Source organism: Narcine bancroftii, unplaced genomic scaffold (assembly GCF_036971445.1).
Source record: "Narcine bancroftii isolate sNarBan1 unplaced genomic scaffold, sNarBan1.hap1 Scaffold_154, whole genome shotgun sequence".
NCBI lineage: Eukaryota > Metazoa > Chordata > Chondrichthyes > Torpediniformes > Narcinidae > Narcine > Narcine bancroftii.
Genome location: NW_027211889.1, coordinates 399,803 through 471,891, shown reverse-complemented (window position 1 = coordinate 471,891; position 72,089 = coordinate 399,803). Strand labels below are relative to the sequence as shown.

At 42.3% G+C, this 72,089-nt stretch overlaps 1 protein-coding gene across 2 annotated transcripts; it reads right to left on the bottom strand.

The window, feature by feature from the left end:
* Window positions 1-24,892: 24,892 nt before the first annotated feature.
* Window positions 24,893-55,749, bottom strand: LOC138750493 (microtubule-actin cross-linking factor 1-like). 2 transcript variants are annotated; one of them, XM_069912564.1, is made up of 8 exons: window positions 55,513-55,749; window positions 45,954-46,163; window positions 41,545-41,773; window positions 40,996-41,312; window positions 39,966-40,133; window positions 37,173-37,296; window positions 35,551-35,646; window positions 24,893-30,108 (listed from the first exon to the last, which is right to left on the bottom strand). In XM_069912564.1, exons 1-8 carry the CDS (start codon window positions 55,708-55,710, stop codon window positions 30,101-30,103), a joined length of 1,350 nt encoding a protein of 449 aa, XP_069768665.1. In that variant the 5' UTR covers window positions 55,711-55,749; the 3' UTR covers window positions 24,893-30,100. The 2 variants fall into 2 exon arrangements, with proteins under 2 accessions (XP_069768665.1, XP_069768666.1); XM_069912565.1 differs by lacking the exon at window positions 55,513-55,749 and adding an exon at window positions 53,045-53,184.
* Between the last annotated feature and the right edge of the window lie 16,340 nt (window positions 55,750-72,089).

The window sequence follows — 72,089 nt, the reverse complement described above, 5'->3', positions numbered from 1 at the left end:
ATGCATCATGGTCATTTTCAAAAAACTGAGATTGAAAATTCCCATAAAAAGCTTTCAATACTGCCGAGTAATGAAAAGCAAATTTATATCCCTTTCTCCACAATACTTTTTAAGCCGAATTAAATTCTCAGCATCTTCTGATAATTTCTTGACTCAGATCTGCATTAAAAAAAAACCCTATTATTTTGAACCATCGTTGGAGCCTGATTTTGCCGTGCTTTCTGCACCGCCAATCGAAATATCATCTTCCTGTCTTGATATTTAAAACAGCAAATAAAAACTGCTGGTGGTAATTGGCCTGGAAATGGTTTCTTCCTTAACACTCTATTTGCTCGATCTAATTCCAGTCCATCCGGAAAGAATTCCCAGCCCAACACTTCCGGGATCCATTTCTTAAAAAACTTCACCGGATCCGAACCTTCCATATCTTCCAGAAGACCAACTATCTTAACATTATTTATTCGACTTTGGTTTTCCAATGAGTCAAATTTCTTCAATAATTCCTTCTTCTGAATCCCCCAATCTACAAAAGGATCTTCCACTTTTTCCATTTTTTATCTATGACGCTCCACTTGACTCTTGCATTCAAGAAACCCTCCTCAATCTTTTTAAAATGATCTTGCACAGTATCCACTGATCGTGTCCATCTCGTAACATCACTCTTAACTGCATTAATATCTTCCAGAAGAGTTACTTCTTCACAAACAGAGTTCATTTTAGTTTTCATTTCCGAAAATCCTTGAGTCATCTGATGAGACATCTGCATTGACATATTTGACATATCGTCCATGAGCTGAGCAATCCCTTCCAGAATTGGAAACACAGAATCCAGTCCAGGATCGATCACCTCCCTTGAGGCCGACCTTCTTTTCCCTCAGTCCTGAGTTCTTCAAACTCTAATGAAGTTGAGCTTTCTTCTTCCTCCAAAGCAGTAGGTCCTCTTCCAGTGCGGCTGCAGGTCTGGACACCCAACGACAGTGTGCCAACCTCATCAGCTCACCGTTGCTTGGGCTCCCCCACAGGCCACACCTTCTCCAAAGGTCCGTGGACCCTTGACGCATTGCGCTTGCCCGGTAGGTCTACCCATACGCAGGTGCGTCATCCCCGGACCACCAGGCAATGCTGTGGGCTCGCGGGCCTGTCATGCGCCCGGGTTCACGAATACACGATTCGAAATTGGGCAAACTCAATGCTAAACTGGCATAATACTTAGCTGGGCAGGAGTTCTCTGAGGCTTGGAGACTCCAGTCGGCAATTCTGTTGCTTCAACTTGATAGGTAGGCCTCAATTCTTTAACACTTTTGTAAGGTAATTTCTTCTGTAACTGAGTTTTCGATTTTTTTCACATTTGCAGCCGTTTTGATAGTTCACTATTCCAACGTCTATGAACAGTATTTTAATCACTTTTACAACTTCAAAAATTGACCATTTTATAGTCTAACTGGGGAAGGTGGCTTTTTGTCACAGTAGCTGACACAGTTTGGAGTAAATCACTGTTAAAGCTTCACATTACTCTGAATGCTGTCTCACAGTTTCTGCCTCAGTCTACCGTTCATCAACGTTAAACCTTCTCCCCCTGTTAACTTGGTGTGAAAGTTACTATTTTAAGTTTACCACACATCACCATTAAACCTTCTACCCACTGTGAACCTGGTGTCACAGTATCTGACATCACTGTTAAACCTTCTCACCACTGTGAAAACTTTCTCACAGTTTCTACCTCAGTTTAATGTACATCTACTTTAAACCTTCTCCCCCTGTGAAGCTGGTGTTACAGTATCTGCCTCAGTTTCCCGTAGATTACCAGTAAATCTTCTCCCCATTGTGAGACCAGTTTTACTGTATCTGCCACAGTTTATCGTACATCACTATTATACCTTCTCATTACTGTGAAATCGGTGTTACAGTGTCTGCCAAAGTCTACCGTACATCACCAGTAAACCTTCTCCCCAATGTGAGCTTGGTGTTACTGTATCTACCACAATTTCTTGTAAATCACCATTAAACATTCTCCCTTTTGTGAACCTGGTGTCACTATATTCGCCAAAGGTTATCGTACAGCTCTGTTAAACATATTCCCCACTATTAACCCGGTGTCACAGTAACTGCCTCAGTTACCCATACATCACCAATAAACCTTCTTCCCAGTCTGAGCCCAGTATCAACGTATCTACGTAGTCTCCCTTACATCACCATTAACCTCTTCCCCATTGTCAACCAGGTTTCACAGTATCTGCCACAGTTTATTGTAGATCATTTTTAAACCTTCTCACTACTGTAAACCCGGAGTCACCTTATTCTACTGTACATCTCTGTTAAACCTTCTCAGTACTGTAAACACGGTGTCACACTATCTACCAAAGTCTACGGTATATCACCGTTAAATATTCTCCCCATTGTGAACCTGGTGTCACAGAATCTGATACAGTTTATTGAACATTACTGTTAAACCCGCCGGATAAGTTCCAGATAGCAAAAGAGTAGTTCTCGCATCTGCAGGAACTGGGGATCATTCGACGCTCCGACAGTCCTTGGGCTTCACTGCTCCACCTGGTCACGAAAGCCTCCTGTGGCTGGCATCTCTGCAGAGATTATCGATGGCTTAATGACATGACAATACCTGACCGTTACCCCATCCCTCACATTCAGGACTTTACAGCCAATCTGCATGGCGCGAGGGTATTCACCAAGGTCGACCTGGTGTGCGTGCATCATCAAATCCCATTGCACCCGAGGACATCCCCAAAATGACCATCATCACCCCCTTCGGCTTGTTCAAATTTCTACGCATGCCTTTTGGGCTCAAGAAAACCGCCCAGAGCTTCCAGCACCTCATGGATAAGGTGCACAGGGATTTTAATTTTGTGTTCATTTATCTGGATGACATTCTTGTCGCCAGCAGAGACTGGGCACAACACAAGTCTCACCTGCACACCCTCTTCTCCCGACTGCCCAAATTCGGCCTAATGATCAACCCAGCCAAATGCCAGTTTGGAAAAGAGTCCATGCAGTTCCCGGGCCATCACGACCGAAGGAGCTACACCAGCTGCTATGAAGGTCACTGTAATCAGAGAGTTTCCACGCCCAGACAACCTCAAGGAGCTACAAGAGTTTGCAGGTATGGTCAACTTCTATAACAGATTCATTCCAGCCGTTGCACACATCATGCAGCCACTCTTCGCCCTTATCGCGGCCAAGAACAAGATACGCCTGGACTCCAGAGGCGACGAAAGTTGCCCTCGTGAAGACTACCCTACTCGTCCCCCCACACACCGACCTTCCTATGTTGCTCTCCGTCGATGCCTCTGCCACATCCGTTGGTGCCATCCTGCAGCAGCAGGTTAATGGACAGTGAAAACCACTGGAATTCTTTAGCCAACTTCATCGTCCGCCAGAACACGTATAGTGCTTTCAACCATGAGTTGCTGGGCATGTACCTTGCTGTGCCTCATTTTCACTATTTCTTGGAGAGGAGGCCTTTCACCATTTATACCCACCCCAAACCCCTCACTCATGCTCTCGCTATGGCTAGAGATCCCTGGTCGGCCTGCCAACAGCGTCACCTGTCCTTTGTGTTGGAGTTCACCGTCAACATTTGGCACAAGGCGGGGAAAGACAATGTGGTCGCTGACACGCTGCCTAGGCTATGACCAGCTTGCCCTGGATCAGAAGTCCGATGATGAGATGCAAGCCTTCAGGACGGCCATCACGGGCCAGCAGTTCCAGGTCCTCCCGATTCTTCTCGGTGATTATACCATCCTGTGCGATGTCTTCATGAGCACCCCATGACCAGTTGTTCCCCAGCAGTGGTGCAGGCATGTCTTCCACCATATCCACGACCTTTCCCACCGTTCCATCAGGTCCAAGGTTCATATGGTGGCAGAATGCTTCATTTGGCACGGGCTTCGAAAGCAGATTGCAGACTGGGCCAGAACCTGCACCCATTGCCAGCTTTCCAAGGTACACAGGAACACCAGAGTGCCTGTGCAGGATTTTGAACACGTCCGAGAATGGTTCAGCCACATACATGTGGACATTGTCAGCCCTTTACCCGTTTCCCGAAGTAACCGTTAACTTTTCACGGTGGTAGACTGCACCACTCATTGGCCTGAGGTTATCCAGAAGCCTCCACAGACTCCTGCTCCCGAGCACTTTTGACCGGTTGTATTGCCTGGTTCGGCATGCTGACCCACCTCACCAGCAAACGTGGCACGCAGTTCACCTCTGCACTCTGGGCACAGCTCACCAACAGACTGGGACTGGTCGAACGATTGCATTGCCACCTGAATTCGGCACTTATGGCCCGCCTCACCGGCCCCAACTGGGTGGATGACCTGCCTTGGGCATCGACTTGACACCCAAAAAGGTCTGCAGGCGTTATCGGCTGAGCTGGTCTATGGTGCACCACTAGCCCTGCCTGGTGAGTTTATCAATGCACCTCACAACTTGCAACAGGCACCGCATGGTTTACTTACCATCTCCGGGCCCAGTTGGAGTCCTTCACACCCCCACCACCGCCCAGACATGGCACACGCGCCTCTTACCAGCCCAGTGAGCTGTATTCCTCAGAGTATGTTTTTATCAGATGAGACCCTTCACAGCACCCCTTCAAAGACTGTATGAAGGGCTGTACAGAGTCATCCAGCATTCAGGATCCACCTTCACACCAGACATTAATGTAAGAGGGAACTGTTTACTGTGGACAGATTAAAGCCAGCACACCTCAACCCCAATGAGCCAGTGGTCGCGGCTCAACCCAAGAAGCGAGGCTGCCCGACAAAAAAGGCCATTGGCACCAGTTCTGGGGGGGCTGTGTGGCGGCATGCCATTAGGCATGTGATCCAGCCCCTCATGTCATGCATGCGGTGGGGCAGCCGTCCAAAATGGCACCGTCGCGGGTTTCTCCCCTACCTCGGCACCAGGCTCAGAAGCCCGTGAACTGCGGCCCACGTGACCCCCCGGTACGCTTCTCAGTCAAGTCTGGGCTGGGAGCATAAGACCAGCCATGCAAACCTGAATAAAGGAATTTTTGCTCACTGAACTCAACCTGTCTGGTTGTAGCTGCCGCTACAGTAGTATCTTAGTTTCTTTTCCTTTCTTTTCTTTTTTATATATTATCAACATATATTTGTAAGCTCTGTAACATTGTGATTTGATTTTAATTGTTATAACTTTCATATATATGTTGATTTAAATAAAATATTCAATGAAAGAAAATTCTTCAAGAATTGTGCAGAAGAAAATTTGGATGGGATGAAACTATCCCAGAATCCATCGCACAAGATTGGAGAAATTGGATTGAGTGTCTTCAAATACTTGGACGTTTGAAGTCAACAGACTTTGGATTGGCCACGTTTGCTGTTACACCATTTTGCTGATGTAGTGAAGGTGATTTTGATCCTGTCAGTTACTGAGTCCTGTGAAAACCAAGTGTGAGTACATGGTGGATTTGTAATGGGAAAAGCCAGAGTGGCTCCATTAAAGTCAGTCACCAGACCTTGAATGGAATTGACTGCTGCTACTATGGTGAGCAAAATGGACACTATGTTAAGCAGAGAATTACAGATGGAGTTAGCAGATTCTGAGTTTTGGCCTGATAGTACATCAGTGCTTAAATATATTAATAATGAAATCATGAGGTTTCATATCTTTGTGACTTACAGAGAGAATGAAAACCTGGACAACAACAAATGTCAGATTTACCACAGGCCAGAGTTTCACCTGATGAATTCCCTTTTACATACGTGGAAGTTGATTATTTTGGTCCTTTTATATCCCAAGATCTTCCCATGATCTTCCAGTTTAGAGTGTAGTGTTACCAATGAAATTGCTGGGTCTGTCAAACATATCAGGACATCATCTGCAAATAGATTAATCTCATCTTCTTCCTGGTTTATTTACCCACGATCCTTTAATGTCTGAATCTCAGTGAATATCTTCCACCAACGGTTCTCGAATCAAAATGAAGAGAGCTGGAGATAATGGGCATCCCTGCCCACTAGACCTGGTTAATGGGAATGCTGAGGACATTTGTCCATTAGGTACAACCCTAACTTTGGGCTTATAATATAATACCCTGATCTAATTTATAAAATTGGACTATTGTCTGATTATTTTGAACCCTTTTCTGTTTATTTAATAAATACATAAAAGCCCTTCAGGTCTGTAATATTTCAATATTATCTATCTATTATAAAAGCCTTCTCTGCTCAGCAAGTTTCTGCCATTAAATACTGGGCCAAAATAACAAATTAAATCTTGCTTTGGATCCTGTTTTTATCGGTTCATTTGATCCAAGATAGACCTTTGCTCCAACTATGAACTTTACGGCCTGTGTGAAGAGGGGATAACAGAGCCAGTTCCTTGTTACTAGTTGTAATTCCCCAACTTCTGCTGGGAATGTAATAAATGGAAAGAGTATAGCATTTGGATCAGGCTTGCTTTAGATAATTTTGGAAAAATCAGTGAATCGCCCTTCATGGGCCATGACAGAATTACAGTTTTCCAAAAAAGTTCTACGATATTACCATTTTCCAAATTTGACACATAATCCATGATTGAAAAACTGATTGAGAATTTTGGCCAATTTAGGAACTGTTTTGGGCTAAATGGTTTTTCATTGGGCAACCCTATGATAGATAACCATCTTTTTCCACCATCCTTGTTGGATGTAGATTTCAAGGATGGTATAGAATAGGTATTCAAAGTTTCAATGACCCCTTTATTTCAGTTAATTTTGCCACGTTCAAACAATTATCAACTAAATTTTGAACTTAGTTATCACTCTTTTTTGACATTGAAAAATTAGACATTTTCTTCAATCTAAGATTTTGGATTTTCCGTGAATTTCTAAGACTAATATTCTTCATCTATTTTTTTAAATTTACGGCTTTATGTTCATGGTGGATTAATAGCATGAATTTATAATAATGTATTGGTTTTAAAATCCAAGATTAAGAGCAGTTGTGAATGAGATTTAAATATAAAATTTCCAGAAGTAGCTTGGTATTCTATTCTCAATTGTATTAATGACTCTTCACTTTATGCTAGGCATTGATTTTTACAATTTAAGGTGGTACAGGAATACATATGTCCAAACTGAAACTATCTCGCTTGTATGCAGATGTTGATTCACTATGTGAGAAATTTAAAATTTTCCAAGTCTCTTTAATTCCTCTGTTTTGGGAATGCCCAAACTTAGAGAAATTCAGGAAAGGCATTTTTCAAATTTTATCAATGGTTCTTAAGATCAATTTTGAACTTGTCCGTTAAATTGCTCTGTTTGGTTTTTCTCATGATCCAGATAAACCATCGTCGGCAGCTCAGAAAAAATTTTGAGCTTTTGCTACGTTAATAGCCAGATGAGCAATGTTATTGAAATGGAAAGATGATTCTTCCCCGACTCATACACAGTGATTACATGATGTAATGTCCTTTTAAGTTTAGAGAAAATCATATCTTATATTAAAGATAGAAAGTTCCAATTGATGAAATAATGGGGCACATTCCTAGAATTTTTCTACAATTGGAGGAACTAAATGTGTGGTTTGGCCATTCATCGCCTGTTCTCTGGGGGCTACCAGTGGTTCTACACTATTCTTCTTTTCTTCATTACATAAGATAACTTTGATTAGAGGGAGAGGTTGGATTAGACCTAATTTTTAGGTTTTTTTCGTTTTAGCAGTTAATTTTTTTTCTTTTTTCCTTCTATTTAATTTATTTCAGTTAATGGGTTTGACGGTGTTCTATAGATTATTTCTGATCAATTGTTTTTGAGGTTAATGAAACAGTTTGCCATTGTGTTCAAGATGGTTAAAGGAGAGAAAGAGTAAACACTCTTTATTCTGAATAAGATGGCATCTAAAGGATGACATGGTTGGTGTGGAAATTAGCACAACACCTTTACAGCACCAATGGTTGGGACCGGACCTGGGTTCGGGTCCTGCACTGTCTATAAAGAGTTTGAAAGTCTTCCCTGTATCTGCGTGGGTTTTCCTCAGGGGCTCTGGTTTCCTCCATCCATTCAAAATGTGCAGGGGGTGTAGGTCAATGGGGTGTAAATTGGGCAGCATGGCTTCAGGGCATGAGATGTTCTGCTACCGTGCTGTATGTCTAAGTTAAAAATTAACCGAATATGCAATATAAACGTAACTCATTTTATGGCATCACACGCTCATGTGCCTTCTCATAACATTTACTGGGTGATCTCTAAAATTTCTTGATTGATCAAGAACAGTCTCTACTCCTTTCTGAAACCTCTCATGCCTGGGTTCATCCCGATATCCATGTGTGTGTCCTCTCACCAAATTGTTTAAGAATCAGTGACCATAACTAAATCTTTCAGGTTCACATCCTTCCTCCCAGTTTTGTAGTGGAGTCTAATTCTTTGAATTATATTGCCATTACATGTACAATATAGATGTTGTATTTAAAATATAAAACAATCCACATCAATCATCAAGCTGCCATTTACACCTACCTGAAGGATGTGAGAGGACGTCAGTACCCAGAGGAAACCCATGGAGTCAAAATTGTAAGGTTTGGAGTAGAGTGGATGAAAAACCAGAAGGCAATTGATGTGTTATGTTGTCTTCTGTTCAATGGATGAGCCTGGCTCGACATTTATCTCGATGCAGTTTTTTTGGAAGTTTATTGAAGAATTTTACAGAACCAAGAAAAAATACAAAGTTTAATCTAAAACTACCCTCTGCTACCTCCCTCCTCCCCCTTCTAATCTATCCCAGCCCCTATAACCCTCACCCCTACGAAGCTTATATTAAAAAACTCAATAGCATCGTATCATAACAGACTGTTACGGTGTGACATCCATTTACATCTTGCAACATGTATAAGGCTTTTACTTAACATCTCAACCCATACATTCCAAATACCAACTTCACATCTTTATAAAAAAAGAATAATTATTTTGCAAATTATACGTTATTTTCTCTAAGTAAATACATGATTGAATTTCATTGTGTCATCTATAAATACTCAATTCGACATCATTTTTCCAAGTTGCAGCTATACATTTTCTAGCCACTGCTAATTCTAAACGAATATATGCAATTTGAGGTTTCTCCAAGCGTAAATTTGCCATAATTGTATTCATGTATCCCAGTAATCATACCCATGGATCCACATATAAATCTATTTGAAAAGAACTCGCAAAAATTTAATCACTTTTTACCAAAAGGGCTTCAACTTTAAACATTCCCACGCTGAGTATAAAAAAAAGTACCTGTCTGATCACCACATCAAAAACACAAATCTGACCCACTAAATCCATATTTTGTCAGTTTTTCAGGAGTTCAATATAACTGATGCAGAAAGTTATAATTAACTAAACTATATTGTACATTAATTAATTTCATAACACTAACCAAACACATGTAAGACCACTCATCCACAGAAATAGGAACACATAAATCCTTCTCCCATTTATCCTTTATTTTAAGTATATCTACCTTTTTCATCTTTTCTTGTAATAACACATCATTTCGGAAAAAAATCCCTTTTTTCCCCTTATAAACAATTAATCTCTCAAATTTCATTTGACCAGGTTATATTAAAATTTCTACCAAAGCATTCTAATAATAAATCTTGTACTTGATAGTAAGCAAATAAAGTATTTTGTGATATTCCAAATTTCTCTCTGTCTATTAAACCAAGGAAGTGAATCTACTTCAAAACAGTCCTCCAATAATATCACTTCTTTTGATTCCCAATCTTTCAAATAAGAATTATTCATAGAAAATGAAATTGTCTGATTCTGATATAATGGTGTCTTAGCTGAAATCTTACCTTTCGATCCTATAAACTGATTCCATTTATACCATACTCCTATCAAATGTTTCAATACTCTCAGTTGATACTACTGCAAAAGCAGAGGATTCCATTTATATATAAAATAATGTATTGTTCTTTCTTGTATTTGATCCATCTCCACATTCACCCACATCGGAGGTTGGTCAATATCAAACAGTCTATTCATAAACTTTAATTGTGCTATTTGATAATAATTTTGAAAATGTGGAATTGATGACCTCCCAATACATACCTCCATGTCAACTTTTGCATAGAGACTCTAGACAACTTACCTTTTCATAGAAAGAAACAATCTGATTAATTCCTGAAATTAATTCCTGAAAGAACTTTCCCGGTATAACACTCAGAATAGATTGAAACAAATACTGAATGCGTGGATATATACTCATTTTAATACAATTTAACCGTGTTAACAGTGACTCCTTCCATCTATTTAAATCAAACTTAATCTTATTTAATAATGGTACATAATTTAAGCTGTATAAATTTTGATACTCTTTATCCATTATTATGCCCAAATAATTTTATTTGACCATTTAAACTTCATAAGTTGTTTACAATCTGAATAATCTCCATCTGATATTAGTAATATCTCACTTTACTTTATAGCCTGACATTACCCCATATCTTTTCAACAAATTTTGTAATGGTTCGAAAGAATTCTTAGGTTGAGACAAATATATCAACACATCATCTGCAAACAGATTAATTTTATACTCTTGCCCACCAATTGTAATTCCCTTAATATTCATTTCTTGCCTAATTGCTTGGTTCTATAACTAATGCAAATAAGGCTAGTGACAGCGGACGACCCTGTCTAGTGGATCTAAACAAATTGAATGCCTGCAAAATCTGTCCATTTGTCACCACCCGAGCAGGAGTATTAGTATATAATGCCTTAACCCAACTGGTAAAGAGTCGTCCAAATTTATATTTTTCTAACACCTTAAATAAAAATTCCACTCCACACTGTGGAAAGCCGTTTCCACGTCTAGCGCTAATATCATTGTCTGGTTGAGTTGTCTTGAAGCATTAATTATTGTAATTAATTTAGTAATATTATCAGCTGAATACCTGTCCTTGATAAATCCTGCTTGATTCACATGTACTAATTGCGGTAAAAGGTTAGCCAATCTGTTTGCTAAAACCTCTGCTACAATTTTGTAATCTACATTCAATATTATTATTTATTAATATTAGTCTGTATGACACAACTTTTAATGGATCTCTGTATTTCTTTGGGATGAGTGTTATTAATGCCCTTGAAAACGATTCTGGAAATAAACCTGTATCAGTGGCAAGCTTCAGTACATCAGAATATTCCGGAAATAACAAATCATAAAAATTTTTCTAAAATTCCAATGTAAATCCATCTTCTCCAGGTGATTTTCCACTTGGCATAGATTGTAACGCCTCCTTAAGTTCCAAATCAGTAAATGAACCATCCAAAGTCTTAATATCCTCTTCCTCTAATAAAGGTAAATTTAAATTCGACAAAAAACAATCAATCTGCTCCATATCCGAATTCCCTTCAGATAAAGTCCCGATAAAATGTACAAAATTCATCATTAATATCCTGTGGTTTATGTTATCTCTGAATTTCTCCTAACTGCATTCTAGACACTTGTTCAGTTTCCAATTGCTAAGTTAAAACCGTATGTGCTCTCTCCCTCAACTCATAGTAGAGCTGTTTCCATCATTGAATTATTTTTTCACAATTGTATTATAACAAAGCTTCAATTTGGACATCTGTATTTTATTATCCTCAGTTGAATTTTTCTGAAATGTCTTCTCTAATGTTGCAATTTCTTTCTCTAAGTCCTGAATTTCTGCTATATATTGTTTCTTCACTTTTGCTGTGTAAGTAATAGTTTGACCTCGTAAATATCTTTTTTAAAGTATCTCATAACATAAACTTACTTTGAACTGATCCCTTATTCGTTTCTAAAAAAACCTAATCTGATCTCTTACAAGCGTAATAATTTCAGGTTTTTTTTTAACAACATTTCATTAAATCACCAACAATAACAAGTTTCCACCATCTCAGCGATACTACGTGAAATTAACAATAATGAGTGATCTGACAGAATCCTACTCTTATACTCAGCCTGTCTGATTCGACCCTGCAAATGGGCTGATACCAAAAAAAAACTATTCTTGAAACCGAATCATGACGTGCAGAATAAAAGGAAAAATCCTTTTCGGTTGGATTCCTCCGTTCCCATATTTCCACTAAATTTAAATCCCCCATCAACTCAGTTATTCTTTTCGCCATTTTGTTTTTTTTTCACAATTTTTTCGAGATTTAATCAACAATGGATCCAAACAACAATTAAAATCTTCTCCAACCATAATATTCTCATTGATTGATTCAAATATAAAAATGCATCAGGAACAAAGTGAACATCATCTTCATTCAGTCCGTAAGAATTCATCCATGTCCAAGCCTCTGAAAATAGTTTCCAATTAACCTTCAAAACCCTCTCTACATGAGCAGAAAAAGATTCTAAAAAGGCACCTTTTTATGTATCTCCCGATAGTTTTTACCTGGCCCACCAGGAGTCACTGTTTTCACTTTTGTACATGGTTTTTCATTGTTTGAGAAGATTTTATAATTTGCAATGTTTTCCTGGGAATTTTAACAGCTCTTGGCTAATATTGTGAACTCCGAGTTGCGCACATATTGAAATATGAAAATAAAGTATCTATTTTGAGGAACAGAAGGAAAGGACACTGCTGGTGACACATCTCGGAGAGCAAAGGTGCAGGAAGGGGGAACATTGCAGAGTGCGTCGAAAGAACCAAACACTTGTTGATCCAAACCAAGACTTTTATTAACTAAAAGACTGGAGCATATCATAAGTGGGTCGACCAGTCCAGAATGACCTGGTCTGGCTAGGAGAAATCCTTTAAGACCTGCCAGTAGGTGTGGCTACACTCTCAGCCAATCACAGTCATCCTACACTACACTCTGGACAGATACACATTGGTGTTAGAATCTGTACTATCAGGGGGAACGACCAGAAGGCAATTGCTGTGTTATGTGGCTTTCTGCAGGTGTGCAGAAATGCTGGGAAACAATTCTGGGGGCCATCTCTTTTTCTTCACCCGTTACAGAGCAGCAGGTAGCTGGGAGAAAACAGCAAGGCTGCAGAGAGACAGATACATTAGGAGAATGGAAAAAGAAGCGGCCAATGAATTACAAAGTAGGAAAATGTCTGGTCATGAACTTTGGGAGAAGGAATAAAAGGGCAGATTATTATTGGATAGGGTGAACATTCAAAATTCTGGGGGAGATGGACCTTGGCATCGCCGTGCAGGATGCCCCATAGGTTAACTTCCATGTTGGTGGTCAATCAGCTGATTGGAATGTTGGTATTCATATCGCAAATAATAGGATATAAGAGCAGGGATGTGATGTTGAGGCTTAAGAAGGCACTGGCGAGGCAGCACCTGCAGTAGCGGAGAGAGTTTGGGGCTCCTTATTGAAGAAAGGATGTGCTGGCATTGCAGAAGATTCACAAGAATGATTCCTGGAATGAAGGGATTAATATATGAGGAAGGTTTGATAGATCTTGGACTATACTCCTTGGTGTTCAGAAGAATGATGAGTGGTAGGGGTCCTAAGAAGCACTTCGAATGTTGAGAAGCCTGGATACAGTAGATGTGGTAAAATTATCTCCCATGTTGGAGGAGTCAAGGACGAGAGAGCACAACTTCAGGGTTGAAGGATTCCCACTAAAAACAGAGGTGCAGAGGGATTTCTTGACACACAGACTGCAGAACCTCTTGAATTTTTTAACTGGTGGCTGCAGTGATCAAATCATTGGGTGCATTTAATGCACTTCAACTCTGTCTGCTGCAAGAGGGTGGATCTCCCAGTGGCCACCCATTTCAATGCCCTATCCCATTCCCTTGCTTACATGGCTGTCCGTGGACTCAAGCACATTTAGATTCTGATGAAAACAATTCATTAAATCAGTAAAAGTTCAACCACAGCAACTGCTGGAATATAAGTTATACAAAACTGCTGGAATATAAGTTATACAAAACTGCTGGAAAAAGCAGGTCAGGAAGCAGAGCCCGGATTTTCAGTGTCCATAGGAGATCAAGATATATTCCCAACATTTCAGTCCTGAGCCCTTCTTCAAGGAATGAGCCAGATACAGGAACTCTTAGAAAAGGCACTTTCAGGTGGCCAAATGCCCCACTTGTAAAGCCGCATATAATGGCAATATGGGCTGCCGGAAGGCCACCTGAATGCGCAGGATGCGCCTGCCAAATGAACTTGGTAACCCTCCTCCGAGAGGTATAATCGGCACAACACAGAAATGCTGTGGTGCCGGGTGGAGGTGTTTGTTGTGTTTACCATTTTTGTTTTTGTTCTGCGGTGTTCAAGTGTGGAGTGTATTTGCAATGTGATTTGTCCGTTCCATGGTTTACATCTAGTTTAAACATAATGTGAAATGTTTACATTGCTATATCGAACTCAGATATTTATGAAGCAATAAGATTTCTCAAAAAATGTTTTTTATTACATTTTTGACAAGCACACAAGTCTCATTTATATGCAACCATTACTTCACGAGAACACATAACATGCCAGGCAGTAGGCTCATGTTGTCGCATTGGGTGGGGAGGGTGGAGGGGGGAACAAGTTGTGGAGATTAGGAGGTAGGTGGCAGGGTCATACCCTTACAGGATGGACAAAATGGCAGAATGGATGGCCTGGTGCCCATGGGCTTGCTGATTGCGACAATCTGTGCTAATGGGTGCAGGACCATCTGCTTCAACCAACGTCCACTCTGACAGAAAGGCTTCCTTGTTAATCTCACATATATTGTGCAGGACACAGCGAGCAAACACAACACCTGGGACTAAGGTGGTAGAGATATCCAGACGGTTGGACAGGCACCACTGGCAGCCATTTAGACGGCAATATGCATGTTCCACCACTATCCTTGCAGAATTAAGGGCCTTGTTAAATCTTTGCTGATCCAGATCCAGTCCTTGGTGCTGTGTGAACCCCTTCATCAGCCAATTTCGTAGTGGATATGCCAGATGACCCACAAGATGCGCTGGAACCTCCACTCCATTAACATCCTTGGACACCTGCAGGCACAACAATGGAGAATGTTGTTAATTCATACACATGACCGTTGACACAATAAGCATACATAAGATTGACACATGGAGCTTTGTAGGGTGAACACTCACGTCAGGTGGGAAGTGGTATCCGCCCTGGTCCACTTCCTTTCTTTTCAGAGGAGAGTTGGCAAGCACTCAGGCATCATGGGTACTGCCCGGCCAACAAACACATCTGAGAAGCTGTAACGTGAATGGAAAGCACAGTGAAGTTATAGACATTGAGATGTGATGTGATAAAGACCAATAAAAGCTTAGCTCACCAGAATCTGTTGTCGACCACCGCTTGCAGAACCATTGAATGCCAGCCTTTGCGATTGTAGTAGGCTGCAGCATGCAAGCTGGGGGCAATAATGGGAATATGTGATCCATCAATGGCACCGGCACACATTGGGTATCCCCTTTGCACCAAGCTGTCATTGGTCTCCTGGAGACGTGTTCCAATGGGCAGGGGCATGAGACGTTTACCGAGGAACTTCGTCAAGGCGGCCGTCACCTCCTGCACCACCATGCACACGGTGCTGATGCCTATTCCAAAGATGGGACTGATGGATCGATACTCACAAGGGGTGGCATACCAGCGCAGAGCCACAGCTAATCGAAATTCCGGCTCCCTGGTTGCTGCGCCTGGTCTATGCGGCTTCAGGTGAGGTTCTTAGAGTTCCAGCATGAAGTGAAAGGTGCCATGCGACATACGAAAGTGTTTCCTCCATTCAGCAACATCAAATTTGGTGTGGTCATTTCTCCAGAACTCAGCGCTCTGGGATCAGTTCAACCTCCAGAGAGACCCGTGTGTCACTGACAAGCAGCATTCACCTTCGTCTGTGAACAATGGTGGGCGAAACCTCTGGGCAGAAACAATTTCAAGCTGGCACTGGAAGGTGTTGTTAAGGTTACTGAACGCTTACTGTAGCTTTTGACAATTCACATCTGATAGGTAATAGACTCAATCAGCTGTGTTTGGGCGGGAAACCAAATATGAATGGGCTGCCTTTTGGCAGCGCATTGACTCGATCGGTAGTCAGTTAGCGCTATTGTGTTAAAAATATTAAGGAAGACATCACAGATTTTGGAGGTTGGGACCCTGTTGGGAAGAATTGATCATTGATCCCTGTCTGGAAGATTTGCTGGCCTAAAGACTTGTATTTTCATCGGAATTTATAGCTATCCTATAAACACAAACTTCTCCATGTCCGCCACAAGAGTGGGGATCTCCCAGTGGCCACCTGCTTCAATTCCCCATCCCATTCTCTTGCTGACAGCCTGTTCATGGTCTTGTCGTGGCTGAAAAAGGTGGTGCTACTGAAATGAAGCACCTCCACACAGCATGAAGTGAACCAATAACTGCCTTTATATGAACCTCTCGTGCTGCTTTTAGGGGACGACCTCATTCCTCTCTGGGGTGCGCTGGTCTAGGGGAGTGATGTCAGTGCGTTGCGGAGTTGCTGCAACCAGGATGTGGCGACATCTCCCAGGCAACATGTGTCACCAAACGCATGCTTCTCGTGAGAAGGGAAGGGGGGCCTATGCCATCTTGTACCAACTGACTGGGATAGCGATTCGGCCCGCCTGACCACATGGTCGCTCGGCCTGCTATGAAAAACCTCATCCCTATCACATCCAATTAACACCTTTTGATGGGCTGGATTTGTCCCCTAACCAGAATTCTGAGCCTTTCTGAGATTTCCTGCTGCTGGGTTATTCTGTTTATTCCTTGAAGAAGGGCTCAGGCCTGAATGCTGGAAAGAATAGCTGAGTTCCTTCAGCATGTCGGTGTGTTTGTAACTATAATCACAGCGTCTGCAGACTTCTGTGTTTCACTCATCTTTATTTGTAATACAAAGAACTGATGTTGGCAGTGGTGGTGGGGAGAGAGTGGGGGGTGGGGAACCATCTGATGGCATCCTCATTAGTACCTGGACCTACCACTTTGTGTCAGCCTATCCCAACAACTGGGAGCTACAACCCTGCGACAGTTCCCATAGAATTAGAGGACTAACAGTAGATCTGTGTGGAAAGAACAACCTTAGCTGCTTCTTGCCCTTTCGTGTAAGACTTTATTCGTAATAAATGATCGACCACAAAAAACCCTGTTCCAAGTCTCTTTCAGCCCTTAGTATCATGTCCATACATTCCCATCATTGAACATTTTACATGCGCTCTCTGTTTGCACTCGGATGGTGAGTGGGAGCAGTTCCTTTGGTGCTTCAACCTTCTCCCGACCCCTGCACAGAAGCTGTTCTTCATCCTGCTGATGCTGGTTCTGATCCTCCTTTCTCTTCCTTGATGGGAGCAGCTGAGAGATGCTGTGGGCAGGGTCAAAGGGCTTCTCCAGGATTTGGCATGGCCTCTTCAGACAAGGATCCTGCTAGATCACACTGATGGGGAAGAGGGAGACTCCAGTGATCCTCTCTGTTGCTCTGAAGGTCCTGTGGATTGACTCCAATCCATTTCTCTGCAAGGACCCTCTCATCCAGTTTAGTTTGTACTTGTGTGGTGTTTCAAGGTCCCTCGGCCTGACGGAGATTGCCGATTCTATCGCATCTGCTGATTCCAAACGACCTTAGTTCCTCCGTCCTGTCGGGTCAGTCCGATTTAATGTTTCTCATCTTTTGTTTGATTTTTTAAGATTGTGTAGTGGATGTGTGTGGGGTATAAGTGCATGGGTGCTTGTGGGTGGGTATATGTGTGAGCGTGTGTAAGAAGGGGTGTGAGGGACAGTGTGTGTGTGTGTGTGTGTGTGTGTGTGTGTGTGTGTGTGTGTGTGTGTGTGTGTGTGAGGGAGTGGGAGTGTCTGTTGGCATTTGGATGTGTGTGGTAGTGTGTGTGTGCGTGCATGTATGTGGGGGTTTTATTTACAGTGAAAAAGTATATACAGAATATTTACAATATATACAGAATATATACAGAAGAGTGAACAAATATATACAAATATATCAACGATCAAATATATACAGAACATATGTACAAAGCACAACATCGACGTCAAATGAAAAGAACTCGACAAAATTATCTCACTTATCGAACACGTCCCTGATATAAAAGCACATCTACCAATTTGCCCCGAAATAGTTGGGGTTGTGTGTGGGATTTGGGATGTGTGTGTGGAGTTGTGTGGAATTGGGTGTGTGTTTGTGGACTGCATGTTCGGGTATTGGGGTGTTGGATGGAACGTGTGAGTGGATGTGTGTGGTGTGTGTGGGTGAGATTGTGCGGTGGATGTGTGTGGGTTATATGTGCATGGTTGCTTGTGGGTGGGAATGTGTGTGGGTGTGTGTAAGAAGGGGTGTGGGGGAGGGTGTGTGTGTGAGGGTGTGTGTGCAGATATGTGGGGCTTTTGTTTACAGTGAAAAAGTATATACAGAATATATACAATATATACAGAATATATACAGAACAGTGAACAAATATATACAAATATATCAACGATCAAATATATACAGAACATTTGCACAAAGCACAACATCGACGTCAAATGGAAGGAACTCGACAAAATTAACTCACTTATGGAACACGTCCCTGATAGAAAAGCACATCTTCCAATTTGCCCCAAAATCATTGGGATGTGTGTCTGGAGTTTTGTGGGATTGGGGTGTGTGTTTGGGGTCTGCATGTGGGGTTATGGAGGGAATGGGTGAGGGGTTGTGTGTGGGGTGTGTGGGTAGGATGTGTGGTGGATATGTGTGGAGTGTATGTGCTTGGGTCCTTTTGGGTAGGTATGTGTGTGGGCGTGTGTAAGAAGGGGTGTGAGGGAGGTTGTGTGTATGTATGTGTGCGTGTGGGAGGGTGTGGGAGTGGGTATGTGTGCGTGTGTGCATTTCCTTCTTTCCATTTTCCATAAGTGAACAAATATATACAGAACATTTGCACAAAGCACAACATCGACGTCAAATGGAAGGAACTCGACAAAATTAACTCACTTATGGAACACGTCCCTGATAGAAAAGCACATCTTCCAATTTGCCCCAAAATCATTGGGATGTGTGTCTGGAGTTTTGTGGGATTGGGGTGTGTGTTTGGGGTCTGCATGTGGGGTTATGGAGGGAATGGGTGAGGGGTTGTGTGTGGGGTGTGTGGGTAGGATTGTGTGGTGGATATGTGTGGAGTGTATGTGCTTGGGTCCTTTTGGGTTGGTATGTGTGTGGGCGTGTGTAAGAAGGGGTGTGAGGGAGGTTGTGTGTATGTATGTGTGCGTGTGGGAGGGTGTGGGAGTGGGTATGTGTGCGTTTGTGCATTTCCTTCTTTCCATTTTCCATAAGTGAACAAATATATGCAGACATTTGTACAAAGCACAACATCGACGTCAAATGGAAGGAACTCGACAAAATTATCTCACTGAAAGAACATGTCGCTGATATAAAAGAACATCTTCCAATTTGCCCCGAAATAATTGGGGGGACCTATCCTGAACGATTTTCAGAACCTTTCATTCTAAAACCTGACTTCCAGACCCATATTATATTCGTCTAGGAACAAAGTCTACTTTTAATACAAGAATCTGGTTCGGAGACGGGATTAAGGGGAGAGGGAGAAAAGAGATTCTATTGGAGTGTGGATGTGTGTGTGTGGGGTCACTGTGGGAGTTGTCTGAGTGTGTGGATTGAGTGTGTGGGAAGTGGATGTGAGAGGTTTGTGTGGGGTGAGTGTTTGGTAAGTGTGGGGATGTGGGGTGTGTGTGTAAGTGGGAGTGTGCGTGGGAAGTGTGTGTAAGTATGTGGGTGTGTGGGGTGTGTGTGGGAATTGTGTGTGGTCTGTGTGTTGTGTGGAGTCAGTGTGGAAGGTGTCTGAGTGTGTGGGAAATGTGTTTGTGGGTGTGTGTGAGAGGTGAGTGTGGGGTGTGTGTAAGTGGGAGTGTGTGGGTTGTATGTGACGATGAGTGTAGGGGGCTGTGTGGGGGTGTCTGAGTCTGTGGATGGGGGGTGAGAGTGTGTGGGATGGGTGGATGGGGGTGTGGAGGGGTGTGTGTTGTGGGGTATGTGTGTGGGAGTGTGTATGAGGGGTATGTGTGTGGGTTATGTGTGGTGTGTGTTTGTGAGGGATGTGTGGTTGTGGGGGGTGGGTGTGTGTATAGTGTGTTAATGTGGTGTGTGTGTGTGTGAGGGATGGGTGGGGGAGGGGTGTGTCAGAAGTGTGTGTAGATGTGTGTTTGTGAGAATATGTGTAGGGGGCAGTGTGGGGGTGTCTGAGTGTGTGGATGTGTGGGTGGGGGGGTGAGAGTGTGTGGGATGGGTGGAGAGATGGTGTGGAGGGGTGTGTGTTGTGGGGCATGTGTGAGGGTGTGTGTATGAGGGGTGTGGGTGTGGGTTATGTGTGGTGTGTGTGAGGGGTGTGTGTGTGGTTGTGAGGGGTGTGAGTTGGTGGGGGATGGGTGTATGGGGAGTGTGTGAGGGGTGTGTGTGTGGTTGTGAGGGGTGTGAGTTTGTGGGGGATGGGTGTATGGGGAGTGTGTGAGGGGTGTGGGTTTGGGGTGTGTGTGGGGTTGTGTATGTGTGAGTGGGTGTGTGTGGCAGGCTGAGTGTGTGTGTCAGTGTCTGTGTGGGGCACCAACGTATATAGGACATGGCAAGCATTGCATGCGCCCCCACCCCGCTTGTCAGCGCTGCTTCCATCCCCATACTTGTCAATGACGACGTCATCTTGCACCCCTTGACACATCAGTGATGGCACCAACCTCCCTCCCTCCATCAGCGATAGCACCAACCTCCCTCCCTCCATCAGCGATGGCACCACCCCCCTCCTTCCATCAGCGATGGCACCAACCTCCCTCCCTCCATCAGCGATGGCACCAACCTCCCTCCCTCCATCAGCGATGGCACCAACCTCCCTCCCTCCATCAGCGATGGCACCACCCCCCCTCCCTCCATCAGCGATGGCACCAACCTCCCTCCCTCCATCAGCGATGGCACCACCCCCTCCCTCCATCAGCGATGGCACCAATCCCCCTCCCTCCATCAGCGACGGCACCAACCCCCCTCCCTCCATCAGCGAAGGCACCACCCCCCCTCCCTCCATCAGCGACGGCACCAACCCCCCTCCCTCCATCAGCGACGGCACCACCCCCCTCCTTCCATCAACGATGGCACCAATGCCCTCACCCACACCTCCCCATGGGTCAGCGACGGCACCAATGCCCTCACTTCCACCATGGGCGCTATTTTGGGGTTTGTGTGTGTGGGGAATTTGGGTAAGTCTCTGATGTTTGGGGATGTGAGTATGGTGTGTATGTGTGGTGGGTTAGTGTGTGTGGTGGGTTTGTGTGTGGGGTGGATTTGAGTGTGGGGGTTGTTTGTGTTTGTGTGGTGTTTTTGTGTGTGAGTTTGTGTGTGTTAGGGGTTTTGTGCTTGTGTGGTGTTTATGAGTGGGGTTTGTGTGTGTGTGGGATTTGAATATAGAAGGTGTGTGTGTGGGTATGGGAAGTGTGGCTTGTGTGGGGTTTGCATATGGAGGGTTGGTGTGTGTGTGTGTGTGTGTGTGTGTGTGTGTGATATATACGTGGAGGGAATGTGTGTGTGTGAGCGCATGAGTGTGGGGGAAATATGTGTGGGGTGGTGTGGGTGGGTGGATTTGCGGGTTTGTGTATGTGTGAGAGTTGTATGAGGGAGTGTGTGTGTGGGTGTATTTATGGGGTGTGTGTGTGTGTGTAGGGGTATGTGGTTCGGGATGTGTGTGTAGGGCCATGTGAGTGGGAGTGCATGTGTGAGGGACTTGTGTGGGAAGGTGTTTGTGCAGGGTCGCATTAGCGCGTGTGCATGGTGGGATTTGTCTGGCAATGTTTGTGTCAAGGGTGTGAAGGGTGTGTGTGCGGAGAAATAAGTGTGGCAGTGCATGCGAGAGAGGGAGTGTGTAGGGGGCATGATTGGGAATGGGTTTGTGTGTGGGTTGTGTGTGCAGGGGTGTGAGTGTAGGGGTTGCAAGTGTGGAGGGTGCGAGTGTGTGGATGTGAGTGCAGGGGTGTGAATGCGGTGGTGAATATGGAGGGGCGTCCATGTGCTGGGTGTGTATGTGGGGTATGTGTTTGGGGGATGGGTGGAGGTCTATGAATGGGTGTGTGTGTGATTTGTGTTGGGTGTGTGTGGGACGGGTATGTTATTGTATTTGTGGGGAAGTCTGTAGGGTTATGATTGTGTGGGGTGTGTATGTGGGGAGTGAGTGGGGGATGTCCATTGGGGCCATATTTTTTGGGGCAGATGTGTGGGGTTGTGTGCATGCGGGATGTGTGTGTGGTAAGTATTTTGGAGTGGCTGTGTGTGCATGTATTTGTGGGAGTGTATGAATGTTAAGGTATGTTCTAAGGTATGTGTGGTGGTGCATATTTGGGGATGGGAAGTATGTATGTGGATATGGGGTGTGGGTGGGTGTGTGTGTGGGGTGACTGTGTGTGTGAGGATGTGTGTAGGGGTATGTGTGTGGGAGGTTTATCTGTGTAGGGGTTGTATTGTGTGAGTGTGTGTGTATGTGTGTGTGTAGCTGGGTGTTGATTTTGTGTTGGTTGTGTGTGGGAGGTGGTCAAGTGTGAAGGTGTGTGTGTGTTTGGGGGTGTATGTGAGAGGTAAATGGGGTGTGTTTGGGTGTGTGTGTGAGAGGTATATGGGGTGTGGGTGGGTGTGTGTGTGGGGGGGACTCTGTGTGTGAGAGGATGTGTGTACGGGTATGTGTGTGGGAGGTTTATCTGTGTAGGGGTTGTATTGTGTGAGTGTGCGTGTATGTGTGTGTGTAGCTGGGTGTTGATTTTGTGTTGGTTGTGTGTGGGAGGTGGTCAAGTGTGAAGGTGTGTGTGTGTTTGGGGGTGTGTGTGAGAGGTATATGGGGTGTGGGTGGGTGTGTGTGGGGGGGACTGAGTGTGAGAGGATGTGTGTACGGGTATGTGTGTGGGAGGTTTATCTGTCTAGGGGTTGTATCGGGTGAGTGTGAGTGTGCGTTTATGTGTGGGATGTGTGGCTGGGAGTTGATTTTGTGAGTTGTGTGTGGGAGGTGGCCATGTGTGAAGGTGTGTGTGAGGGGTGTATGTGGGCGGTGTTTCTGGGTTGTGCGTCGGGGTATATGTGTAGGTGTGGTGTGTGGGAAGGGGACTGTGGGTGCATTGGGTGTTTGTGGAGTGAGGGTGTGGAAGGTGTGTATGAATGTCGGAGGGTGTTTGTGTATATCTGTCAGAGGTTGTGTGTGGGGGAGTATGTGTATGGGGGATATGTGTGTGTGTGTGCGCAGAGTGTATGTGTGGGAGTTTGTGAGCGTGAGGGTGTGTTCCTGGGATGTGTATGTGTGTGTGGGGTGTGCATGTGGGAGGTGTGTGATTGTGGGGGGTGTGAGTCGGGCCTTGTATGTGTGGAGTGTGTGTCTGGAGCGTGTGTGTTGGGGGTTGTGTGTAGGGTGTGTGTGTGGGAGGTGTGTGATTGTTGGGGTATGTGTCTGGGGTATGTGTCTCGAGTGTGTTGCAGTTTTTTCGGGGGGGGGGGTTTAAGTGTTTTTTGTTGTTGTTTGAGGATTTTTGTTTAAGTTAATTGTGAAAGATTGGGTGCCATTGTGTAAGTTGTAATAAGTAATTTAAGTTTTACAATTGTTAATGTTAAGGGTTTAAATCACCCAATAAAAAGGCAATGTGTGATAGATTATCTTTGGCTTGGCTTCGCGGACGAAGATTTATGGAGGGGGTAAAAAAGTCCACGTCAGCTGCAGGCTCGTTTGTGGCTGACCAGTCCGATGCGGGACAGGCAGACACGATTGCAGCGGTTGCAAGGGAAAATTGGTTGGTTGGGGTTGGGTGTTGGGTTTTTCCTCCTTTGCCTTTTGTCAGTGAGGTGGGCTCTGCGGTCTTCTTCAAAGGAGGCTGCTGCCCGCCAAACTGTGAGGCGCCAAGATGCACGGTTTGAGGCGTTATCAGCCCACTGGCGGTGGTCAATGTTAAGAAGCTAAAAGTAGGGATCGTGGCAAGATAGCGTAGAGTCTAGACATGTAATCTCGACCTCTCTGGCCAGATTTTTAAATACCTGTTTTTTAACCCTTTGTTTTCAAGTTTAAACTTTTTAAATTTTAGTTTAAAGTATCAAGGAATTATTTTGGCCACTAATGGTAAAAAGATTAAACCTCAAGTTCATAAGAATATACATTTTCAAAGTGCTGAGGATCTGGGGCCTAGACGACCTGAAACAGCCCTTGGCTCAATTTCTTCATTGCCTAGACCCCAAAGATTTCCTGTGGGGGGTGAAAAAAAATCTATTGCTACCAAATGAAGGATGGCACTGGAATTACCCATTCCCCGGAAGAAGGTGCGTGTTCCCAAGAAGTAGAAAGCCTTTTGATTTCAATGGAGGGAGCACACAGGAAAATGTCTCCATTGTTGGAAATGCATCAGGTCGACGTCGATTCAATCCAGTTAAAGAAGTTTTATGGCATAAAGGTTATAAGTCTACTTTTCGTTACCCTGCAGTGTTGAAGGTGTTTTACGGAGTCTATCAATTTTGGTTTTTTGAAACTGATTGTGAAGCAATGATTTTTGCTGACTCATGGCCAGATATAAGAGGACAAAGACATAGTCCAGCATTATCTCCTAAAGAAAATTTTGGTAGCTCTGGAAAAGGAAGAAATGGCAAAAATGGGAAAAAAACAGGAATGGAAAGAGTCTAACTTCTGAAATGGGATTTTCAAGATTGGAGTCTTTTGGGTTAAAAGAATTTTCTTATTCTATTTTTTCTTTTGTTCTTATAATATTTTGATGTTACTGACTGTTTGGCTGGGCAAGGAGAGATTTGGACTTCCTTTACTAGTCATCAGCCACTGGTGGGTGACCCACACCCAATTTTTGTTTAGGGGATTACTACCTTCTGGTAGTTTTTTTGGGGGGGGGATTTTCTTTTTTTTTCCTTTTTCTTTATTTTTTAATTTTTTTTATTTTTAATTTTTTTTTAGTTTTTAATTTGTGATTTTTTTTATTGGAGGGCCTATATACATTAATTTGAGTTTTTATATAAAGATATTATTGGTATTTAGTAATAATAGTAGATATGTCAAAGTTGAGGTTTGCTACTTTTAATGTTCGAGGATTAAATAGTTAGATGAAACGTAAGAGGGTCTTGGCGTATATTAAGAAAATGAAAATTGATATTGCTTTTTTACAAGAAACACATTTGAATGTGAAGGAAAGCGTGAAATTAAAAAGGGACAGGGTTGGGCATGTATATTCTTCTTCATTTAATTCTAAGGCTAAAGATGTAGCTATTTTGATACGTAAAAATGTATCTTTTGAATTATAATCAATGGAGAAAAAGGCAGAAAAAATAAAAATTTAAAGAAGCTAAAAGTAGATATTGTATTTTTGCAAAGGACTCATTTGACAGAAAAAGAACATTTGAAGTTGAAGAGAGATTGGTCAGGACATGTCATTTTGTCTTCATTAAACTCTAAAACTAGAGGCGTGGTGATATTAGTTAATAAAAAAAAACTTTTTGCTGTGGATTTTTTTTTGCTAATGTTGGAAGAGTACTGATTGTTAACTGGAAGATTTTTTTCTGAAAGTTGGACTTTAATGTATGTTTATGCACCAAATGAAGATGATCAGACATTTATTTCAGGGACATTTTTAAATACGAATCAGGCATATGGGAATGTTTTAGTCGGAGTAGATTTTAAATGTTGTTTGGATCCCTTGTTGGACAAATCTCCAAAAATTGTTGAAAAAACTAAAATGGCAAAAAGACTGTTTAAGATGATGGAGGATTTAAATTTAGTGGAAATTTGGAGGAAATTAAATCCAACTGAGAAAGATTATTCACTTTATTCAGCTCGGCATAATTCTTTCTCTAGAATAAATGTATTTTTGATTTCTGTGCATTTACAAGGTAGATTTAATTTTGCAGAATATAAAAGTAGGTTATTCTCATATCCTTCATTAAATGTTTAGGGACTGAATTAACTGAGACAGCTTATCGATGGAGGTTTAATGAAAAGTTATTGAGTAGATGAGAGATCAAATTATTTTTTATTTACAAATGAAAGAAAATTCAGTTCAAAGTAAATTTATTTTGTGGGATGCTTTAAAAGCATATTTGAGGGGACAAATTATTAGCTATACAACTAAGAGAGAAAAAAACTATTTATTCGTAAGTTTAAATTTGGAAAAGGAAATCGAAGGCTTGGAGAAAAAAATTTAAAAAAATTATACAGAGGATGAAAGGATAAATTTATCTAAAGTGAAATTACGTTATAATTTACAAATGTATAAATATGAGAAAATGATTTTGCAGTCTAAACAATGTTATTATCAATTGGGAGAAAGAGTGCATATGGTTTGGCATGGCAATGTAAAACTGAGCAAGTATCAAGGACAATTAATGCTATTAGGAAGAATGGAGAAATTACATAAATGAATACTGATGAATTTTTAAAATTTAATTAAAATTTATATATGTCAGAGGGTTATCAAAAAATGGATCAAATTGATTTATTTTTATCTAGTTTAAATTTGCCAGTGTTGAATGAATTTGAGGTAAAGAATTTAGATATTTTATTTACTGAATTAGAATTGAGAGAAGCTTTGCAATCGATGCCTGATGGGAAATCTCCTGGAGAGGATGGATTTAAGGTGGTGTTTTATAAAAAATTTAATGATTTATTATTTCCATTATATAAAAATGTTTTGAAACAAGCAACTAAAATGGATGTATTTCCAGAATCTTTCTCAAAAGCATTGATTACAGTTATACCTAAAAAAAGAAAGGAACTCTTTAAAAGTGTCACCTTACAGACCGATATCATTATTAAATGTTGATTATAGATTGGTGTCAAAAGTTTCAGATAATAGGTTAGTGAATTATTTGCCAAATTTTTTTACGTAACAATCAGGTAGGGTTTGTCAAAGACAATATAGTTAAATTGTCATCAGATAATATAGTTAAATTGATTTCATTAATTAATGCTAAAAACAACAAGATAATCAACCAACGGATATATCTTTGGATGCTGAGAAGGCATTTGATCGAGTTGAGTGGAAGTTTTTGTTTAAAGTATTGGAAAAATTTAATTTTGTTCCATTTTTTAGGGGTTGGGTTAGGGCTTTATATGCAGAACTTACGACAAGGGTAATAACGAATGGTGAGATTTCAAAATCTTTTAATTTATCTTGTTCTACAAGACAGGGTTTTCCTCTTTCACCTGCTTTACTTGCTTTGGTGACAGAACCTTTAGCTCAGGCTGTTTGACATGATTTTGGTGTTAGAGGACTTAAAGTGAGAGAAAATGAAAATAAAATTAGCTTATTTACACATGATGTTTTTGTATATTTAACTAATCCAAAAACTTCACTAAAATTATCACAGGACTTGTTGAATAAGTATGGTAAATTATCGGGATATGAGATTAATTGGGAAAAGAGTGAGGTTTTACCAATAGCAGAAGAAGATTTTATGGATTGTAGACAAATTATTAAATTTAGATGGTCAAATAAAATTAAATATTTAGGAGTAGTTGTAAATAAAAATGATCATGAATTATTTATTTTGCATTATGTACCTTTATTAAATAAGGTTAAAATTGATTTAGATAAGTGGAAAGATTTACCACTGACCTTAATAGGAAGAGTGAATTGCATAAAGATGAACATTTATGCTCGAGTACAATACTTTTTTCAATCTATTCCTTGCATAGTTGGGTTATTCTTATGGAAAGGTAAATTATCGAGGGTTTCTTACCAAAAATGGACTTGGCATTATAAATTGGGTGGTTTGCAATTACATTGTTTTTATAATTATTATGAGGTGGCACCGATGAAGTTTATTAATTGGTTATTTGATAATGAACAATCTTCTAGGTGGGCAAAGATAAAGATGGCTCAGATTTTGGAAAATAATATTAATCATTTTATTTATAAATGGAATCCTTTATTGTTATAAGAATTTAAATTATCCGTTTTTCGACATACAATGAATATTTGGTAAAATCGCAATTTAATTCTTGATTCTATCGGAATAGTTTCGAAAAGATCACCATTATATCAGAATAAATTAATTCCCTTTTCATGATAGAATCCTTACTTAAAAGATTGGGAAATTAAAGGATTAGTGAATGTAATAGATTGTTTTGAAGCAGGGAGGTTTTGTTCATTTAAAAGGTTGGAGGAAAGATATGGTATTGCATCAAATTCTTTGTTTATTACCAACTTTGAGATTACTTAAAGAAGAATTATGGGAAGGAAATAAATTTACCAGGTCAAAAGAAATTTGAATTATTAATTGCAGATAAAGGTGAAAAAGGCTTTATTTCTGATATGTATAGGTTGTTGCAGGAGAAAATGGAAAAAGACAAATGGGAAAGAATTAAATATTATTTTGACATGGGAGGAATGGTCAAAACTGTGTGTTGACGGTGTTACCAAGTTAATTAATGTGAGGTATACTATGGTCAATTAGAATTTTTTGCATCATTTATATTCAACCCCTGAGAAATTGAAGAGATATGGATTCAGTTTAACAGATTTCTGTTTTAGATGTAGAGAGCAGAAAGTTACTTTTGTACATTCAGTTTGGTCGTGAAAGAAAATTAAGCATTTTTGGGAGGAAATTATAAAATTTTTGAGGGATTTGTTTCAAAGGGATATTTAATGGATCCAAAAATATGTTTGTTGGGTTATGTTAATGTTCCATTTGTTGATTCAAAATGCCTAAACCATATTTGGCTTTGTTAAGATTTGGGTTAGCAGTAGCGAGAAAATGTATAGCTGTCACATGGAAGAATATAAACTTGCAAAGATGGCATAACGGATTGCAGTCTTGTCTATATTTAGAAAAATTAACATATAATGTAAGTAATTACTCTTTTTTATTTATATGTGTTGTTTATATTTGAAACACATGGCTATAGAAATTAAATCAATGTTGTAATGTTGGCAGACCAATCAGGGAATATTTGATACATTTCTCTAAGGTTTTGGGGGAGGAGAGGTTGTTTTTTTTTTCTTTATTTTGGTTATTTTTTTCTTTTTTTGGTTTTTATTGTATTAGTAAGGGGGAGTGGATGTAGTTTACAGTTATTTTATGTGTATTTGATTTTCTTTATGTAATTTGAGAATATTAAATAAAATCTTTCAAAGAATCGAGTGTGTATGTGTGTGTGTGGGGGTGTGGTAGGAACTGCCGCTGATCCCCGAGTCCTCCCCACTGCCGCCGCTGATCCCCGACCCCTCCCCACTGCTGCCTGACACATCGATTCCTCCAGACGCTCGAGATTCCAGCCGGCTTCTCTGAGCCGACAGGGTGTCACGGTTGATGTAGTGGTTAGGGCAATGGCTTTACATGGCCAGTGGTCAGGACTGGACCTCAGTTTGAATACTGCGCTGTCTGTCAGAAAGTTCTCCTCCTCGTTGCTATCAAGTGGCTTCTGTGTTCAATCTTGCCTTTGAAAGTTCTTCTGCATTCAGGACAGGTTGTTCCAGATGGCAGATCAGGCTTGGGTTGGTACGGCCTCTCCTCTCATCTTCTTCTATTTCTGCACATCTGCTGGCTTCAAAGGTTGCTGTTCCCTCTCAGATGATGGTTTGCCAGACCTTTCTGTCCATGGTTCATCCACCCTTTGACAGGTCTTGTTTTTCATCCTGCAGGGTGTCTAGCCACCCTCCTCACCAGGCAAGCCTGGTGGGGGAGCCGGTTTAGTCGCCGACCACTCGACCATGCGACAGGTAGTACTGGGTTACATGGTACCAGTAGCACTCAGGCAAGTGACCTGACACGGATCCTTGTTTACTCTTCACTTCATGCAAAAAGGCTCCCAAGTACTCATGTTGACCATGACTGTGGCCAATATGCCTTTGTTGAAGAGCCTCAGGATCCGTACTTCCATTTCAGTTCATCTAATACTAGAAGGGGTGTCCTATAGTTGTTTCCTTGATGCAGAGTTAAAGGCTTTGGTGTGGGTGATGAATGACGTGTACAAAGGTTGGATCTGTTCACTACATTTTTTTTGGAGTTATCGAATTTTTAGGTGTTGGCAGAAATCTTGCTTGAACTTTGTTGAGATCCTCCAGGACTGGATGTAGAAATACCTGAACATGTTGATTGTGTTTCCAAGTGTGGCTGCCTTATTGACTGTTGGTCCTGCTACCAGCTCGACTTCCACCACAAGTTGTTGTCCTCCCTTCTGCGCTTCACGAATCTACAAGCAACGGAAACAAAAGTCATTCAAGGGAAGAGATGAACAGAGTTGAGGAAGATCACGCGAAGATGACCAATGGTCTTCAGCTCAAAATCATCTTCACTTTTTCGTAAAGATTCAGAGACAATAGAAACCCTTTAATCCCCTATCCCTCTATCCCTCCCCATTCGTCGACAACTCTTCCTCCCTCTCACTCCCTCTCCTTCCCCTCTACCTCTCACTCTCTACGAATATCCCTCCCCATCCTCAAAAACTCTCCTTTCCACTCCCTCTCCTCCTCTTCCCCTCACCCTCTCCCAAAATCCCTATCCCTTCCGCAACAACTCTCCCTCCCTCTCCCTTTCCCCCTCCTTCCCCTCCCTCTCCTTCCCCTCTCCCTCTCCTTCTCTGCCTCACCCTCACCCTATTATTCCCCCTTCCTCGAAAACTCTCCCTCACTCTCCTTTCCTCTCCCTCTCCTTTCCTTCTCCTCCTCTTCCCCTCACCCTCAGCCTATATCGCTCCCCCTTCCTCACCAACTCTCCCTCTCTTCTTTCCTCTCCCTCTCCATCTCTTATCGCTCTCCTTCTCCTCTTACCCTCACACTCTTCCCTATATCCTTCCCCATTCCTCGACAAGTCTCCCTCCCTCTCCATCTCCTTCCTCTCTCCCTCTCTTTGTTCTCACCCTCCCACTATCCCTCCCCTTCCTCGACAACTCTCCCTCCCTCTCCCATTCCTTCCACTCTCCATCTTCTTCTCCTCCCCCACTCTCTCCCTATATCCCTCCCCCTTCCGCGATAACTCTCCCTCCCTCCCTCTCCTTCCCTTCCCCTCACAATCTCCCTATAACCCTCTGCCTTCCTTGACAACTATCCCTCATCCTCTTTCCCTTCTCCTTCTCCTTCTCCTCCTCCTCACCCTCTCCCTATATTCCTTACCCTTCCTCGACAACTCTCCCTCCCTCTCCTTTCCTCTCCCTCTCCTCCTCTTCCCCTCACCCTCTCCCTAAATCCTTATCCCTTCCTCAACAACTCTCCCTCCCTCTCCCTTTCCCCCTCCTTTCCCTCCCTCTCCTTCCCCTCTCCCTCTCCTTCTCCACCTCACCCTCACCCCATTACTCCCCCTTCCTCGAAAACTCTCCCTCACTCTCCTTTCCTCTCCCTCTCCTTTCCCTCTCCTCCTCTTCCCCTCACCCTCAGCCTATATCGCTCCCCCTTCCTCACCAACTCTCCCTCTCTCCTTTCCTCTCCCTCTCCATCTCTTATCGCTCTCCTTCTCCTCTTACCCTCACACTCTTCCCTATATCCTTCCCCATTCCTCGACAAGTCTCCCTCCCTCTCCATCTCCTTCCTCTCTCCCTCTCTTTCTTCTCACCCTCCCACTATCCCTCCCCTTCCTTGACAACTCTCCCTCCCTCTCCCATTCCTTCCACTCTCCATCTTCTTCTCCTCCCCCACTCTCTCCCTATATCCCTCCCCCTTCCTCGATAACTCTCCCTCCCTCCCTCTCCTTCCCTTCCCCTCACAATCTCCCTATAACCCTCTGCCTTCCTTGACAACTATCCCTCATCCTCTTTCCCTTCTCCTTCTCCTTCTCCTCACCCTCTCCCTATATTCCTTACCCTTCCTCGACAACTCTCCTTCCCTCTCCTTTCCTCTCCCTCTCCTCCTCTTCCCCTCACCCTCTCCCAAAATCCTTATCCCTTCCTCGACAACTCTCCCTCCCTCTTCTTTCCTCTTCCTCTCCTTCCCCTATCCATCTACTTCTCCTCTTCCCCACACCCACTCCCCCAATCCCTTCCCTTCTTTGACAACTCTCCCTGCCTCTCCCTCTCCTCTTCCCCTCTAACCCACCCCCTTCTTCGACAACTCTACCTCCCACTCCGTTCTTCTCTCTCTCCTTCCCCTCTCTTATGCCCCTCACCCTCTCCCTATATTCCTCCCCCTTCCTTTACAACTCTCCCTCCCTATCCTTTTCTCTCCCTCTCCTTCTTCACTTCCTCTCCTTCTCCTCAAACTCTCCCTGTATCCTTCCCCCCTTCCTCGACATTTCTTCCTCTCTCTCCTTCCCCTTTCCCTCTCCTCCTCTTCCACTCACCCTCTCTCCCTCTATCCCACCACCTTCCTTGACAACTCTCCCTCCCTCTCCTTCCCCACTCTCTCTCTTTTTCCTCTTCCCTTCACCCTCTCACTATATCCCTCCCCCTTCCTCGACAACACTCCCTCCCTCTCTTTTCCTCTCCATCTCCTTCCCCTCTCCCTGCTCTTCCCCTCTCCCTCCCCTGAGTGAGGTGCTGGATTTGGGAGGGGTGAGGTCAAATGCAAGGGAAAGTCTACAATATATCCTTTCTAGCATTGATGGAGAGAAGGATTTTGAGCTGAACGCTCTCTGCTCCCTGAAAGAGACAACATGGTGGAGAGGATGGTAAAGAAACATCCAGCCTGCTGGATTTCATGATTTGGGGCACTGAGTTTAAAAGTTGGTGAGTCAAGTTACAGCTGTATAAAATTTTGGTTCGCCGCATTTGGAATATTACGTAGTGTTCTGGTCCCTGAATTCACGGAAGGATGTCGAAGATCTTGTAGACCTCTATCACGTCTCCTCTAATGCTTCTACACTCCAGCTCTGCAAACCTTGCCTCATGAGAATTGTTTCCCAATCCAGGCAGCATCCTGGTAAATCTCCTCTGTCCCCTCTCCTTCCTATAATGAGGTGACCAGAACTGAACATAATATTCTAAGTGAGTCATACCAAAGATTTATAGATTTGTAACATGACCACTCTACTCCTGAATTCAAACCCCCTATGAAGGAATCTCAGCACACCATAATCCTTGTTCACTCTCCTATCAAACTGTGCGGCAACCTTGAGAAATGTGTAGATTTGCAACCCAAGGTTCCTCTGTTCATCCACACTCTTAAGTAACCGACCATTAACTCTGGACTCAGCCTTCTGGTTTGTCCTTCCAAAATGCATCAACTCTCACTTATCTGGATTGAAATCCATCTACCACTTTTCTGCCTAACTCTGCATCCCACCTTCATCATTTTGTAACCTTTAACAGCCTTCATCTCCATCCACAACTCCTCCAAACCAACCTCCGTGACATCCGCAAACTTACTGACCTATCCATTCGCCTCTTCATCCAGGTGACATGAAAATCACAAAGAGCAGGGTTCGCAGAACAGATCCCTGCGGCACCAACCTCCAGGCAGAATACTTTCTTTCCACTACGACTCTCTGCTTTCTTCCGACATGACAGCTTTTATTTCATGCAGGTAATTTTTCGCTCATCCCATGACTCAGGACTTTCTGAAGGAGTCTCCTGTGACTGACCTTGTCAGATGCCTTGCTAAAATCCTCGTAGACCACATCTATCACCCTACCCTCATTAATTTCTTTTGTAACCTCCTCCAAAGACTGAGTTAGATTTGTGAGGCCAAAGCTTGCCTTCACAAAGACATGCTGACTATCCTTGAGTAGAGTGTATTTCTCCAGATCTTCATAGATCCCATCCTTAAGAATCCCTTCCATTAGTTTACTCACCAATAATGTAAGACTAACCCTAATTCCCAAGATTCTCCCTATTACCTTTTTTAAACAAGGGGACTCCATTTACCATTCTCCAATCCACCCGAGTCAAACTGCCGTCTATCACTCTCCTTTCCCACGTGAGTGGTGCTGCTGTCTCACCCCCCCCCCCACACATCTGGGTCACGCTGCTGCCTCTCCAACCCACCCCCCCACCCCTTCACCAAGGGTCGATATCGAACACTTTGGAGACCCCTAATATGTAATTTAAAGTAACTTAATGTCACTTTATTTGATTCAGCAGAGAGTGGGGCAGGGAGGCAAGGTTAGGGGGGCTTTACTAAAGCTCAGCCTGGAGTGGTAGTTAATCCGCCACAGTTGACATGGTGTTGCAGTCGTGCTCCAATCTTCAAATATGCCTGGATGTAGCAGGCATGGATAATTGCCGTTGATTTGCAACAACCCATTTTTTATACACTTGTGGATGCATGAAACTATGCACCAGCTTTGATCTTTTTCAAACTTCGAACATGCGAGGCAGGAGCTTCAATTGTAAGAACCCATTTACTTGTTTCAGATGGTGAAGAGAAGCAACATCCACGTCATTCTGTGCATTTCTAAATGGCACATTGGGGAAGTAGTGAAATCAAATTGCATGAGTGGATGCAATTGGTTTGGATGAGACCTTAAACCACATCCTATATGGTTTTTAAAGAACATACAAGATTCTATCGTACAATAAATTCTGTTCTTTACCCGGCCTCGGGCCTAGTCGGTTCGAGCAGCGAGTCGGAGGAGACGGAGACCAGAGTTTGGGCAGTGTTCGGAGGAGGAGCGAGTTGAGAGTGACAGGTTTAATTGGTCAAGGCCAATAAAAGGAGGAAAAGGCAAAGGAGAAGCCAGAGAGGAGTGGCCCAATGAGAGAGTGGCCTGGTGAAAGAGTGGGGTTTCGAGGCTTTGGCTCGAGAGGCTTCACCGTATAGGGGCTGAGGTCGAGTATCTAGATTAAGGTAAGACTATATTTTTTTGTTATTTTCTCTTTCTAAGGTGAGGGGGAGAGAGAAGGGTTGAGTGTGAGAGCAGTTTGCTCTTTTCAGTGTCAGATGTGAAAGGTCCTGGAGTCTTCGACCTCCTGGACATCCACGATTGCACTAGGTGTACTGAGCTGCAGTGTCTCAGGGACCGTGTTAGGGAATTGGAGCTGCAGCTCAATGACCTCGACCTGGTCATTGAGAGTGAGGCCGTCATAGATAGGAGCTATAGCCAGGTGGTCTCAACAGGGCCACAGGAGGAGGATCAGTGGATTACATTTAGGAGAGGGAAAAGGGAAGAGACAGATACAGGAGGGGGCCCCTGTGACTGAAGCACTCAACAAATTGTACTCCTCCTTGAGGAGCATTCAGGCTGGGGAAGGAATCAATGGCTGTATCTCTGGCATAAGGTCGGCCCCTGTTGCCCAAAAGGGTAGGGAAAGGAAGAGGAGGGTAATAGTTATAGGGGATTCGATGGTCAGGAGGACAAATTGGGGATTCTGTGGATACGAATAAGGAAACAGATTGGTAGTTTGTCTCCCTGGTGCCAGGGTCTGGGATGTAACTTCTTGTGTCATTTCAGAACAAGTTGGATAGCTGCATGGATGTGAGGGGATTGGAGGGATACGGACAGGGAGCGGGTAAGTGGGGCTAGAGGAGCTCACTTAAATCGGTGTGGACTCGAGGGGCCGAGAAGTCCTGTATCCGGACTGTAATTGTCCCAGCCAAGATTTATCTTGCAATCAACATCATTAGGTCATTCCTGCATTGCTATTAGGGACCAGTTATGTGTGCAAAATAGCAATGTTTCTCAACTAGGTCAACGACCCTGCTTCATCAATCCAGAAATAAAACATTTCCAAAATCGCAGTGGTGAGAAGTGCCAGGTAAAAGTAAACCTTCGAGATCTTCCACTTGGACATTTGTCCGTTCCAACGTCCTCTTCTGCTCTGATGTTTCCTCACGCAAACGCTGGAATCTCTGTTCGATGGTAGCTAAAATGAACACAAGGTTCTGTTACACATACATTTAAAAGTTTCTTCAAAGGTTTACCACAAGGTTCCGGTGTTTTCATCCCAACAAACACATTTTTTGTTTTCGAGAAAGGAGAACTGTGGGTTTAGTAATATTTAAAGCAATGCAGAACAGAAGATGACGAGCAAAAAGTAGGGGCAAAAATGTGAGCAAGGAATCAAAAAAGTTTGGAGGGAATCAGCGTGAAATAGCAGACGAGTGAAATGAGGAACAGTGAAAAGGAAGGGACATTTGCAAAAGGAAATGGAGAGAGAAAGAGAGGGACAGTTGTGCAACTCTTTGTTGAAAACATGTTGAATTCAAGGCCTTTTACTCATCGAGAGGAGCAGGTGAAGTGGGGGGGAGCTGGGGCCAGGGAGGAGCAGGAACAACAATCAAAGCTGAATAGAGAAGACTCTGAGAGCAGCTGCAACCGTTCTCACCAGAACTGTATCCCGCCCTTCGGGTGCTCAGATGCATGGATCTTCAGTGCCCTCCCAGCACAGCACGAGAAATCCCCTCTCATTGGGGGTCTTTGAGCCATCACAGCCCTAAACACTTCCTTGGCTGCATGTTTGCCAGATGTTCCTACTTGGTAAATGGCCGCTGCTTAACCTTCTACCATTTCTACATACCCTCTATTTCTATTAATAACTGATCAACAAGACAAACACACTCTTCAGAAAATATAGAATTTCTGAGATTTAGGAAAGAAAACAAAAATGTATAAAAATAAATGAGCTGATAGAGCATCTGGAAAAAAGAAAAGCAACATTAACATTTCGATGGAGCTCGTGACTTCACTGCCTTGCTGGCATATTTTAACATTTGTTTCCTATTTCCAGTCTTGTTTCTATGATTGGAAGTTGTCTGGTTTCCAATCATTCAATCTCCTCTTCAATTGATGAGCCACGGACAAGTATGCATGACTGGAGCCTGGCTGCTTTATTAAATAATCGCAGAGCATCACTTTCAACGAATTCACTGCAAGAATTCCCATTTGCCGCCATTTTCATTACCAATGCTCCAAGTATGGTTCTTAATTCAGTACCTTCAATGCAACAATTTTATAAGACCCAACACTTCTAAGATGCACCACTCGAGCAGAAATTTCATTCAATAAACACACATTTTGCAATACTATTGTGATTCTGGCCTACGAGTCTGAATCACTGACCACAATTCACTGGAGAAAGTTCTATTGAACTTTCTTAAATACTGCATTTTATTCAAACATTTATTGAAGTGTGCACAGTTCTTTAGTTAATGGTCATTTTCAGAGCTGTTTATGAAATGATAGCCTATTTATGACGTGCTAGGTAAAGATGATTCAACATTTGAAATCCAATCAATTGCAAGAAATATTTTAGAATAGTTCAAAGAGGTTGGTGGGTCCCCACTGGTAATTTGCACATTTTGAAAATGTCTAATTTTCCAGCTGGAAGCATCACTTGTATTTGTTTAGAGAACCATTTTTTGATCTAAGGAGCAAATGTTGAAATGGTACCTGTGGTCTTTCGAAGCTGGAGTACATTTGGAACAACGTCAATGCTCAAGGACAGCAGGCACTTTGCTGCCTCCTGTAACTTTTCGACACCATCTTCATGTTCAGAAATTTCTCCCTGAAGGACCTGTGATTTCAAAATGACACAATGACTCATTCACAATAAAATTAATATTTCTTTCTGTATATCTTAGATTTGCCGATACTTTGGTTAATTTCGATATTGTCTTTGGGTCAAGGAGATAAACAGCCTGTGAAGACGATTCTATAAATTATCATAAATACCAACAACTCTCTGGCCTGCTTTGGGGTGAGGAGGCAAACATTTTCAAGGACCCAATAACCACAGGATATTGGAATTTTCTCAAACAACCAGATCAAACTTTCTATTGATCATTACTCATTACTCATTAATACTTCGAGGTATTTAATACGCCTGATGTTTGAGCATTTTCTGATGCTGTTGAGCTCATCATCTTTATCTTGTCTACATCTCTTGACCGGCCCTGAAGTCCCCTTGCAAACCATCAAGGTCACAAGAAAATATTTAAAAATGTTCTGATGCTTAGATTTACATCAGCATTGATAAAATAATGCTGAAGAACTCATTTGGCTTTTCACCACTAATGGACATAGATTTGGCTGCAGAGGGTTATTCTGCATTATCGTTTTTCGGCCCGTCCGTCTACTTTTACTCCGGATGACCCCTCTCCTCAATCCATCATCCTTCAAAAGTAAATATGTGTTCTCCCTCAGCAATCTGACCCGTTTACAACTGCTATTCCCACGAGCACTTAATGGACCACAGCTTTTCTCCATGACCATCAATCCCAGGCCATTTACTGCAATAAATGGTCCGACTTTTCTCTGACTGCATGAGCAGAAAAGCCCTCCACTTCAGAAAAGCAAAACTGGAACTAGTGATTTGTCTTTCTGATTCAAATTCCAATTCCTCAAACATCAACTCCAGTCAACATGATGCCATTAGTTTAGTTAATGATGGAGAAGGATAGGTCTGGGACTCGGGTTGAGGTTCTAAATTGCAGAAAGGCCAATTTTGAGGAAATGAGAAAGGATTGAGAAGGTGTTGACCTGGAAATGTATGTGCGGGGTCAGTGGAAGACCTACAAAGGTGAAATTTGGAAAGTACAGACTTTGCATGTTCCTGTCAAGATTAACAGGCTTAGGAATCATTTGGAAGTAGAGAGGTGTGCAGCAGGTATAGACATCACAGAGCAAATGAGGTGCTTGAAGAGTATAGAAAATGCAAGAAAAAACCTCAGTGAAGTTATCCTCAATGAAGATAGCAAGGCTATCTGGTTGATAATGCGGTAAATTGGATCAGCAAGTTTGCAGGTGACACTAGGATAGGAGGTGTTGTGGACAGCAAAGAAGATTTTCAAAGCTTGCAGAGGGATCTGGACCTGTTGGAAACATGGGCTGAAAAATGGAAGATAGAATTTAATGCAGATGAGTGTGAGGTGTTGCATTTTGAAGGACAAGCCAAGAAAGGGCACTGTCCAGTAGGGCAGTGAGGAGTACGATAGAACAGAGGGATCTGGGAATACAGATACCTCATTCTCTGAAAATGGTGTCACATGTGGATAGGGTTGAAAAGAGAACTTTTTGCACATTGACCTTGATAAATCAAAGTATAAAGTATAATTGACATTGGTGAGACCCAATTTGGATTATTGTGTGCAGTTTTGATCACCTAACTGCAGGAAGGATGGCAATTGTGCAGAGATTGACTTGGATGTAGCCTGGACTTCAGGAGTAGAGTTGTAGGAAAAGGTTAAACAGGTTATGATTTTATTCCCTGGAGTGTAGAATGAGGGAAGATTTGAGAGAGATATTTAAAACGATATGGAGGACAGAGTAAATATAGGTAGGCTTGTTCCACTGAGAGCAGGTGAAATACAAACCAGAGGACATAGGATAAGGGTGAAGGGGATAAATGTAGGGGGAAGGTGAGGGAGAACGTCTTCACACAGTGAAGAGGTGGGAGAGTGGAACAAGATGTCCGTTGAAGTGGTAACTGTGGGCTCAATTTTTAATTTGAAAAGAATTTGGACTGGTACATGGATGGGAGAGGTATGGAGGGCTATGGACTGGGTGTGTCAGAGGGCCTCGGCAGAAAAAGGGTTCGGAACAGACAAGAAGGGCCAAAGGGGCCTGTTTCTGTTCTGTAATATTGTAAGGTTCTATGGTTCGAATACTTCTTTGAAATAAATCAATCTCTGCCACTTTGCAAACAAATCTTACCTCCAAATGTGCTCCAAGTCACCACTTGCCTCCCACCTCCCTTCACCTGTTCCTGAAACCCCCATCTATGGAGTTATCGTCTCTGCACCTGATGATTCCATTAATGATTTGCTGAGATTTTTTGCTCTGCTGTTATAATCTTGGAGGTCGTCCAAAATTCTGCCACCATTCCCTTAGTCACCAGGCCCCCATTAAACATGGATAAGGTCTGAGGAAACCCATACTGAAAATAGACACACAATGAGAGCAGAACTGTTTGGCTTCTTTGTTACAGTTTCCAATCTTGCCCCCACCATCTGGAAGCAAATTGGCTGTTGGATCTTCATCAGGCTCCCATTAAAACCTGATCAAGGTGGAATGAATGGAGCTCAACTTCCTATTTCAGGTGCCAAACTTACAACCTCCCATGTGGCCTTCACCACTGTTATTGGATGTGCACATTAACATTATTTCAAAGCATTCATTATTCTACTCGTAAATTAGAATAAGCAACATTACACAGTGATTTATGAAATAACAACTTTAATTTACCATGATATTTTCAAGTTCTTGCTGCAAGATTTCTGGATTAGAGATGGCCTCCAGCTGAACCATTCGTCTTTCTGTTTCAATTCTCTCTAGCCACAAACGCAGCTCATCTGCCTTCTCTTGCCATTGTTCAAACAACTTTTTGCCAAGACGGGATCCAAGTCCAATGCACTATAGAGTGAAAGAAATGAATGAGTATGTGGATTTTTAAAATGTACGATTTTGTGATGCTATCAAATATCGAGTGTCCAATCGATCCAAAATGGGTCAAGCGATACATTACTGGTCCATTACTTATGCCAACTATCATTTTTTTGTTCCCTGCATCAAGTTTTTTGAGGGTCACAGACAAAAAGGCAATGTTCACTTCTCACCAAAGGTGAAATGCCTGTTACCCTGCCGTACTGTTCCATTTTCTTATTATGTCAATAATTCTTTTAATTAATATTTTGAGTTTGCTTTCAAAATAAACTGATTGTCAGGAATATATCAGAAGCATTGAAAACCTTCACAAATTTAGTGTGTCAGTGAAGATTAGACAGAATTTTTTTTGGGGCTGGGCTTGTTCCAGCCGAACACGCTGCATTTCTGTTATGCCATTCAAGCCTCACCGTTGAGTTTAGGAATATTGAACCAGCGATGTGACCTTTGTGGATTGGACACATTACACCTTGTTCAGTGACAAATACACGTGGGAGGCCAGTCTGGAAAATCTTCACCAGTTATGATCTGTTCGACATTTGATTTTATTAAAAGGAAATGAGATCACGACTTATTTTCTGCAATGGTCTCCGTCCAACTTGAGTGAGTTCGGCCACCAAGAGAGCTCCACAATACTGGAAAGATTTGATCATTGTTCCTGTTCTTCATGGGTATTATTAATAACAGCCGCAAACCTTTTCCAGAGCCACCCTTCTAAGACTAAAACTTACACAAGTTGCTCAGTCTATCAAAATGCTCTCAAGTTACTGATCTTAAGTAAAATTGGAGTTTAAATGCTATTAATCTAAAAAAAAATGAAGATATGTCATACTTCTGATCGAAGTGTGTTGAAGCGAGCATCGGCGCTCTCAACCGTCTCCTCCACATGTTGGCTTATGGCATCAGGATCAATTTGGATCTTGTAGCTTTCAATTGCATTCCTGATTTCAAAGTGAAAGGCAGCATCAAAGACACTTTTCCAAGATCGTCTGAGGTGTCTTAGATCCCCTTTGTGAAATTGAAGATCTTTGAAGAGGAATTGCTGCTTCTTAAGTTTGAATGTCAATGACGTGGAGTCAAATTCCCCAGCTTTAATCTTTGTTAGTTCCTTCTCCAAATGAATCATGAATGTTTCAAATTCATCGTGATCTGTTTAAAGGAATATAATGGTCAAATATTTAAATGTTTTAAAGCATTCAGAATGGTCAAAAAATACCAGATTATCTAGACTTTGACACATTGACAGGATCCTGTAATAATTACAAGTTGGGGTTATTCCAAACCACATGTAGCTTTCTGTTGTCTTACTTAGAATTCTTTTCAACTCTCAGTAAATAGTATTTTATAGTAATCTGGAAAATAAATGAATACTTTCCCTCACCTTTTCGGAACTTCTGCAATTCTAGATGCAGATCCTCAATCACATTTAATTGAGAATCTGCACTTGATAAAGCGGATTCGTACTCCTCCATCAAGACATTCAAGTTCTCCTGCAGTGCAACTTCCTCGTCTCGCAAAGGGTCCTGGACATTTTGTTCCAGGAAAGTCTGAGCTGCCTCTGTGGCCAAAACCAACTCTTGCTCTTTCCGGGACAACTTTTGGCGATGTTCCTAGAAAAGAAACAATCCTAGGTTCATTTTTATTGCTCCAAGTTGTGTTGGGGGAGGTAAGATTTCTATTTATTGCATTTGCAATTGAAATAAAATATTCAGGTTTCCCAATTTATTAAAAATCAGGGTACCAAAACACCCTTAAATACACACAGGAAACGTATTTCAAGTCTAGAAACCTAAACGGTTTTATCCTTTCGGAGGTTTAATCAACTACCTTGATCTACAATTCTTTGCTTGTGTCAAAGGATGAATCCTGCTGAGATGGAATAGAATATATTCCATATTTAATTTGACTGACAAGAAAATAAATCCTCTCCTTCAGTATTTGTACACAGTCCCTTCCCCATCAAACAGACTTACTTTAAACTTAAGCACATTAAACTTTTGTCATTTGAATGATCTCATCCTTATCTTTCTATTCAGGGATTTAATATTGTTTCATGATGTAAAAGAGAACACGTGAAATCTAACTAGAGTTGACTGTGATCTAGTCAGGAGAATGTGAACTAGTTTGTAACTGCTTCTGACTGTAGTAACTGTCGTGCACCACTGTGGGGTGGGTGTCTATGTATATGAGTGTGTGAACAGTTTCAAGAGATGGTGGATCTTCTTGTCTTTTTTTCTTCACTGGTATCACTGTTTCCTTCACCCCAGACTTGCACATCTTCGCCCAGTGGTTTGCTATGCCGTAGGCTCCACATTCAGAACCATATGCGGGACAATCATTTTGGTCACGGAGGGGTGTTGTCTGCTGCCCTTCCTACAGGTCCTGGGGGTGGCACTTTTCTGATTGTATTTTTTATAGCATCAACCCTTCCTTCTCTTTGCTGTGGGTAGGTCTGCATTGATAGGGATTTCATTTGTGTCCTCGTGGATTCGAAGACTCTGCCTGTTTCTATATCTTTGGCCAGTTTCAAGCTATCCTTCCCTATAAGAGACTTTTGCATTCAGGATGGGCATATTAGTGGATCAGCTAATCTTTCCTCTATATCCTTCCATCTGCATTTTGCAGCATTAATTTTTGGTGTAGTAAGGAAGTTAGTAACAGTCTCATCAGTCTCTTACACAAAACCTTGAAATTCATTGCATTCAAGTCTAGGATTAGAGCTGAGTTCAAGGTGAGAAACAACCTTTGCAAATATCTGCTCTGGATCATTTTTCTCCACCCCGTAAGCTCTCAGCTATTAAATAAGTCACGGCCTGGCTCCCCTGTCCAGACATGTATAGAACTAACCTTCTCCTCGCTGTTGCATTTTTAAAATAGCTTTTCACTGCTAAATTGTACATCGGCTGAAACGTTTTCAACGATTCAACAATGTCTTCAGCCTCCCGTCCATCACTGGGTGAACTGCTGTTGCACCAGCCATTCATTTCCAGGTGTACTTTTTCTCTTCTTCCCCTTCAGATTTCAGTCACTTCCAATCAATTTTATAGTTTTATTCTTGTTCTCTTAGACCGACCACTGCCAACATGTTCTGTCTCCGTGTTACCTGGGAGGATTCTTAAATAACTTAAAGATGCAAGATTCAAATAACAGAAGGGAGTTTACTTACTGATGCCTTCCACCATCTCAGGAAACTGTTCACACTCATACTCATGTATAGGTGCCCCCCAGTAGTGCACGACGGTTACCACAGTGAGAAGGGTGTATTCCTAGGAAGTTACAAAAGAGTTCACATGATCCTGACGAGATAACACACCCTTCTCACTGTCGTAAATGTCGTGCACCAATGTGGGGTGCATGTCTATGTGAGTATGAACATTTCCTGGCATGGTGGAAGGCATCAATAAGTAAAATCTCTTCTGCTATTTGAATCTTGCATCTCTAAGAAGATGCAAGATTCAAATAGCAGAAGAGATTTTACTTCTGCTATTTAAGAAGCCTCCCACACAGAGACATAACGGTGACTTTATTGTATTGATCTTTACCATTTTGTTCAACATCCTTTGGACTTTTCAAGACTTTATTCAAGTCGCCTTATTCCAAAACAAACCAGGCTGTCAAGCACACACAGGGCAATAATTTGCATACATGTTAAGCATTGCTTTACGAAAAGAAGATAACATCAATTGGTAAATGTTTAAAGATCTTTGCTCTTTTTTAACGATGAAAATCTGACTTGAGCACTGCATATTAAGGAATGACAAACGTGAAAATCTATCCCCATTTTAGTGAAAACATTCTGGGTAATTATCATTTTCACATTAGTGCTTCAAGATGCAGGTGTCCCTGCCAGGGCCCAAACTGAACGAACGGCAATATCTTTCCCAGTTAGAAGGGAGAGGAGTGTGGAGGGGAATCAGCAGGTAGTAATGTTCCTACGGACCTAATGCACGTCCCTCTCCATGTCAGAAGGCTCCTCTTTGGACATATTCTTGGAGTCGAGTAGATGTCGTTCACTCCGTTGATAGAATACAGGACTACCTCAGTGGAGAGAATGAATGGAGGGCTAATCAAGCCAACTGCTTTGCTCTGCTGTTGAGGTCCTTGGGCCCTTTGGGAATTGTGCTCATCCAGTCAAGTGCGGAGCAAAGGTTCGCCACCTACTGCTTGACAGGTAGCCTCTGATCTGTTTTAGTTATCACAGTACTCAAAGTGGCTGGTCCATGTTAGGACCACAGTGAGAAGGAGACCTGGAGTCATGTGACAAAACCCAATTGAAGTACCATTATGCAGGTTATTGGTGAACAATGCCACTTTATGTCACAGTGTGTGCGACACACTTTCCATCGGGCAGCTGATTAAATAAAGTATGGCTTTGTCCTGCTTTTGGTAGATGGACCAGATACCTGAAGAATTTGCCACTTTGTCAGAAGGATGTCAGTGGATCAACTGTGACAAGAGGTGCAAAAAAATCTAGACTGAACTTCTCCAGTACTTCGAATGTGATGGAGTCTGGTCCTATTTGTCTGCTGCACTTGGTGTTCCTAAGTAAATCAAATAGGGTGAAAGTGATTTCTGTGATGGTGTCGGAAGAACCTGATGGAACATGCTAGAAAGTGTCTTAACCCCAACATTGTTATTCAGAAGCTGAGGCCTACCACCACTGAGAATGAGGAGACCCTTGGTCCCTCTTTTCCTGTTTACTGTTCATGACCCAGCCGGAAGGACGACAGAGCTCAAATTTCATCAGCGGTTAATTCTGTCTTTGGAATGTTATTTTTTTTTCTGCATTGCCTGCCCACTGTCCAGTGTTGTAAGATTATCAGTCTGGCACCTCATGTGCATCTGCATTCCCTATTAAACCATGGTGATGACTTGTCTTGGTTGTAATGGGAGAACTAACGATGGTAAGTAACACTTTCCTGCTGCAAATGTTAAAGGCCCATCGTACCTTTTGGCCACTGTGATTCCAGCTGTCAATTTATTCTGCATCTATCCCATTTAGCACAATGGTGCTACCACACATCAGAATTGAGGGAGCCCCTGGAGAAACATGGGATGAATCTTTCTGCTCCTGCTGTCACCAACAGTTGCCTCAACAACAGGAAAATTGTGGTAGTGAGGGGGTGTAGCCTTACTCACTCTCTTTTCCAAACCATTCCCTAGATCTGCACAAGGATCTGGCCTGGTTGAGTGGACGAACAGTGACGTTGCTACGCCAGAATTCATTCCGGTGGTGTATGCTTCCTCAACCCTTTTTGGTTGTGAATAGCTTGCATGGCCCATTCAATGGGTTATAAAGAGTTAATCACATGAGTGGGTGCTGGAGTTATCAAAATAGGGGAGGAGGTTCTTCCCTTTACAACATCAAGATCCACATTATCTGAGAATACAGCATTACTGAGGTGAAGAGTTTTTGTTAAGAAGCTGCCATGGTGAGATTGTTAGTGAAGGGCCTCTGTGACCATCGTCAATCACTGCCCCTTCACTAGTGAGTTAATCATATTCCCGTCATCTCTCATCACTTGCGTGACTGGGCCAGAGCAAAGAACAGAAAGTAGGACTGAGTTAGAAAGAGGATCTGCTAGATCTTTGAATAGGATTGGGAGAAGATCGTCAAAATTCAATTCAACATTATTTGGAAATTGTGTTAGTCATTATTTAAGTGAAATTTAGTCAGTCGCCTTTCATCAAATCTGTACTGATCAGAGGTTCTGATGAAAAGTCCAATCCAAAATATTTTTACAATTGTTCGAATATACACTTATCCAAAACACCTGGAAGTGTTCATACCTTCAGGCCTTGCTGGTGGTCATTCAGTCTTTCGCCCATCTCAGCAAATGACCCCATCGCATCGTCCTCTTCCTCCATCTGGAAACCATCACCTAATGCGTAGAATTCGTCTTCGGTGATATGAACTCCATAGTGACCCTCGACTGCCAACCATTTCAGAAGATCACCTACTGTCTTCTTATGTTTTTGTAGGTGACCTTCTGTTGTTTCCTACAAATTGCAAAATCCTGTTAGTTTGAAGACGTGTTGTACTTTCCTGGCAGCAATTCCATATTCCCTCATCTATTTGCAAAACCTTGGGATTGAGGAGGATGTGAAACCACTTGAGTGGAAGATGCCTGTTTATAAACAGGGGCCATTCCACACCATTTCATCGGAATATGCACATGGGCAACACGTGGTCTTGCCCAGTCTTGGATCAATACGAAAAGGATGGAAAATACTAAAGACCAGCCTCCTATACACACACACGGGCATCGACGGAATTCCGCTTCATCATTTCCCTGCTCATGTCTCCCTAACACTGCCTTCATTTCTCGGGCCCCTTCGTCTAATCCCTCCCCTTTCATTTCAAAGGCCTTCTCTGCGTCTAAAGCAACTGCTACTGTTGGCGCTTTACTCCCTTCTACTGCATGAATTAAGTTAATAAATTTACAAGTATTGTCTGTTGTGCGTCTTTTTTTAATAAATCCAGTTTGGTCTAGATTTACCATTTTAGGTACATATTCTGCTAATCTGTTTGCTAATAGTTTAGCTATTATCTTATAATCTGTGTTAAGTAATGATATTGGTCTATATGATGCTGGTGCGAGTGGATCTTTCCCTGCCTTTGGTATTACTGTAATTATTGCTGTTTTACATGAATCTGGTAAGCTTTGTGTTTTGTCAATCTGGTTGATTACTTCCAGGAGGGGAGGAATTAATAAATCTTTAAATGTTTTATAGAATTCTATTGGGAATTCATCCTCTCCTGGTGTTTTATTATTTGGTAGTTTTTTTTTATTATCTCTTGTATTTCTACTATTTCAAATGGTTCTGTTAATTTATTTTATTCCTCTATTTGTGATTTTGGTAGTTCAATTTTAGTTAAAAATTCATCTATTTTGCCTTCTTTCCCTTCGTTTTTAGTTTGGTATAATTGTTCATAGAATTCTCTAAAGTTTTCATTGATCTCCGTTGGATTATATGTGATTTGTTTGTCTTTTTTCCTTGATGCCAATACCATTTTCTTAGCTTGTTCTGTCTTAAGCTGCTATGCTAGAATTTTGTGCGTTTTTTCCCTTAGTTCATAATATTTCTCTTTTGTCTTCATTATATTCTTCTCCACCTTATATGTTTGTAGTGTTTCATATTTTATTTTTTGATCTGCCAATTCTCTTCTTTTAGTTGTATCTTCCTTCATTGCTAATTCTTTTTCTATATTTACTATTTCCCTTTCCAACTGCTCTGTTTCCTGATTATAGTCCTTCTTCATCTTGGTTACATAACTTATTATTTGCCCTCTAATGAACGCTTTCATTGCATCCCATAGTATAAACTTATCTTTCACTGATTCCGTATTTATTTCAAAGTACATTTTAATTTGTCTTTCAATGAATTCTCTAAAATCCTGCTTTTTAAGTAGCATGGAGTTTAATTTCCATCTATACATTCTTGGACGGATGTCCTCTAACTCTGTTGTCAATATCAAGGGTGAATGGTCCGATAATATTCTAGCTTTATATTCTGTTTTTCTTACTCTATCTTGCATACGAGCTGATAACAGAAATAGGTCTATTCTTGAGTATGTTTTATGTCTACCCGAATAATATGAATATTCCTTTTCCTTTGGGTGTTGTTTCCTCCATATATCCAAAAGTTGCATTTCTTGCATCGATTTAATTATAAATTTGGTTACTTTGTTCTTTCTGTTAATTTTTTTCCCAGTTTTATCCATATTTGAATCCAAATTAAGGTTGAAATTCCCTCCTATTAATATGTTCCCTTGCGTATCTGCTATCTTCAAAAAAATATCTTGCATAAACTTTTGATCTTCTTCGTTAGGTGAATAGATACCAAAACTCCAAATATATCTGACATTTTATCATTACATATCTCCCTGCTGGATCTATTATTTCCTCTTCTATTTTAATTGGTACATTTTTACTGATTAATATAGCTACTCCTCTTGCTTTTGAATTATACGACGCTGCTGTTACATGTCCTACCCAATCTCTCTTTAATTTCTTGTGCTCCAATTCAGTTAAATGTGTTTCTTGCACAAATGTTATATCAATTTTTTCTTTTTTCAGTAAATTTAGCAGTTTCTTCCTTTTGATTTGGTTATGTATTCCGTTAATATTTAAAGTCATATAGTTCAACGTAGCCATTTCAAACTTTGTTTATCTTCCCTTTCCGTTTCTCCATCATCACCTTTCCTTCTTATCCATTTCTGTTTTCTTGTTTTGAACACTTTATAAGACAACATTTCTAAAACATCAAACATTTTCCTTATTCTCCTATTTAAAACTTCTTTAACCCCATTCTCCCCTCCCCCTCCTGAGTTGCCCTTTATCTCTTGTTGGGAAACACATCTCCCCTCTCCATTTGGATTTGCGAATTCACTCGCAAATGTCAACTGATTTTGCAGTGACCGTAACTTATCCCCAACCAGCCCCCCCGGAAAAGATTTCAATTTTCATATGTAACAAAGGTCACTCTTTTAATTCCCTCCTTATTCCCTCTATTCCCTTTCATTCCCTTATTAATTCTTATCTATACTCTATATATTTTCCTCTAAATACGTATACATTCATGTATACACACGCATACATACACATCTACATATATATATATATATATATATATTAAATATATATTACTATATATATATATAATATATACATACATATACCCATATACACACATACATATAGTTCGTGGTCATTTTTACTCTCATTACATGTCTTCATCTCTCTGCTTGTTTTGTAGTTGTTCTGCAAATTTTCGTGCTTCCTCTGGATCAGAGAATAGTCTGTTTTGTTGCCCTGGAATAACTATTTTAAGTACCGCTGGGTACTTTAACATAAATTTATATCCTTTTTTCCATAAGATCGTTTTTGCTGTATTGAACTCCTTCCTCTTCTTCAGGAGATCAAAACTTATGTCTGGATAGAAAAAAAATTTTTGACCTTTGTATTCCAGTGGCTTTTTGTCTTCTCTTATTTTCTTCATTGCTTTCTCCAATATATTTTCTCTTGTATATCTTAAAAATTTTACTAAAATGGATCTTGGTTTTTGCTGCGGTTGTGGTTTCGGGGCTAATGTTCTATGTGCCCTCTCTATTTCCATTTCCTGTAATTCTGGTCTTCCTAGGACCCTGGGGATCCAATCTTTTATAAATTCTCTCATATTCTTGCCTTCTTCATCTTCCTTAAGGCCCACAATCTTTATATTATTTCTTCTAATGTAGTTTTCCATTATATCTGTCTTCTGAGTTTACAGCTCATGTGCCTCTTTAACTTTTTTATTAGATTCTTCTAATTTCTCTTTTGTCCTCTACTTCCATTTCTACGATTATTTCTCGTTCTTCCACATTCTCCACTCTTTTTCCTATCTCTGATATGACCATTTCTATTTTATTCATTTTTTCTTCTGCATTCTTAATTCTTCTTTTTATCTCATTAAATTCTTGTAATTGCCATTCTTTCACTGATTCCATATATTCTTTGAAAAAAGATACATCCATTGTCTTGCCTTTCTCTTCTTCTTCCACTTCTTTCTGTTCTTCTTCTTCTGGATTGACCATCTGTTGTTTCCTTCTTTTCTTTTTACCTTCTTCTTTCTTGTTGTCGTTATTGTCTCTGTTCTGCACCAGCTGCTGTGCTGCAGGTGTCTCTCTCAGCTGTGGAGATCGACTCCGCAGCTGTTTCCCCCTCCCGTCAGTGTGTTTTTTTTCTTGCGCAGTTGCGCACTTTTACTCGGCTCTGCGAGCCATTTTTGTAGTCCCGAGCCCGGGACTTCCACTGACCTGAGGGAGCGGGCTTCTCTCTCCGCGGCGGGCCTCCTCGGACAGGTAAGGCCTTCACCTTCTTCTTCCGACGTTCTTTCTTCTTCTCTTCTTCCCGTTGTTTTTGACTTTTCTCTCTTCGCTGCCATTTTCTTCTCACCTTTATTTTTACTTTGTTTTAAATTTTAATCTTGTACCTTTGTGTTTTGTGCGTTTTTTTTAAACTTTTCCGGAGAGGGCTGGAATTCCCTGACCGGCCACTACTCCATCACGTGACTCCCCCAACTGGATCATCTTCAGCTGTCATCATTTTCTTAGTCACAGACCTAGTTACCGCACATGCAGGATATATCTCACCATCCTCTCTAACCACATCCTTACTAGGCCAATTTGTCAATCTTAAAACTGACCCAACTTTATTCTCTGACAAATCATTCCCCAGCAAAAACGAGACACCTTGCATGGGTAACTCCTACTACAACAGTTCCTTTGACTAATTCTGAATTTAGCACAACCTTGTGAAGCAATATTGACCCTACCTCATCTCCAACACCTTTAATCAAAGTTGTCTCCTCTGTGTCTGTCCTTTGATCCACAGTTAAAACGGTTTCTAACAACAATGACTGAGCAGCCTCAGTATCTCTAAGAATGTTAACTGGAACCTGTGGTTCTCCCTCCTTTATTAAGACAAAGCCCTCTGACACAAAAGGCTTGAAAACATCCATGACCTACTGATCAGGTTATGCACCTCTGCTCTCCTTAAATTCCTCTGATTCTGTATACATGGTTCTGGTTAAACCTGTTTTTACCTTTTCTGTTTCAAGACTAGACAATTCACAGTCACATGACCTGCTTTCTTACACAAATTGCATATAAATACAGAAGTTCTGTCCTTTCCTACCTTTCCTTCATCTTTTTTCTGAACATTTTCTCCAGACTTTTTTCAGCCCTACTATCCTGCTCCATCCTAACCTTATGAACAGGTTTATTAATCTGGTCCACATGAGCTCTCTGAAAATGCCTATTATTCTGGAATGTCCTTTTGTGAGTCTTCCTCAACAAATTTTCCTTCACATGTAATATTTCACTATTATAATCCTCTACGTTTGTACTTTTCTCATCCAATGTTTAATTTCAACAATTTTCAATGCCTCAGAAATAGCCATCAGTTCCTACTTTCTCACCTTCTGCAGTTCTGCAGGTGATGGTTGTAACAAAAATGTATCAACATCCATTGCTGCAGTTTTTCCAGACACAAGCTTTCTGTTAGCTTGTAAAAATAGCCTGCAAAAACAACCCAATCAACTAATAAATCATGAAACTGCAATGTTCAAATCCTAAAGGATGAGCCCCCATAAAATGTTACGGAGTCCAGATGACCCCAAAAACCAGTAGCAATAGATATGCACGACAACACAGGGTTATTTAAACAAAAGTAGTTTAGAATTTTATTTGAACATGAAAACAGAATTGAACTTTAACTTATTACTTAACCTACCTAACCCACTTAATCCGCCCTCAAATACTAAGTGCAGGTGAGTGTAATGTGTATTGAAGATTAGAAAAGTTCTTTGGATCACAGTCCAATCTCACTGGTTGCAGGCAATTCTTGCAACAGTGCTCATACATTAGCATTAACAAAGTTCACCAAGCTTTGGTGTTTAACAGACAAATGGTTACCACTCAGAAGGGCTCTTGCTGGTTTTCAGAGAGAGAGATTCCATTTCCAGAGCATCTGCAACTGATTTCTTCTTAGTTAGTCTTTCTGACAAAACTTGTCCCCTTCAGGGTTCTCCGGATGATCCTTTTTCTTTCAGGTCATCTTTCAGACCATCAGTCTTCTCCTTTGACCAGGCAGCCTTCCAAAGTTTGGCAGCTTGTCCCTCTGGAACAGATTTATCTGACTCCTTCTCTCTCACTCCCTCCTTCTCTCTCACTCCCTCCCTCTCTGAGAGCAAAGCTGTTCTAACTCTGCCTGCTAACGCCACATGCTCTCCTAAGCAAGCTGTATGTGGATACTTTGTTGCTCCTTTGCAAAAAGCAGGATGCAATAAGCCTGCTAAAATTCTGGGTTTTCAAATGTGTGTGTGTGGAAGCTGCTCGAGTAATTCATTCCAAGCTACCTCTAAAACTCTTGTCACACTGCACATTCAGAGATCTGAGAAGAACCCTTGGCCGAGCCAACTTTGCTTGAAAGAAAACAACAATCACTAGCGATCTGTGGTCGTCTCAGCCTTCCTTAAGATAGGTTGCAGACACCACCTTATCAATTACTGCATTGGATCAGGTAGTGCCGGAAATACACAGAGAAGCCGCTGTGTGGAGATTTCACAGAAATACAGTTTAGAAGCAGGAAAGGATCAGATGTTATTGAACAACAATGAAAGGAACTATTAGCATGTGGTCTACAAAGTAACCTTCTTTTTGTATACTTTATTTAAAATCAAATTCAAAATCCACAATAAAATACATCATATTAACATACAAAAATTTCCCCCATATATACCCCCCTCCCACCCCCTCTCTTAGCTCCCTCCCATCCTCTACAACCTCAAACTAAAGAAACAAACCATCATAGTCGGGTTTGATGTCACCAATCAACCATGACATATTTAGACCCATACACTTCACAGAGGGACCCGCACATTAACAAAAATGGTAGACGGATGGCGTAAATTGTAAGTTATCTTTTCCAATGGAATACATGATTGCAAGTCCATGTGCCATCTCTGAATACTTAATTCAATTTCATCTTTCCAGGTTATAGCTTTACATTTTCTCGCTACTGCCAATTCCAACTGAATAAATGCAATTTGAAATGTATCCAATTTCATTTCCAAACTCCATTTTACTTCATATGTCTCAATAAAAATACTAACGGCTCTAATGAAAGCTTAAATTTAAACAACCCCTGCAAAAGTTCCATAATTCCATTCAGAAAGGGTTTCACCTGATCACATAACCATACTGAATGTAAAAAAGACCCTATCTATTCTCCACATTGAAAACACATATCCAAAGAGATAAATCTATACCTCTTCAACTTCTCAGGTGTTAAGTAAAGTTGATGAATAAAATTATAATGAACGAATCTTTATATAACGTTTACTGGCTTAGTCACACTGTCCTCACATAATGTCATCCAATCATCCTGAGAAATTAAAACCGACAGATCCTTCTTCCTTTTACTTCTCACTTTATAAATATCCGACTTAGGCATCTTATTTTGTAATAAAGCATACATTTGTGTAATCAATCCCATTTCCCCTCCTTCAATAATTAAACATTCAAATCTCATCCTTCTAGGTAATCTCAAACTGTGTCCAGAATTATCTAGTAACAAAGTTACTAAGCATGGACCTGATCCATTTTTTCATTCTATCACTGATATGAAACAAAATTTCCAGCTTCATAACAATCTTCGACCAAGATAATACCTTTCTTTTCCCAAATATTCAGGAATACGTGATTTATTTTAATACAAAGCTTATTTTAATACAAAGGGTTTTAGCCGAAATTTTGCCCTCAGCACCAATAGCAACGTTGGTCCGATACCATATTTCCATGAAATGTTTTAACACCGGTAAAGGATAATTTTGGAAAAGTTGAGCATTCCATTTATAAATAAACTGTTGCATTCTTTGTTCATGAAGCTGAGCCATTTGGATTTTAGCCCAACGTAAAGATTCATGTGATCCAACCATTCTATTAATAAACTTGAATTGTGCCGCTTCATAATAATCCTGAAAATGTGGTAATTATAAAACTCCAAGTCAATTTTTGTATAGATACTCTTGCCTATTTACCTTTTCATAATAAAGATCTTCCCAGCACATGGAAATCCTTAAAACCTTTTAGGAATCCCACATGTAATTGATTGACAAAAATACTGAATACGGGGGAAAAAATTCATTTTAAAACACTGTCGTGCTGGACACAACCAAGAAAGACTCAGCCACCACATTGAAAGCCATTAATGACGTTTTTATTCAAATTCAGCCCGCGCCCGCTTAAGGGCAGCCTAAGCTCAGTCACCTCGTGCATTGTGATATCAGAATCGCTGCCCCAGGCGTGCGCTGGGCAGGTGAATTGAGGCAGGGAGAAAACCTTGACAGCGCCATCTTCCCATGGCTGCTCCGCCATGTGGCGTTATACACCATGAGAGACTGTGCCAACACATCGCCCTATTAAAGTTATCGGTAAATCTTTCCACCTATTTAAATCTTATTTAATTTAATGTAATAATGGTCTATAATTCAACTCATATAAATGATTATAATTATCATCTACATTTATCCCGAAATACTTAATTTTATCCAACCACTTAAATGTAACAATATCTCTGCAGTTTGCATAATCCATTCTTGTCAAAAGCATCATTTCACTCTTATCCCAATTAACCTTATATCCTGATAATGCACCACACTGTTCCAACCTTCCAACTCAATAAAAGCATTTTACCAAGAACAAGCATGTGGTCTTGAAGGTAAAAATCACAGTTAAAACTTAATGACTATTTTCAAATCCACTGCGTCATGTGAACCATGGCAGTGAACAGAACAAAAGTATCTGGAAAAAGCAAGGCAAAACACCTTTCAGGATTGGCCCAAGGCATTGCAACTGAACACATGGCACAGGGTCAATCCCAAGAGACATTCAGATTTCACACCTATACACTCAAGGCTGAGGTTTCTGACTTGAATTTGATGAAAGGCAAACCACAGATTCTTGGTGCATCTTTACGAAGAACACTCTTGTTTTGATTATTTCAGCCACAAAACCAGGACTCCAGTCTCTCATCTCATCTCATTCCAGGGCAGAAACCAAAGGAAAGGGCACATTCTTCTGGGGGTCCTTGGTTAATATTTACTCTTAAATCACCACGGCAGAAACACAGAACATAGAACACTGCAGCATAGTACAGGCTCTTCAGCCCTTGATGTTGTGCCAACCCATATATTCCTTCCTAAAAAAAGCACTAAACTCTCCCTACCCCAAAACAATAAAGAGTATTTAATTCCTGCCTTTGACAGCCAATTGTTCCCAGAAGAAATATTAAAAATAATTATACTTCAAATGTAACAACAGAAAATGTTGGAAATAGTCAGCAGGTTGGTCACCTCCTGACTTGCTGGGAGTTTCCAGCCTTTTCTGTTCTTATTGAAATATCCAGTAATTCCAGTTTTATCATTTACACTTTAAACCTTGGGGATCCTTTGTCCTGTGAAAGGAAAGAGAATGTTTTTCATTTTAATTTACAAAAATAAGACTATCTGGACCCATTTATTAAGTAGGAATGTATAAATTCCAAGTAGGATTCACTTGTTGAAGACCTTGTTTAAGTTTCAGAATAAATGAAGCACCCAATCTGTAGATGCTTTGGAAAAAGATAAGACAAAGCATAAATGATTTACTAACACTGAATTGGAGATAATTAGCTGCGAAACACCAAGCTCTCCTTCTAGGATGAGTGTCTGATGTTTACGTGAGTAATGAACCTTGTGCACACAGTACAACTTATGTTCATTTCGACATTGCCTCATAGAAGGTTTCACACGTGACCGAGAGTACCTGCTGCGTGTTTTCTTCCCTGCGGTCGACATTGAAGTCTGACGATTCCTCCGCAGCAACTCGGGAATGAAACCACCTGCCTCTGATCTTCTTGCAGCAGTTGCACGTCATTCTTTTCCGAGGAGTGAGGGATCTCCTACTCTGCTCCTCTTCCCCAGCCACTCGTGCCACTCGTAGACAGCACAAGGCATTGCCCATTCTCCTGCAAGTCACACGCGAGGTGTTTCCAGTGACGTGTGATGTAGCAATTGCTACAAAAGTGGGGAACCGTGGAGAATACTGCAGGACAGTGTGAAACCAAAGGGAGGAGGGGGAACGGATTTGAAAAAGTGGGGAACCGTGGGGAACACTGCAGAACAGAGGGGAATCAAAGGGAGCATGGGAACAGATTGGAAAAAATGTGGAGAACCGTGGCGAACACTGCAGAACACTGCGGAACCAAAGGGAACAGGGGGAACAGCTCGGAAAAGTTGGGAACCGTGGGTAACACTGTAGAATAGAGGAGAACCAAACGGAGGAGGGAGAACAGATTGGAAAAAGTAGGGCATCGTGGGGAGTTCTGCAGAACAGTGGGGAACCAAAGGGAGCAAGGGGAACGGATTTGAAAAAGTGGGGAACGTGGAGGACACTGCAGGACGTAGGAGAACGAAAGGAAGCAGGGGATACAGGTTGGAAAAAGTGGAGAATCTTGGGGAAAACTGCAGAACAGAGGGGAATCAAAGGGAGCAGGGTGAACAGATTCGAAAAAGTGTGCAACCTTGGGGAACACTGCAGAATAGAGGGGAACGAAAGGGAGCAGGGCGAACATATTGCAAAAAATGTGGAGAACCGAGGGGAACACTGCAGGACAGAGGGGAATGAATGGGAGCAGGGGGAATGCATTGGAAAAAGTGGGTAACCGTGGGGAGCACTGCAGGACAGAGGGGAACCAAAGGGAGCAGGGTGAACAGATTCGAAAAAGTGTGCATCCTTGGGGAAAACAGCAGAATAGAGGGGAACTAAACGGAGCATGGAGAACAGATTGGAAAAAGTGCGGAACCATGACGAACACTGCAATACAGTGGGTAACCAAAGGCAGCAGCGGGAACGGATTGGAAAATGTGGGGAAACGTGGGAGACACTGCAGAACAGAGGGGAACGAAAGGGAGCAGGGCGAACATATTGGAAAAAATGTGGAAAACCGTGGGGAACACTGCAGAACAGAGGGGAACCAAAGGGAGCAGGGGGTACAGGTTAGAAAAAGTGGGGAATCGTGGGAAACACTGCAGAAAGGAGGGGAACCAAAGGGAGCTGGGGGTACAGATTGTAAAAAGTGGGGAAGCGTGGGGAACACTGAAGAACAGAGGGGAACCAAAGGGAGCAGGGGGAACAGATTGGAAAAATTGGGGTACGGTGTGGAAAAATGCAGAAGAGTGGGGAAACAATGAGAGAAGGGTGAACGGATTGGAAAAAGTGGGGAACCGTGGGGAACACTGCAGAATAGAGGAGAACCAAAGGGAGCAGTGGGAACAGTTTGGAAGAAGTGGGGAACCGTGGAGAACACTGCAAGATAGAGGGGAATGAATGGGAGCAGGGGGAATGCATTGGAAAAAGTGGGGAACACTGCAGGACAGAGGGGAAACAAAGGGAGCAGGGTGAACAGATTCGAAAAAGAGTGCAACCTTGGGGAAAACAGCAGAATAGAGGGGAACTAAACGGAGCATGGAGAACAGATTGGAAAAAGAGCGGAATCATGATGAACACTGCAAAACAGTGGGTAACCAAAGGCAGCAGCGGGAACGGATTGGAAAATGTGGGGAACCGTGGAGAACACTGCAGAACAGAGGGGAACGAAACGAGTAGGGGGAACAGAATGGAAAGAGTGGGGAACCGTGGTGAACACTGCAGAACAGAGGTGAACCAAAGGAGTCAGGGGGAAGAGATTGGAAAAATTTTGGAACCGTGTGGAAAAATGCAGGACAGAGGGGAACCAAAGGGAGCAGGGGGAACGGATTTGAAAAAGTGGGGAACCGTGGGGAACACTGCAGAACAGAGGGGAACCAAACGAGCAGGGGGAACAGAATGGAAAGTGTGGGGAATGTTGGAATCTTGGGGTTAAAACAGTATGAAATAAATGATTAATCAATAAGTTTATTTGTACTGCATGAGTCAGGGAAAGAGGAATGTGGCTAAGTGGCTGTCACAGCATGGAGCAAAATTGGCTGAACAAAATTGGCTGCTCCCAAGATACAGGGAGAGGATATGCATAAAACGATTTAGGAGGAATGCTCAACTGAAGGAGGTGGGAAGTAGCACAGGAGACACAGGCCAGATCAGAACAAAGAATGGCCCGCAAGAATCAAAGGGAATGGAAAACCAGTCTAGGAGGAAGATTAAGGCACGAGGAGGTGTTAAAGAGAACAGCAGAAATTGGCCAGACAGGGACCGAATGGTGATTAGAAATATCTGGGGATGAATTAATTTCAGATCTAAACAACAGGATAGTCTGGCCTGGAGGATTAACATGGGAATGCTACACCCCAGAAATCTGCAAAACAGGAGATGACTTGTGATAACCCTTATGCAAAAAGATCTAGCAGGGAAAACAACTTATGTTCTGTGTGATAAGATTGACCTATATAAACTGTGCCAACTGGACAATAGGGGTCAGTCTCGGGGAGTAGCTCACTGGCAGGTGACCTATGAACTAACAGAATGACCCAGAGCTCTGTTAAGTTTTATTCTTGTGCTGTGCTGTGCTGTGCTGTGTGGTGTAATAAACTGACTGTTGAACCGAATACCTTCTCCTATCACTTCATTCAACGAACGCGCTGGACTCAGTTCACACATAGACTAAATTAAGAGTAAATAAATTAAAGCCAGAGTCCAACAATTTGGTGACCCCGACGTGATGAAGATGGAGAAGTGACGGAAGAAAAGATACGAAACACCGGTCGATTGTGGTGTGATGATAACAACAAGTGACCATTCAACAGAGTGAGGTAAGCAGACGCCTGTTCAAACGAAGTTCTGCTATTGGCAAAGATAAAATTGTGTGTTGTCACTACTCTGCAAAAGACCTAGTTAAAGACAAGAATAAAACAAAAGGAGGTTGGAATCCCTCTACGGAGGTTGAGGTCCCTCTAGGAAAAGGAGGTTGGAATCCCTCTACGGAGGTTGAGGTCCCTCTAGGAAAAGGAGGTTGGAATCCCTCTACGGAGGTTGAGGTCCCTCGAGGAAAAGGAGGTTGGAGTCCCTCTACGGAGGTTGAGGTCCCTCTAGGAAAAGGAGGTTGGAATCCCTCTACGGAGGTTGAGGTCCCTCTAGGAAAAGGAGGTTGGAATCCCTCTACGTAGGTTGAGGTCCCTCTAGGAAAAGGTTGGAATCCCTCTAAGGAGGTTGAGGTCCGGTTGGAATCCCTCTACGGAGGTTGAGGTCCCTCTAGGAAAAGGAGGTTGGAATCCCTCTACGGAGGTTGAGGTCCCTCTAGGAAAAGGTTGGAATCCCTCTAAGGAGGTTGAGGTCCGGTTGGAATCCCTCTAAGGAGGTTGAGGTCCCTCTAGTAGAACGGGGTTGGAGCCCCTTGTAGCAATCTCGAGAGGTAGATTTAGACACTTGGCCAAGTAGTATAAGGTGTATGGGGTGATAGTTATTTGTTTCTATAGTGTGTAATAAGTATTTGTTTAAGAATCGTGTACCATAGTAGTGTATAATAAGTATCCGTATAAGGTGTATTGTGTTATAGTTATTTGTTTCTATAGTGTGTAATAAGTATTTGTTTAAGAATCGTGTACCATAATAGTAATAAGTATCTGTATAAGGTGTTCGGCATTTAACTGTTTTTTCATGCACGCTGGTATTGTTGCTGTGTATATCACTGTATTACTCTCGATGTTTTAAGTACTTCTGAAAAAGGGGTAGCAGAGGTTACAGATTGTACTGTTTTACAGGGTAGAGAGGGCATAGAGGCAAGGTATTTAGAATACGGATCAGGGAAACACAGTGGGGATAGGCAGTCACACAGTGAAAGCATCAGTGTACACAGACTAACCACAAAACAAACAATAGACACTTCACACAACCACGAGACACATAATCCCCCACCTGGCTCTCTCTCTCTGATCATCCCTGAAGGGGAAAACCTGTTTTCAGGGAGCTGCTGGTCATCTGGTGGTTATATAACGTGGAAAGGGGCGAAGTAGAGTGCAGGGTGTCAAAATCCTACCAGGAGAGAGAGCCAGGGAGTACGAGGTCTAAAGGGATAAAAATCGGAACAGAGATGGAAGGAGTAATAAGGGATGTAGGGCAAGAGTTCGGGGAAGACAGAGGAGTTCCCCCATCTGTAGGCAGACAGTGGGAAAATACAAGGAATCAATTACTGGGAGGATTACCGAAGGGAGAGGTGGTACAGGCTATGGAACGGTACGAACAGATTTGGAAAGAGCTGCAGAGTCAGGGGAAGGTACCACGAGGGTTTGAAAAAATCCGGCTGTTACTGTACTTAGGAAAAGCAGAGAGGGAAGCAGCCAAGGAGGTACAGGAACATGAGGCAAAGACACAAGGGTCTTTATGGAATAAAAGAAGGCTCAAACAACAGAAAGGAGTGAAGGAACAGAGAAGGGCAGATTTACACAATATGACATTGGCTTGCCAGATGCCAAATGTGAAATGGTATGCTTGTCAGTTGCAGGATGTGGAATGGTCCTCTGCCAGATGCTGGATATGGAATGGTTTGCCTGGCTGATGCTGGAGTGGAATAGACCACCTGCCAGTTGCAGGATGGGGAATGGTTTGCTGCCAGATGCCAGATGTAGAATGTTTTTTTTTTCCCAGATGCAGGATGTGGAGTGGTCGTCCTGCCAGATGCCAGATGTGGCATTGTCAACCCACTTGATGCCAGATATTGACTAGTCTGCCTGATAGATGCCAGATGTGGACTGGTCTGCCATCGAGATGCCGCATTTAGAATTGACTCCCTGCCAGATGCTGGATGTGGAATGGTCTGCCTGTAAGTTGCTGCATCTGGTATCATCTTCCTGCCATTTGCTGGAATTGGACTGCTCAGCCTAACAGATGATGGATGTGGAATTGTCCACCTGGAAGATGCTGATGTGGAATGTTCCTCTGACACATTCCGCATGTGGAATGGTACATCTGCCAGATGACGGAGGTGGAATGTTCCTCATGTGAGGCTCTGGATGTACAATATAATTTGTGCCAGATGCCAGATGTGGAATTGTATGCTTACCAGATCCCAGAGGTGGAATTGTCCACCTGCAAACACCCAAATGTGGAATGGTCTGCCTGCCAGATGCCAGATGTGGAATGGTCCACCTGCCAGATGCCAGAGGTGGAACGGTCCTTCTGTGAGAATCTGGATGTGGAATGGACTTCATGACAGATGCTGGATGTGTAATGGTACAGCGGCGAGATGCCAGAGTAGAATGATCTTCTGGACAATATACCGGATGTGGAATTGAATTCGTGCCAGATGCCAGATTTGAAATGGTACAGCGGTGAGTTTACAGTGTGGGACTCACTCACCTAAAAAGGTCACGCTGAGGAATTCACTAACATAACATTTTCAATGTCGAATTTAGCGAAATACAAGGTAACACTGTGAAACTCACCCACATAACATGTTTACACGGTGGGAATCTCACATATAACAATGTCACACTGTCGAACACACTCCATACCAATGTTACACTCTCATACTCACTAAGTAGAAAGGTTGACACTATGGAAATCACTTCGATAACAATGTCACACTTTCAAACTCACTCACATAACAAGTTTACACTCTGGGAATCTCTCACATAATAAGGTGAATTTGTGGGATGCACATAATAAGGTCACACTGTGTAAATTACTCACAGAACCAATTTACACTGTGGGACTCACTAACATAAAGTTTACAATATGGGATTCCCTAAGTACCCAAAATTATACTGTGCAAATCTCTCACATGACAAGTTTACACTGTGGAACTCACTCACATAACAAGTTTACACTGTGGAACTCACTCACCTAAAAAAGTTGCACTGAGGAACTCACTAATATAACTTTTTCAATTTCGAATTTAGCAAAATTACATGGTTACACTGTGAAACTCAGGCACATAACCAGTTTACATGGTGGGAATCACTCACACAACAAGGTCAAATTTTGGGACTCACATAATACGGTCACACTGTGTAAGTTACTCCCATAACAAGTTTACACCATGGGACTTACTCACCTAAAAAGATTACACTGAGGAACTCATTAACATCACATTTTCAAAATCGAATTTAGCGAAATTAAAAGGTAACACTGTGAAACTCAGACACATAACAAGTTTACACGTTGAGACTCTCACACATAACAATGTCACACAGTCAAACTCACTCTATACCAATGTTATACTCTGAGGCCCACTAACTAGACAGGTTGACACTGTGGAATTCACTTCCATAACAATGTCACACTTTCAAACTCACTGACATTACAAGTTTACTCTGTGGGAATTTCTCACATAATAAGGACAACTAGTGGGACTAACATAATAAGGTCACACTGTGAAAATTACTCACATAACTAATTTACACTGTGGGACTCACAAACATAAAGTTTACAATATGGGATGCCCTAAATACCCAAAATTATACTGTGGAACACTCCAAAATAACACGGTTACACTGTGGAACACACACACCTGAACATGTTTCATTGAGGAACTCACTAACATAACATGTTCAATATCGAATTTAGCAAAATTACAAGGTAACACTGTGAAACACACCCACATAACAAGTTTACACTGTGGGAATCTCACACTTAACAATGTCACACACTCAAACTCACTCTCTACCAATGTTACACTCTGAGGCTCACTAACTAGACAGGTTGACACTGTGGAATTCACTTCCATAACAACGTCACACTTTGAAACTCTCTCATATAACAAGGTCAAACGGTGGGACTCACTCACATAACAAGGTCACACTGTGTAAATTACATAACACGGTTACACTGTGGTACTCACTCACCTAAAAAAGTTGCACTGAGGAACTCACGAACAAACAATATCGAATTTAGCAAAATTACAAGGTTACACAGTTAAACTCAGACACATTACAAGTTTACATGGTGGGAATCACTCACATAATAAGGTCACACTGTCTAAATTACTCACACAACAAGTTTACTCTATGGGACACACGAACATATAGTTTGGAATATGGGTTACACCAAGTAAACAAAATTATACTGTGCAACTCTCTCATATGACAAGTTTACACCGTGGAACTGACTCACATAACACGGTTACACTGGGGAACTCACTCACATAACAAATTTATACTGTCAATCGCCGGATGTGGATTTGTTTGCTGCCAAATGCCAGATGTGGAATGGTACTCCTGCCAGATGCTGGATATGGAATGGTCTGCCTGGCTGATGCTGGAGTGGAATAGACCACCTGCCAGTTGCAGGATGGGGAATGGTTTGCTGCCAGATGCCAGATGTAGAATGTTTTTTTTTTTCCCAGATGCAGGATGTGGAGTGGTCGTCCTGCCAGATGCCAGATGTGGCATTGTCAACCCACTTGATGCCAGATATTGACTAGTCTGCCTGATAGATGCCAGATGTGGACTGGTCTGCCATCGAGATGCCGCATTTAGAATTGACTCCCTGCCAGATGCTGGATGTGGAATGGTCTGCCTGTAAGTTGCTGCATCTGGTATCATCTTCCTGCCATTTTCTGGAATTGGACTGCTCAGCCTAACAGATGAGGGATGTGGAATTGTTCACCTGGAAGATGCTGGATGTGGAATGTTCCTCTGACACATTCCGGATGTGGAACGGCAAATCTGCCAGATGCCGGAGGTGGAATGTTCCTCATGTGAGACTCCGGATGTAAAATATAATTCGTGCCAGATGCCAGATGTGGAATTGTATGCTTGCCAGATCCCGGAGGTGGAATTGTCCACCTGCAAAAGCCCAAATGTGGAATGGTCTGCCTGCCAGATGGCAGATGTGGAATGGTCCACCTGCCAGATGCCAGATGTGGAATGGTCCACCTGCCAGATGCCGAAGGTGGAATGGTCCTTCTGTGAGAATCCGGATGTGGAATGGACTTCATGACAGATGCCGGACGTGTAATGGTACAGCGGCGAGATGCCAGATGTAGAATAATCTTCTGGACGGATGCCGGATGTGGAATGAAATTCGTGCCAGATGCCAGATGTGAAATGGTATGCTTGTCAGTTGCAGGATGTGGAATGGTCCTCTGCCAGATGCTGGATATGGAATGGTCTGCCTGGCTGATGCTGGAGTGGAATAGACCACCTGCCAGTTGCAGGATGGGGAATGGTTTGCTTCCAGATGCCAGATGTAGAATGTTTTTTTTTTCCCAGATGCAGGATGTGGAGTGGTCGGCCTGCCAGATGCCAGATGTGGCATTGTCAACCCACTTGATGCAAGATATTGACTAGTCTGCCTGATAGATGCCAGATGTGGACTGGTCTGCCATCGAGATGCCGCATTTAGAATTGACTCCCTGCCAGATGCTGGATGTGGAATGGTCTGCCTGTAAGTTGCTGCATCTGGTATCATCTTCCTGCCATTTTCTGGAATTGGACTGCTCAGCCTAACAGATGAGGGATGTGGAATTGTTCACCTGGAAGATGCTGGATGTGGAATGTTCCTCTGACACATTCCGGATGTGGAACGGCAAATCTGCCAGATGCCGGAGGTGGAATGTTCCTCATGTGAGACTCTGGATGTAAAATATAATTCGTGCCAGATGCCAGATGTGGAATTGTATGCTTGCCAGATCCCGGAGGTGGAATTGTCCACCTGCAAAAGCCCAAATGTGGAATGGTCTGCCTGCCAGATGGCAGATGTGGAATGGTCCACCTGCCAGATGCCAGATGTGGAATGGTCCACCTGCCTGATGCCGAAGGTGGAATGGTCCTTCGGTGAGAATCCGGATGTGGAATGGACTTCATGACAGATGCCGGACGTGTAATGGTACAGCGGCGAGATGCCAGATGTAGAATAATCTTCTGGACGGATGCCGGATGTGGAATGAAATTCGTGCCAGATGCCAGATGTGAAATGGTATGCTTGTCAGTTGCAGGATGTGGAATGGTCCTCTGCCAGATGCTGGATATGGAATGGTCTGCCTGGCTGATGCTGGAGTGGAATAGACCACCTGCCAGTTGCAGGATGGGGAATGGTTTGCTTCCAGATGCCAGATGTAGAATGTTTTTTTTTTCCCAGATGCAGGATGTGGAGTGGTCGTCCTGCCAGATGCCAGATGTGGCATTGTCAACCCACTTGATGCCAGATATTGACTAGTCTGCCTGATAGATGCCAGATGTGGACTGGTCTGCCAGCGAGTTGCCGCATTTAGATTTGACTACCTGCCAGATGCTGGATTTGGAATGGTCTGCCTCTAAGATGCTGAATCTGGTATCATCTTCCTGCCATTTGCTGGAATTGGACTGCTCAGCCTAACAGATGAGGGATGTGGAATTGTTCACCTGGAAGATGCTGGATGTGGAATGTTTCTCTGACACATTCCGGATGTGGAACGGCAAATCTGCCAGATGCCGGAGGTGGAATGTTCCTCATGTGAGACTGGATGTAAAATATAATTCGTGCCAGATGCCAGATGTGGAATTGTATGCTTGCCAGATCCCGGAGGTGGAATTGTCCACCTGCAAAAGCCCAAATGTGGAATGGTCCACCTGCCAGATGCCGAAGGTAGAATTTTCCTTCTGTGAGAATCTGGATGTGGAATGGACTTCATGACAGTTGCCGGACGTGTAATAGTACAGCAGCGAGATGCCGGATGTAGAATAATCTTCTGGACGGATGCCGGATGTGGAATGAAATTCGTGCCAGATGCCAGATGTGAAATGGTATGCTTGTCAGTTGCAGGATGTGGAATGGTCCTCTGCCAGATGGTGAATATGTAATGGTCTGCCTCGCTGATGCTGGAGTGGAATAGACCACCTGCCAGTTGCAGATGGGGAATGGTTTGCTGCCAGATGCCAGATGTAGAATGTTTTTTTTCCGAGATGCAGGATGTGGAGTGGTCGGCCTGCCAGATGCCAGATGTGGCATTGTCCACCCTCTTGATGCCAGATATTGACTAGTCTGCCTGATAGATGCCAGATGTGGACTGGTCTGCCAGCGAGATGCAGCATTTTGAATTGACTACCTGCCAGATGCTGGATGTGGAATGGTCTGCCTGTAAGATGCTGAATCTGGTATCATCTTCCTGCCATTTGCTGGAATTGGACTGCTGAGTCAAACAGATGATGGATGTGGAATTGTCCACCTGGAAGATGCTGGATGTGGAATGTTCCTCTGACACATTCCGGATGTGGAATGGTACATCTACCAGATGCCGGAGGTGGAATGTTCCTCATGTGAGACTATGGATGTACACTATAATTCGTGCCAGATGCCAGATGTGGAATTGTATGCTTGCCAGATCCCGGTGGTGGAATTGACCACCTGCAAAAGCCCAAATGTGGAATGGTCTGCCTGCCAGATGCCAGATGAGGAATGGTCCACCTGTCAGATGCCGGAGGTGGAATCGTCCTTCTGTGAGAATCCGGATGTGGAATGGACTTCATGACAGATGCTGGATGTGTAATGGTACAGCGGCGAGATGCCAGAGTAGAATCATCTTCTGGACAGTTACCGGATGTGGAATGGAATTCGTGCCAGATGCCGGATGTGAAATGGTACAGCGGTGAATTTACAGTGTGGGACTCACTCACCTAAAATGGTTGCTCTGAGGAACTCACGAACATAACTTTTTCAATATCGCATTTAGTAAAATTACAGGGTTACACTGTGAAACTCAGACACATAACAAGTTTACATGGTGGGAATCACTCACAATAAGGTCACACTGTGTAAATGATTCACAAATCAAGTTAACACTGTGGGACTCACTTACATGAAGTTTACAATATGGGATTCCCTAAGTGAACAAAATTGGACTGTGAAACTCTCTAACATGACAAGTTTACACTGTGGAACTGACTCACATAACACGGTAACACTGTGTAATTCGCTCACTTTAAACGGTTACACTGTGGAACTCACCTAAAAAGGTTACACTGAGGAACTGACTAACATAACATTTTCAATATCGAATTTAGCAAAATTACAAGGTTACACTGTGAAACTCAGATACATAACAGGTTTCAGGTTTACATGGTGGGAATCTCTCACACAACAAGGTCAAATTTTGGGACTCACATAATAAGGTCACACTGTGTAAATGACTCCCATAACAAGTTTACATTGTGGGACTCACTCACGTAAAAAGGTTACACTGAGGAACTCATTAACATCACATTTTCAATATCGAATTTAGCGAAATTAAAAGGTAACACTGTGAAACTCAGACACATAACAAGTTTACATGGTGGGACTCTCACACATAACAATGTCACACTTTCAAACTCACTGACATTACAAGTTTACTCTGTGGGAATTTCTCACATAAAAAGGTCAATTTGTGGGACTCACATAATAAGGTCACATTGTGAAAATTACTCACAGAACAAATTTACACTAACATAAAGTTTACAATATGGGATGCCCTAAGTACCCAAAATTATACTGTGGAACTCTCCAAAATAACACGGTTACACTGTGGAACACACTCACCTAAATATGTTTCATTGAGGAACTCACTAATATAACATGTTCAATATCGAATTTAGCAAAATTACAAGGTTAGACTGTGAAACTCACCCACATAACAAATTTACACTGTGGGAATCTCACACATAACAATGTCACACAGTCAAACTCACTCTCTCCAATGTTACACTCTGAGGCTCACTAACTAGACAGGTTGACACTGTGGAATTCACTTCCATAACAACGTCACACTTTCAAACTCTCTCATATAACAAGGTCAAACGGTGGGACTGACTCACATTACAAGGTCAAACTGTGTAAATTACATAACAAGTTTACACTGTGGGACACACTAACATATAGTTTAGAATATGGGTTTCACAAACTAAACAAAATTATACTGTGCATTTCTCTTACATGACGTTTACACTGTGGAAATGACTCACATAACACGGTTACACTGTGGAACTCACTCACATAACAAGGTTATACTGTGGAACTCACTCACCTAAAAAGGTTAGACTGAGGAACTCATTAACATCACATTTTCAATATCGAATTTTGCAAAATTACAAGGTTACACTGTGAAACTCAGACAAATAACAAGTTTACATGGTGGGAATCACTCACATAATAAGGTCATACTGTGTAAATTACTCACACAACAAGTTTACTCTGTGGGACACACTAACATATAGTTTGGAATATGGGTTACACTAAGTAAACAAAATTATACTGTGCAACTCTCTCATATGACAAGTTTACACTGTGGAACTGACTCACATAACAAATTTATACTGTCCATCGCCGGATGTGGATTTGTTTGCTGCCAAATGCCAGATGTGGAATGGTACTCCTACCAGATTCTGAATGTGGAGTGGTTGGCCTGCCAGATGCCAGATTTAGACTGGTCTGCCAGTGAGATGCCCGATTTAGAATTGACTACCTGCCAGATGCTAGATGTGGAATGGTTTGCCTGTAAGATGCTGAATCTGGTATCATCTTCCTGCCATTTGCTGGACATGGACTGCTCTGCCTAACAGATGCCAGATGTGGAATTGTCCATCTGGAAGATGCTGGATGTGGAATGTTCCTCTGACACATTCCAGATTTGGAATGGTACATCTGCCAGATGGTCCTCATGTGAGAATGTGGATGTACAATATAATTCGTGCCAGATGCTAGATGTGGAATTGTGCACCTGCAAGATATCGGAGGTATAATTGTCCACCTGCGAGACGCCAGATGTGGAATGTTCCACCTGCCAGATGCCGGATGTGGAATGGTCCTTCTGTGAGAATCCGGATGTGGAATGGACTTTGTACCAGATGCCGGACGTGTAATGGTACAGCGGCGAGATGCCGGATGTAGAATGATCTTCTGGACGGATGCCGGATGTGGAATGAAATTCGTGCCAGATGCCAGATGTAAAATGGTATGCTTGTCAGTTTCAGGATGTGGAATGATCCTCTGCCAGATGCTGGATATGGAATGGTCCGCCTGGCTGATGCTGGTGTGGAATAGACCACCTGCCAGTTGCAGGATGGGGAATGGTTTGCTGCCAGATGCCAGATATAGAATGTTTTTTTTTCCCAGATGCAGCATGTGGAGTGGTCGGACTGCCTGATGCCAGATGTGGTATTGTCCACCCATTTGATGCCAAATATTGACTAGTCTGCCTGATAGATGCCAGATGTGGACTGGTCTGCCAGCGAGATGCCGCATTTAGAATTGACTACCTGCCAGATGCTGGATGTGGAATGGTCTGCCTGTAAGATGCTGAATCTGGTATCATCTTCCTGCCATTTGCTGGAATTGGACTGCTCAGCCTAACAGATGATGGATGTGGAATTGTCCACCTGTAAGATGCTGATGTGGAATGTTCCTCTGACACATTCCGCATGTGGAATATTACATCTGCCAGATGACGGAGGTGGAATGTTCCTCATGTGAGGCTCTGGATGTACAATATAATTTGTGCCAGATGCCAGATGTGGAATTGTATGCTTGCCAGATCCCAGAGTTGGAATTGTCCACCTGCAAACACCCAAATGTGGAATGGTCTGCCTGCCAGATGCCAGATGTGGAATGGTCCACCTGCCAGATGCCAGAGGTGGAACGGTCCTTCTGTGAGAATCTGGATGTGGAATGGACTTCATGACAGATGCTGGATGTGTAATGGTACAGCTGCGAGATGCCAGAGTAGAATGATCTTCTGGACAATATACCGGATGTGGAATTGAATTTGTGCCAGATGCCAGATTTGAAATGGTACAGTGGTGAGTTTACAGTGTGGGACTCACTCACCTAAAAAGGTCACGCTGAGGAATTCACTAACATAACATTTTCAATGTCGAATTTAGCGAAATACAAGGTAACACTGTGAAACTCACCCACATATCAAGTTTACACGGTGGGAATCTCACATATAACAATGTCACACTGTCGAACACACTCCATACCAATGTTACACTCTCATACTCACTAAGTAGAAAGGTTGACACTATGGAAATCACTTCGATAACAATGTCACACTTTCAAACTCACTCACATAACAAGTTTACACTCTGGGAATCTCTCACATAATAAGGTGAATTTGTGGGATGCACATAATAAGGTCACTCTGTGTAAATGACTCACAGAACATATTTACACTGTGGGACTCACTAACATAAAGTTTACAATATGGGATTCCCAAAGTACCCAAAATTATACTGTGCAAATCTCTCACATGACAAGTTTACACTGTGGAACTCACTCACATAACAAGTTTACACTGTGGAACTCACTCACCTAAAAAAGTTGCACTGAGGAACTCACTAATATAACTTTTTCAATTTCGAATTTAGCAAAATTACAAGGTTACACTGTGAAACTTCGGCACATAACCAGTTTACATGGTGGGAATCACTCACACAACAAGGTCAAATTTTGGGACTCACATAATACGGTCACACTGTGTAAGTTACTCCCAGAACAAGTTTACACCATGGGACTTACTCACCTAAAAAGATTACACTGAGGAACTCATTAACATCACATTTTCAAAATCGAATTTAGCGAAATTAAAAGGTAACACTGTGAAACTCAGACACATAACAAGTTTACACGGTGGGACTCTCACACATAACAATGTCACACTGTCAAACTCACTCTATACCAATGTTATACTCTGAGGCCCACTAACTTGACAGGTTGACACTGTGGAATTCACTTCCATAACAATGTCACACTTTCAAACTCACTGACATTACAAGTTTACTCTGTGGGAATTTCTCACATAATAAGGACAACTAGTGGGACTAACATAATAAGGTCACACTGTGAAAATTACTCACAAAACTAATTTACACTGTGGGACTCACAAACATAAAGTTTACAATATGGGATGCCCTAAATACCCAAAATTATACTGTGGAACACTCCAAAATAACACGGTTACACTGTGGAACACACACACCTGAACATGTTTCATTGAGGAACTCACTAACATGTTCAATATCGAATTTAGCAAAATTACAAGGTAACACTGTGAAACACACCCACATAACAAGTTTACACTGTGGGAATCTCACACTTAACAATGTCACACACTCAAACTCACTCTCTACCAATGTTACACTCTGAGGCTCACTAACTAGACAGGTTGACACTGTGGAATTCACTTCCATAACAACGTCACACTTTGAAACTCTCTCATATAACAAGGTCAAACGGTGGGACTCACTCACATAACAAGGTCACACTGTGTAAATTACATAACACGGTTACACTGTGGTACTCACTCACCTAAAAAAGTTGAACTGAGGAACTCACGAACAAACAATATCGAATTTAGCAAAATTACAAGGTTACACAGTTAAACTCAGACACATTACAAGTTTACATGGTGGGAATCACTCACATAATAAGGTCACACTGTCTAAATTACTCACACAACAAGTTTACTCTGTGGGACACACTAACATATAGTTTGGAATATGGGTTACACTAAGTAAACAAAATTATACTGTGCAACTCTCTCATATGACAAGTTTACACCGTGGAACTGACTCACATAACACGGTTACACTGGGGAACTCACTCACATAACAAATTTATACTGTCAATCGCCGGATGTGGATTTGTTTACTGCCAAATGCCAGATGTGGAATGGTACTCCTGCCAGATGCTGGATATGGAATGGTCTGCCTGGCTGATGCTGGAGTGGAATAGACCACCTGCCAGTTGCAGGATGGGGAATGGTTTGCTGCCAGATGCCAGATGTAGAATGTTTTTTTTTCCCAGATGCAGGATGTGGAGTGGTCGTCCTGCCAGATGCCAGATGTGGCATTGTCAACCCACTTGATGCCAGATATTGACTAGTCTGCCTGATAGATGCCAGATGTGGACTGGTCTGCCATCGAGATGCCGCATTTAGAATTGACTCCCTGCCAGATGCTGGATGTGGAATGGTCTGCCTGTAAGTTGCTGCATCTGGTATCATCTTCCTGCCATTTTCTGGAATTGGACTGCTCAGCCTAACAGATGAGGGATGTGGAATTGTTCACCTGGAAGATGCTGGATGTGGAATGTTCCTCTGACACATTCCGGATGTGGAACGGCAAATCTGCCAGATGCCGGAGGTGGAATGTTCCTCATGTGAGACTCCGGATGTAAAATATAATTCGTGCCAGATGCCAGATGTGGAATTGTATGCTTGCCAGATCCCGGAGGTGGAATTGTCCACCTGCAAAAGCCCAAATGTGGAATGGTCTGCCTGCCAGATGGCAGATGTGGAATGGTCCACCTGCCAGATGCCAGATGTGGAATGGTCCACCTGCCAGATGCCGAAGGTGGAATGGTCCTACTGTGAGAATCCGGATGTGGAATGGACTTCATGACAGATGCCGGACGTGTAATGGTACAGCGGCGAGATGCCAGATGTAGAATAATCTTCT

Coding starts and splice junctions, on each gene's coding strand:
- LOC138750493 (XM_069912564.1), bottom strand. CDS start 55,710: ATGGGCAATGCCTTGTGCTGTCTACGAGTGGCACGAGTGGCTGGGGAA. Junction 40,134..40,995: donor TCAACACACTTCGATCAGAA/GTATGACATATC, acceptor TTCACTCTATAG/TGCATTGGACTTGGATCCCG. Junction 35,647..37,172: donor CCAGCTTCGAAAGACCACAG/GTACCATTTCAA, acceptor TGTTCATTTTAG/CTACCATCGAACAGAGATTC.